The sequence below is a fragment of the Cynocephalus volans genome, chromosome 8 (assembly GCF_027409185.1).
Source record: "Cynocephalus volans isolate mCynVol1 chromosome 8, mCynVol1.pri, whole genome shotgun sequence".
In the NCBI taxonomy this organism is placed as follows: domain Eukaryota; kingdom Metazoa; phylum Chordata; class Mammalia; order Dermoptera; family Cynocephalidae; genus Cynocephalus; species Cynocephalus volans.
Window position 1 is genome coordinate 15713312 of NC_084467.1, and position 70946 is coordinate 15784257.

The window sequence follows — 70946 nt, forward strand, 5'->3', positions numbered from 1 at the left end:
AGCACCCCCCTCATCCCTCCTTCCAGATTGTTCTCCAAAGTTCTTTTGCTGGGGCTTCCCCCTCTCAGCTGGCTGGCACCTGCAAAGATGGGAAACACCCAGGTCTTCAGGTAGCATGTTTAATGAAGGTCTAGGGAGACTTAAAACTCTTTGGGAATCCTTAGGTGTGACTCCCTAATGGTGGAATCATTGGTCCCTGGAATTCTGGCTAAGATCCCATGTCATCTGTTACCCTGGCAGGGAGTTCTTGGACTCCACATGACTTCTCTGTTCCCCTACGCCGTTGCATCCACCACCATCTCTACCCCACCCTCAGACTCCACCCTCCCTGGGCAGAGAGTCCAGAAAGGGAGAAGTTCATCTGTCCTGGGAGTAGCTGGTGTGCGGGGAAGGAGGCAGGGTGGAGAAGTAGAGTCAGACAGACCTGGGTTTGAATTTTGGCTCTTCCACTTGCTGTGTGGCCTTGGGCAAGTCCCTTCACCTATTTGAGCTTGTTTTTGAAATGAGCATAGCATCCACCTCCCAGTGTTTAGTACAGAACAAGTGAGAATGTGCTCCCTCCAGGCCTGATGTGTGGTGCCTGGTGTGCAGTAATGGCTCTAAAAGGCCAGCGAGATGTACTGGCAAGTTTCTGGTGCTGGAATCTGACAGGTGTGAGTTTAAGTCCCTGCTCTGTCATTTTCTAGCTGTGTGACTTGGGCAATCATTCCATATATCTGAACCGTGATTTCTCTATGAACTAGGGATAAAGTCCCTCCTCTTAGGGGTTTTTGTAAGAATTATATGAGATGTGTAGGTGTATGAACATTAGCTCCATCCTGTACCTCTGAAGAATCTGACTTCTCGACTTTGAACCCTTTCACTCTAGGCTTCAAATTTCAGTTTCATGGTCCCACCCAGCCAGCCACTTGGCTTCCAGATCTGCATGTCCTTGATCATGAGCCCCTTGGGCTTATGGGCCCACTGGCTGCCCAACTTTGTGTCCCAGAGGCTAGGCCTCTGGTCTAATGCCTTCGGGAACTGTACCTGAAAGGCTAGAAATTTTCCTGTGGCTTTGGCATGGCCAGGGGTGGGAGGTGATGGCTTTGGTCTCTAAGGCTGGACAGGCATGGGCAAAGTCCTTGGCAGGTAACCTGCCCATGACCTTGGTAACCAGAGCCACCTCCTGGCTGCATCATGGCCACTTGGGGGGAAGTGGATTGACAGCTTGTATCACTTGGCTGAGAATTGGACTTGCTGGGGGACCGGGGGATGCAGAGGGGCTAGCTCTGCTCTGGTTCCAGGGAGAAGGCTCACTCTCCTGGAGGCCTGTTGTGGCTGGTCAGACCCTTTCCATCAGCATGGCAGGAATTAGCAGAGGCTGCTAAGTGGCCTCCTGCTTTCTCCCGTGCTCAGAAGGGGGAAGGGAAGGCCAAGGGGTGGGGGCAGGCAGCACCAGCGGTGTGTGTGCGCATGGGGTGATTGTCATGGTTACGCTCTGACAAAACAAATGGCTCTGCTTCCTGCAGGCCACCTAAACAGCCATCGCGATGTGGGCATTGATCAAGCCGTCTGCCAGGGCAGCGGGCGCTGGGCTCGGGCACTGGAGCCCAGCCCTGGGCATCCCCTGCCGCAGCTCTGGGTGCAGGGAGGTGGCTGCCGTGGCTGTGGAGACAAGGAGTGTTTGCCCAGACACATGTTGCTTCTGGGGCCAGGTAAGGGCTGGTCCAGCTGGTGTGAGGAGGAGGGGCCAGTCAGCAGGGCTGTCCCGTGCTGAGGGTGTGCGTGAGTGTGATACACGGTGATGAGTTCGTGTGCCTCTGTGTGGGTGTAGGCGTCCGTGTGCGTCCGTGGGTATGTGTGTCAGGGTGTGCACCCGGTGTGCTCGCTGCGGGGAGGGGCCCAGGAGGCTCCAGCAGCAGGAGTGAGGGAGCACGACCACATGTTGCTGCTCAGGACGCGCGCTCTCTCTCCCCCCACTCCTCCTCCTGCTGCCTCTTTCTCACTCGCTTTCACTCTCTATTTCTCTGTCTTTTTCCTGGGTGAGATTCTCTCTGCGTCTCCTTCTTCCCCGTGTCTCTGTCTCTCTCCTCTCTGTCTCTTTCTCCCTCTCTCAACCTCCCCTCCTGCCACCTGTTTCCACCCTCTCCCAGTCCCCCCTCATCTCTTGTCTGTCCTCCAGAGCCCCGGGGCGGTCAGGAGCTCTGCGGGCTGCCCACTCCTGGCTGCCCTCTGGGTGCCCAGCATGTGACTGTCCCCAAAGCCGCTGGCTGAGCACGTGCCCTTCCCTGAGCCCTGTGTCCCTGGGCTCCTGCAAGGTAAGGGGGCTCTGGATGGAGATGGGGTCCGCGGGCAGCAGGAGGCGACGGGGGGGAGGGAGACTTGGCACAGACTGCAGCAGCGTGGCGTCTGCTATCACGTCAAGCCCCCGCTGGAAGTCCCGTCATAACATCTCCTGCGGCAGCCCCAACAGTTCCCCCCAGCGCTTCGGTCACACCCGCCCGCACCACACCGCAGCAGATGGAGGCTTGGGGGTGGGGACCAGGACCGTCCCCCCTGCCACCCCCCCACCCCCTGAAGAGCAACAGGCACCTTCCTGCCTCTGTTCCTGCTCCCTTTCCTTCTCTTTCTTCCTTCCTTCTTTACTTTCTCTTTCTTTCTTTCTTTCTTTTTTTTTTTTTGAAGACTTAGGAAGCAGAGTGCTCTCCCTCGCTTCTTCCACTGGGACACAAGCCTGTTCCCTGGGTTCACCTGTCTAAACAGCCAGGCCATGGCAACTGGGCAGAGGCTCAAAGGGCACAGAATGAACTCTGGTCTTCTTGCTCTGGGTGAAGGGCAGAGGGCAGCAGGCTCCGTGATTAGCTGGGGTGGGATGGGGGACTAAGCGTGTGTGTGTGTGTGTGTGTGTGTGTGTGTGTGTGTGTGTATGTGTGTGTGTGTTGGAGATGGGGGGGGGGGCTGTGTGCTTGAGAGCTGCATGAGGACATGTGTGTGGAGGGCGGTGTCTCCAGAGAGTCGTGATGTGTATGGAGTGAGCTACGTGAGTTGGTAAGGGAGGGTGTACATATAAACATGTCTACATGTTTAGGAGTGTGTTTGCATGTGTGGAATGCCCTGTGCCTGCTGGTGTGCAGGGATTTAAGAGTGTAGGGATGCGCATATGTGTGCAGGGGATTGTGGATGGACCCTATCTCAGAGGTTGCTGGGCAGGATCCCAAGGCCTTCCATGTGGCTGCAGTGCCCTCGCCACCCGTCCTGGTCAGCATCCACCTCCAGGGACAGTACCTTGGCTGTTTCCAATCCAGCCCCACTCAGGTGCCCTGATGGGTAGCCTGCAGATCCTGCTGCTTTTCTGGCATGTGATGGGATGAGGATCCTTTCAGAAGTTGGAAAACTCAGGAGTCTGTGGTCTCGCAGTAAATAAAGTGCAGTCCAGGCCCGAATCTGGGCCAGATGAAGCTCTCAGAAGAAACCCCAGCCATTGGCCATTGGGCTGTTGGTAAAGTTACCCTGGCTGGGGAGAAGAGGTAGGAGACAGGGAACCCCACCCAAGGTGATGACACAAGTTCCCTGTTCAGAGGGGCTTGGACACCCACTCAAACACACCCCCAAATAAACTAGCCACCCCCTTCCAGAGGGAAGCAGCAACATCTCTGTCCCTCCTCTGTCTCCCTCTTTGCTGCTATGGCCTGAGCGAGCACCCTCCCTGGTTGGCCTCCCATTACCAGACAGATGACACTGATCATGCTCTGTGGGAGGCCAGCTCCACAGGGGATGGGGGGAGAGATCCCTGGGGAAGAGAATGGAAGAGGCACACAGGGGTTCCAGGTTAGCAGCTCCTCCAGGACTCTGGCCTTGAACCCCTGCTCATGTTCAAGTTGTCCTCTCTGCTGGGGGCTTGGGCTTCTCTCAGCACCTCCTGGCTGACCTACACCACCTCCAGTCACCAATGCCCAAGCTGTGCAGACAGATTTCTCGTGGCCCAAAGGTGTCCTCACTCCAGCCAGACTGAGAAGAGGCCTTGGGCAATGCCAGGCAGGATGTCACCATGAACAAGAAGTCAATTCCCCCAGGGAACACATCCCTGGAGGCACTGGGAACAGCCCAGTGGGGTCAGTGGACAACGTATGGCTCCAGGTCACGGGGGCGCACAAATCCTTTCATCTCATTCGCCCCCTTTAAATAAATGTGACCACTCAGCATTCCCTTGTGAAAAATCAGCCAGGAATGTTTCCCTACCCGGTGCTGTCCCAGGATACTCACCCCGCAGCACTGCTGACACATGAAGCCCTCCGGATTCCTGGATTCCTTAGAGAGATGGGATTGGGATAAGGGGTGTTCAGTGTGGGGCTAGGAAGGCTGCCCAAAGGAGGTGAGGAGCAGGGAAGCATAGGGGGGGTGGCTAGAGGGAGCGTGGGGAGAGGCAGAAGGTCTTGATTGACTGGTGTCAAGTAAGTCAATTTGAATGAACAGACAAGCCAGGGGGGGATAGGGAAAGGAATGAAAACTGTTTGCTCACTGGGTGCCCACTTTATGCCAGATGCCATGCTAGGTACTGGGTGTCTGTCCTTGGGGAGCTTGCAGAGACTGACAGTGGTCAACTACCCAAGCTGACAAGAAATGGCACCCATGAGAAGAGCTTCTGGATTTGAGATCTCTTTGTGGTTGCCAAGAGGAGAATGCCAAGGGACTTAGAGTGGTCACGGCACAGAGTCGGTTGCTCCTGTATTGGAGCGGGGCAAGGGTAACCCACTTCAGGAGAGCACAGAGAGTTAGTAGAGGAGGAAAGCCTGAGACTGAACCTTGAGCAATTTCTGCCTCTGATGTCTGGTCACTTGCCTCCCTGTGTAGAACTGGCACTGAGGATGAGCCTGCAAAAGCGTCAGACAAGGGGCAGCTGGGCAGGGGGACAGCACTACCTAGTGTGTTCTCTGCCTTGTGTACCCCCTCACCAGGTGCCTTACTCATGGTGTTGGATTTAATCCCCACTTTACAGATGATGAAACTGAGGCTTGGAAAGTTCAGAGAGCTAGACTGAAAGTCGCATAGTAAATGGCAGAGCTGTTGCACCAGAAATGAAGTTAAGGATGTTGACAGGTTTGCCAAACATTTCCTGAGCACGTGCTATGTGCTGGGTGCCATGAGAGAAACTGAAGTGCAAAGGGCCTTTGTGCCACACTCTATAAGAGAGCTTTAGGGGCACCCCATGGACAGCCATCTCTATAGCAGAAACAGCTGCATAAAGCCATATCCCAGGGGCTAAGAGGGAGCCATTGCTTCTAGACAAAGGGATCAGAAAGGCTTCATGGAGGAGATGGGGTTTGAAAGGACCCAGTAGGATGAGTAGGTTTAGGAACACAGAGGTGGGATAACAGTGCTCTGTGCTGAGGAGGAGCGTAAGCAAGGGCCCAGAGATGGGACTCACAGGGGGCCTGGAAAAAGGCAGATATTCTGGTCTGGAACACAGGGTAAGGGTGCAAGAGTATAGGACCTGGCCACAAAGGTGGGCTGGGGGGTGATCACCAGGGAGGCAGAATTTGACATGGAGGAGTCAGGCTCCAGTTAAGGCTATTGACAGTCCTGGAGCAGGGAAGCACTGTGCTCAGACCAGGACCTCAGGAAGAAAAATTATAGAGCCTGAGAATGAAATTTCACCGCCTGAATCCTCACTGGGGTCTGGGCTAGGTGATGCCCCATGAATGGTCCTGAGGCGAGGGCTCCAGGACGTCTCAGTACCAAGCTCTTCTTCCCCTTCCTATGACCACACTGGGGATCAAACTGCTGGGCCCAGGACACTCTGCTAAGAGGTTTCTTCCATGGGTGCCACTCTGGGGACAGTGACAGGTCATAGGACCAGGGAAGGCAGTGGTGTGGATGGTCCCAGCACAACCTAGAAGAGGTCACGGGTAGGAGTGACTGGAAGGCAGGGGATGGGTTCACCTGGTTACTGTTGTATCCTGCCTTCCTTTGTTCAGACCCCATGAGGGTGTTTGTGTAATTGTTATCTGAGACCCCACAGATGTGAGATCGTAGATTTTAAGAAGCCACCATAATAGGAGAACATTAATGAACTGACCACTTTTAAAAGTAGTTTCTGCATAAACATCTGTCCTTGCCCAGGCCAGTGTTGACCCCTGCCCATCAACATCTGTGTCCATCAGTTTCTCTGGGGTTGTTGGGGGAGATAAGCAGCTGACCACAGAAAGCCAAAGAATCGCACCGTGAAACTGAAATCTCATAGAAGTTGTAGGATTTAATGATGCCAATCAAAGGGGAGGTTGGAGGACTCATAATCCCACACAAAATCATAAGCGAACGAGAAGATGATAGTTAGGCCAGTTAACGACAGAAGAAGAGGAAGTCGACAACAATGAGTTTATGGTAGGAAACGTTAATCATTATGCTACGACAGTAAAGTATGAAATAAAAAAATGTCGTATCGTGCTAGCATGTAATTTTGTTTAAAAAATTATGCCCCCCAACAGAATCAATACTTGATTTGTTCTTTGTTCATTGGAAGTTTTAGCACATGGTTGTAATTACAATTTTATTTGGGTTCAATATAAAATTCTATTTTCATATTTTTGGTTTCATTTTTCAAAATAAAATCCCAATTGAAGTTTTTTCTTCACTTACCATTTCCTATGAAATTTTGGTCCCTGTTTTAAGTGGATTCACTTGGAGTGGTCTTTTTCTGGTCTAATTATTGGGTGAATATAAAGACCTCTCATAGTCAGTGTTTAATATCTGTACAGTTTGTGAATGAATGAATGAATGAATGAGTGAGTGAATAGCTATGGAGTCCTTTCCAGAGCCATACCCTATTGCCGTTCAGGTGTCTTGCTTCTGCATTGCCTGCCTCATCTCGGGTCACTCATTCATTTATTCACCATTTAATAAAAACCTGTTGATTGCCATGTGCTCTTCTGGGCACTGGGGTTACAATTGTTGACAAAATATACAAAACTCTCTGCCTTCATAGAGCTTATATCTTAGTGGACCCACTGGCCACCCTCCTCTTCCTCCACCTCTTACTCCCTTCCCAATATTGTGGGTTCTGTCCCTGGGACATCCTTTTGCTCAAACACCCAAACATTCATGGCTCTACTAGCCATTAGACTAGGTTACGCTGCAGTAAAAAGTAGCAACATCTTAATTCCTGCTCATCCTGCATGTCCAAAGCTGGTCGTACACATCGTCACCTAACACCCTCACTCCTATATCCAGGTTAACAGAGACCCTTTGCGGGCACGTGCCTCCAGGATCACTGTGGCAGGGAACAGGACACAGCCAAATGCACACTGGCTTTTAAAGCTTCCACCCAGGAGTGACACACCTCACTTGCACCTATTTCATTGGCTGAAGCAAGACACCCATCCAGGCCTTCGAGGGGGCAGGGACTGGCAGCCTGCCATCTGTCCAGAGGAGAACTGGGAAGATCTGTCCAGCAGCATGAAGATCACATGCTGGTTTATTCAAGACAGGAGCATCACAGCATTTATCAGAATACTAACAGGAAATAGGGGAAAGAGGAAAGGTCATCTAGAGTTGAGTCCCTTCAAGGGTCTTAGCCCCCAACTCTGGCCACTAGCACCCAGCTCTGACCAGCAGACCTTGGCCAGCAGAACTGGCTTCTGCCACTCCCAAGCCCCAGCTTGGCAAATCAGCAGGTCAGTATTAACAGAGAAAACTCTGCCCAAGGAGTTCCAATCCCCTCATGTTATTGTCCCTCTGAGCCTCAATCCTCCTGCTCGTTAACATGGGGATAAAAATCTTTATTTTACCCCTACTTGTAGAGCTTTAATTAATTCAGAGATGTGAGAATGCTTTGATTATAAATTGCTTAGTAGAAGGCCTGGAGGCTTATTATTACTTTCATGACTCACTGGTACATTTGAAAGGGTAAATTCATCAGGGGCTAGAACCCCGTCATTACTTTCAATTCCATCGTTTTCATTTCTATGAACCTTTAAAGACTTTTCTAAGATAATTCATTTCTAAGAGATTTCTCACAAGACTATTGGAAGGTCTGGCCTTGGCCAGCTCATCCCCCTCATCCAATCTTCCCCTACATGGGACAAAGCCACCCACTCCCCTTTAAAAGGCAGCCCAGCATTTGTCCCTGGTTGGTTTGGTCTCTTGCTGACAACCCCACTTTGTACGTGGGACTCTCAAAGTGAGGGCTTTTCTCTTGCTTCTATGGCAATGGGCTACCGTCACTACGGATTTTGTTGAGGCATAATGGTAAATGCAGAGGCACCGGCATGAGACTGCCAGGGTTCAATTCCCAGACCCATCACTTACTAGCTTTATGACTTTGGGCAGGTTTCTTAACCTCTCTTACGTTCAATCAAATCATCAGTTTTACAAAATTGCATTTATAGGGTCATGAAGAGTCATTGTGATAATCCATAAACATTGCTTAGCACAGTGCCTTGTCTCAATGGCAGAGCTTGTCATAAGTGCTGGGAACCTCTAAACCCTAAAATCTTATCTCCTTAAACCTGGTTGGCAGTGGGGAATTCAGCATCCTAAACACAGCTTCTGCACCCACTGGTGCCCTGCCAAGACGAGGGGTACTGCAGACCTTGTCCGAGGTTCCCCTGCAGCAAGTTGCCCTGGGAGATCCACTGTGGAGCTCCCTGTGTGTCCATCATGTTCCATTTGCCTCTTTGCTCAGATGATTTCCCAGTGGGATTCGCCTCTAATGTGCCGACGCTGTAGGAGGGAGAGCAGCGGTATTAATCTAGCGTCTCTGTTCAAAACGTGGAGAAGGATGCTGCCTCCTCTCCCCACACCCACCCCTGCACCCCACTCCTCGAAGGTACAGGGGGATGTGGAACCCTGGGGGGTTGCCCCGGTAGTATCAAGGGGTAACAGCCTCTGAACAAGAGCAGGTGGGTTCACGGGAACACTCACTTGGCCTTGGTACCTGGACCTGGCTGGATGGTAGCAGGCAGCAGAGGGACATGGTTAACAAGTTCTGGGGCCTGACTGCTTGAATTCAAATCCACCAACTTGCTCTACCACCAACCTGCTGTGTGACCTTGAGATTTACTTAACCTCTCTGGGTCTTGGTTTCCTTGCAACAAAGTGGGGATGATCTGCCTGATAGGGTCTTTATGAGGAACTAAATGAGATAATCCCTGTGGCACCCAGGAAACAGTGCCACCCTTGAGAGTAGACTAAGTAGTCAGACACACGGCCCCCTTAAAATGTGTGGAGAACGGAGGAAATGACGCACACCTTTAGTTGCTATGAGTTCTGTGTCCAGGAGACCCTGGACTATCAACTTGGAAGGGAGATGTGGCATCAATTATCCAGTTTCACTGCCTTTTTTTGTTAAAGAAACTAGGACCCAGGCGGAGCTGGAGGATGACCCTCTCCAGGTCACTCATTCATTCATTCAGCAAATAAGTATTGGTGTTGGGGGGGTGGTGATAAAGCCTTGTGGTTAAGAGCTGGATCTCTGAAGCCAGAGTCCAAATCTCAGCTCTACCATGTACAAATATATCACCTTGGGCAAGGGATGTAACCACTCTGGACCTCAGTTTCCTCATCTGCAAAATGGGGATAATAGTTATGCTTACTTCATAAGGTTGTCTGGAGGGTTACTTGAACTAATTCATGAAAATCATTTAGAACAACATCTAGCATATAGTAAAGTTCAATATGTGTCAGCTATTTGGTTTTTTAAAAATGTTTCAGGCACTGTGCCATGTGCTGGGGAACATAACAAGGAAGAAGACAGCTTCTGTCCCTGCCTCCAGGTCTTACACGCTTAAGGATGTTGGGCAAAGACAGACACTAAACCAGTGACCCACCAATCTTTATGTCCTACCGGCTGTGCTGTGTGCCAGGCCAGAGAGACATGGGCACGGCTGTATGGGTGATAGCAGGGTCCCAGGCTGGGGTTCATGTACAGTGGGTGGCAGAGCTGGCACTCAGGCCTGGGGGTGTTTTGAATCCCTGTCCAGTGGCCTCTGCTACCCCACATGGCCTCACTGTGCCATCTGAGGGGACAGATTATCGGGGGAAACAGGCTCACAGCTTGGCACACACCGATCTGGGACCTCAGAGGGAAGTTAAGCAATGACTATATTCTTCAGCCAACACCTAGTCTGGGGGCCTGGGATGCCTGGATGGCAGGTCTTAGGGCTGTGGGTGGCCATGGCCACCAGGGGGAAATGCCAAAAACTCAGGTGCCATTTCTAAGTTGGTGGGAGAGTAATACCAGGAGGACATCCCAAAAAGAAAAGAAGACTAAAGCAACAGGTAGCATTTACTGAGGACCAGAAAGCAGGCTGAGCATTTTATCTGCAGCATCTCACTTGTAATCCTCACAGTAACCCTGGGAAAGAAACTACCTTTTCACCTGCCCATTACACAGAGGGTGAAACCCAGTTCCAGAGAAGCTCCCATCAAGACAGTGGTAGATAGGAAAGAGAGAAGGAGGGTTCCAGGGGCAGAAATTCGCTCCCTAGCCTGTCATTTTACCATCTACAGGTGTTTGGGGAGGGCACGAAACTAGGATTACTCTTCAATTCCCAGGGGCCCTGCAGCTCTAGCAGGGCAATGGCTGCAGGTTGGATTCCAAAAGAGCCCTCCCTCTGTTCTGTCACCCTGTGAGCTCCTCAGCAGACAGGGAGGGGTGTGCTGGAGACAGGGACAGGGCTGGAAGCCACATAGAGAATCCATTTAGTGCCTTTCAACGGGACGGCAGGGATGCTAGCAGCTCAGCGGGGTGAGCTCTCCTTGCAGATGAGCCCCTGGAAAGGTGGCCATGAACTGAATCTGTGCAAAGAGACTCCAGTTCTCCCAGCAATGCATGGGCCCATTTCTGAGTGACCCTCAGTGGGCAGTGGCTCCAATGGTGGAGCCTCACTGGGCCCCCAGGGACAGGCACCTGCCAGCCAGCACCATGTACATGTGTTTAAGCCACCCCTGATCTCATACAGCAAGAATCTTTTCAGAAACCCTACAGACAGGCCTCACTTATCTGGAGTTTTCAAATTTGGATGTGCCTATTTCTCTTTTCTTCAGCAGATCTTCAGAAACCACAGGCAGTTTGGGTCTTGGCCTCCTGTGGGGCTGACTGTCCTGGACGCCCAAGTGGCTGGACTCCAGGTCTGCCAGGCAGTGTGAGGACACTATGCACTGAGAAGCCTGGTCATTTCCTATCCTGATTGCTCCCCCGATTCTACACACCACCCTCCTGCCCCTGCAAAAGGAGACTACAGCCATCTCTGGGATGGAATCCTATGGGCTTTGGGCTGAAATAGAGGGGTTTCCCCCACTACTGAATTCTTAAAATGAACCTGTAGCCAAGGCCTATTCCTACCCCCAACACATTATATCTTATTAATTTGTTCACCCATTCATTCAACAAATAGAGCACATGCCATCTGTGTACTGCTGAGCAGCAACTATGGGCAGACACTAGAGAGAGAAACAGAGTTCTTGCCTTGAGTTCTAGGAGTAAACAGCCCCTGGTTGGGGTGGGTGGCAAATGGGACACAAGGCCTGAGGGCAGGGGCCTTGTCTGTCTTGTTCACTGCTGTAGCCCAGGCCTAGCACAGTGTCGGGCAGAGAGTAGGGACTCCATGTATGTTCATCGCATGGACACCTGACATGTGGATAATGAGGTGGATAACACAAGAGGTGCTGACTGTGCTAGCGGGGGAATGATCTTATGCAGCTCAGGACCCCAAGAGGGCTCCATGAAGATGGTGGCATTTGAGCTGGACCTTGAAGGATGGGTAGGATTTCCTCCAGGGGAGAGGGATAGGATAGGGGCAGTGTTCCCACCAAAGCCAGCAGCATCAGTAGAGCTACGGCCATGGGAGAAGCCAGGCTTGTGTGGGGGAATAGCAAGAGGCCCTGACTGGCTGGAGCGTGGGGGAATGGGCTGGGGTGAGGATCAGAAGCATGAATTTGTTACCCACATCAATTGGATGTGGGCCTGAAGTGGAGAGGTCTAGAGGAAGGAGAACAGAATGTGAAAGCCCCAGAATTCCAGAAGCTTAGAACAATCAGAGCAGATCCAGAGAACCCACCAACTCTGCCCCACTTTGATGAGAGTGTTGGAGTTGTGGGTGAGGTGGTCCTTGGGGCTTCCTATGGGACATAAAAGCAAGGACTTCCTAGAGGGGTCAGAGGTGGGGAAAAGAATGAGGACCCCCAGCCCGAGGTAAGTGGGCAGGTGGAGAGCCCACAGTTGCTTGGTGGGCTCACTGTCTGCATCTAGCCCAGGCCTGGCTGAGCCCCCTCGGCTGGCAGAGCATGATCTGGAGCGGATTTGGCAAGATGAGGGTAAGAGGCTTCCAGAATGGCTTCCCAGCTCTGTGGGCCTGGAGAAAGCTAAAGCCTAAGGTTAAGTAACTTGCTCAAGGCCACAAAGAATGTAAGTGGCCGAGCCCAGCAGAGTAATTGGGCCAATTACTCTGAAGTGGTGTCTGGGGACTCTAACCCCAGGCAGCACTCCAGAGACTGGCACCTAGCCACTACCCCACAAGCAAGTTCTGCCTTTCCAAACTCCTTCTGGAAAGCAAATATCCCCTGGCTAGGGGGCATGAGGCCCCTCTCCTTGGCCCCAGGAGCACTGATGCAGGCCTTCCCCACCCCCCCTACGCGCTGTCGTGGTGGCTGAAGACAAGCAGGGCATCAGGACTCTCTTCTCCCTGCCCCTTCCCTGTACATCCCTCCCTCTCCTGTGCTCAGCATGGGCTAGGATGCAGCCTGGGGAACGGAAGGAACAGGCTTTGGAGACAAGGCTGGTTCCCATCCAGCTGGGCCACTCACTGGCTGTGTAATGCTGGACTCCAGACTTCCCCTCTGAGCCTGTGAAGCAGGGGTAGCTGTGAGCACTAGCAATGGCTGTAAAGCACTGGCACCTGCGAGGTGCCCCCATTCGGAGTTCCTCCTCTGAACTGAGCCCTATGCAGGGAGCGGGACACAGGCAGAGGAGGAGGTACACACACTGCTCTTACAGAACTCACGGCCCCGTGAGGGGACACACCATTACAGATGGCCAGTCACAGCATCTCAGGATGTGGGATGTGATAGACAAGGGCCCAAGGGCTGTGGGAGCCCCCAAGGAGGGAGTGTCTGAGGGACTTGGGTGTCAGGGAAGGCTTCCTGGAGGAGGTGACAGTGGACCTGAGATCTGAATGATGAACAGGATTTTGAAAAGCAGAAGAAGCAATGCTCATTCCAGGAAAAGTCTTCAGGACGTGAAAGAACCTGACCTGTTCAGGGCATGGTGAGAAGGTCAGTGTGTTTGGAGGAAAATAAACATGAAGGACATGGCAGGAGGTGACAGGGAACAGAGAAGGGGACCCAGTGGGTAGAGCGTTGAATGTCATGCTAGGAGTGTGACTTGCCCTGTTGGACAAAAGCAAGAGAAAGCCATTAAGCTCAGGGGAGAATGGAGGCCTGCGTTTGTGTGTGTACGTGTTGCATGTGTGTGTGTTGTATATGTGTATGCGTATGGTGACAGAGGGGACCAGGGGAAACAGCCTGGAGGTTGAAGGACCGATTAGGAGATGGTAGAGATGGTCCAGGGGAGAGCAACCAAGCAGAAGCAGTGAGGATGGAGAGGAGGGGAGGGGAGGATTTCAAAAGAATGCTCAGGCAGAAGCAATGAGACTTGAAGAAGCTTAATGTAGGAGTAGTACAACCTCCTGGTTAAGCACATAGGCTCTGTGGTCCTTTTCTTGGGTTCGACTCCCAGCCCCATCGTTTACTGGCTGTGTGGCCTTGGGCAAGTTATCTCACCTCTGTGAGCCTTGGTGATTTCTTATAAAATAGGGATAGTAAGAGGACCTACCTGTGAGAGATGTTGCAAAATTTTATATCTAAAGCACTTAGAGTGGTGTTTCATCCATTCAGTAAATATTTAGTGAACCTCTACCATGTGCCCAGCACTATGCTATGGGTAACAGATATGACAGTGAGCAAACTAACATAAAATCCCTGCCCTCATGGGGATTACACTCTAGAGAGCTGGGGAGATGCATTAGAAAAGATAAATAAGCAAAATAGACATTATGTCAGATGGTGATAAGTGTTAAGGAAAAAACAAGGGAAGAAGGCTAGGCAGTGTTGGGAGGTTGTGATGTTAAGAGTGAGTGGTCTTGCAGGGGGAGCAGTCAGGGATGGGGTCTGATGTTCAAGGCATGAGAGTGGACATAGAGGCTGAGCTGGAAAGGAAGCAAAGATTACTGACATGCAGGGATCAAGGGATAAACACATTGTTCCCGTGGATGCTAAAGTCACCCAGGATGATTGCAGGGCTTGGGGGACAGAGGAAGCCGTGAACCAGGTGCCAAGTCTTTGCCAAAAGAAGGGTGTGATCAGGACCTTGGAGATGGCAAGCAACTAAGGGAGAAGGTAGACCCCAAGGAGAAGGGCTTTTACAGAAGAATAGTTGGAGCAGCAACTGGGACCAGGGAGGGCATCCATGCCACCTCCCGACTCTGAGGGGTGACAAAGAATAAGCAGCCCATCCTGGAGAGGATGCAGGGGAAGCGAGGCCTCAGGCAGGGCACAGGACACAGGGGAGCTTGCTGACTGTGCTGGTTAGGGCAGTGGTTACAGAAGGCACAGAGGGAGGTGGGTTACAGAAGGCCAGGAGATGGCTCAGGAGCACAGAATCCCAGAGCATCTCCTGTGGATTGATGGTCTGTTATAAGACGGACGGGATCTATTGCCAGCAGGGAGGGTAGATTTGGGTCATAACTGATCAACAGTGGAAAGACAGCCTAATGGATTTAGCTTCTCTGAGGAGCTGCCCTGGGCCTGGTGGCCAGAGGACTTCTCAGCCTGACCGATGCAAAACCCCGAAACAGCCAGCTTGCCATTGTGACTACATATTGATTGATTCATTCATTCAACAAATATTTATTCACCACCTACTATTAGTGCAAGCACAATTCAAGGCAGTTGGGATATATCAGTGAGAAAAACAGGCCTCAATCCCTGCCCTTGTGGAGAAGAGACAGATAATGAGCAATAAACATAAATATTTTTTATATAACGTGTTGGTAATACGTGCTATGGAAGAAATAAAAACAGAACAGGATGAGGGACTGGAAATGAAAATGTGGGAAGGGCTGCAAGTTTAAATATGGTGTTAAGGGTAGACCTCCATGAGAAGGGGCTGTTTGAGCAAAGACTTGAAGGGCCAAGGGAGCGAGCCATGTGGCTATCTATGGGAACACCATTCCTGGAAATGGAAAGAGCCAGTGCCAAAGATCTGAGGCAGGAGAAGGGCTACCGTGAAGTCATTAAGGGGGAGGTCAGGAAGGAAACCAGCATGGGCTCAGATCAGTAGGATCTTAAGGGACCTGGGGGAGCCATCAGGGGATTTGAGCCATAGAGTCACATGGCTGGACCTTGTCTTCAAAGGATCACTCTGGCTGCTCCACTGGGAAGAGACTAGGGGGATGTTGGGGAGACAGCTGTGGAGGTAACAAGAAGGGGTCAGATTCTGAACCTGCAGCTCTGTTCAATACTGTCTTTTCCATTAATTTCTGTGCTCACACCTGCCTTATTTCCCATGGTATCTCCAGCACCTGGTGTCCTTTAATGTCCTTGGGAGGCTGCTGTCATTCATTCATTCATTTCACTTTATAAATATTTATTGAGCACCTATTATGTGCCAGGCATAAATACAAGGGTACTTCGAAAAGTTCATGGAAAAATAGAATTAAAACATGATACAAATCTTTCCATAAACTTTTTAAAGTATCCTCATATAAAGAATGTCCAACTCAGAAAGACAGCCATCATTTGGGATTTATAATTTCTAGACCAACAGGAGACAGTCTTGGCATTTAACAGGCACACCAGGAACATCCTCTAAGCCACACAGAACTCTAAGTGTCCAGGCTCAGTGGGACATTCCATCAAAGAATCACAGTCCAGCCCCCCAAATCATTCTAATCTTTCTATGTGCCTCTTAGAGAACAGGAAATGGGACCCAAGTTTTAATTCCAGTCGCCCTTCTTAAAAAGCCTCTTTCCCCCCCTCCCCAGTGGCTGCTCTTAGGTCCTTGCTGTTTAAGTTCCTCCCTCCCTGTTCTCCCAGTCCCAGCCCCATTTCATCCCCTTTCTGTTTTCTCTGCCCTTTCCAGCCATTTTCCAGATTCAACATCCCAAAAGTCAAGGAAATGCATAAAGACAGGTTGTCTGGCAGATCAGGGAAGGAGGTGGGAACCACATAATAAATGTTGACCCCAACATATTGAATCAGCCCTGCTCACACCGGACATCATTCCTAATGCCAAGCCCTGGCTTCTCTCCGCTGTCCTGGAGATGGCATTGGTGGCTCCGTCCCCGACCCTGGGTGTTCCTGTGGTCTGATACCCACTTTAGGCCCAGGACGGGTTGGAACTGGAAGGGAGGACTCTCTGCATAATTCATTCTGGTCCCCTCTCTCACAGGGATGGTCCCAGGCTCCTCCTAGGTGAAAGTCCTGCACAAGCACCCATTGTCCTGCAGGTCTTCCAGGCACCCCAGACTCACACCCCAAACCAAACCCATCTCTCTAGGCTTTGATGTCCTCTTCTGCAGAAGAACAATACTTCCCTTACAAGGTTTTGTGGGGATTAAATGAGATAATATGCGTGCATGGCACATTTTCATTGTTTAATAGGTTCCAGCTGTCATTACTATGATTTTCCACCTACTCCCAAATTTCCTCTGCTGCTAGATTATGAGCTCCTTGAGGATGGTGCTGTGTCTTACCTTTGTATCCCCAGAGGCTAATTCAGTGTCTGGAATATAGTAGGTGCTTATCAATGCTGGATGAATTGTTGAAAAATATGCCTTAACTAGGCCCCACAGGACTTAAAGTTTCCTCTTTCGAAGAGGTTCTGTCATTCTTAAAGCATCGGTTCTGAGGGAGTCTGCCTTTGTTATCAGACATCTCTCAGCCGTGCCTCACTCGCCAGGGCGACAGGCAGTGTGGGAAGACTGGGTTGGATAAGATGCCCTCAGCCAGACTCCAAGACGAACTAAAGCTGAAGTCCAAGTACGCCACACTCTGGGTACCAGTTCATTGAAGCTGCATTCCCCAATCAGCATTCTGGACAGGAGTGAACCTGGCCAAGAAGGAGGAGGCGGGGAGCGTGGGTGGCAGAAGACAGGGCAGGAAATGAGCTCTGCCCTCTCGTTCTGTCCCTGGGGAGTAGCCAAGCTTTGCTCTGGCCACCAGGACAGACAACTTCAGAGAGAAGGCAGCCGGGAATACAGCAGCTCCCTCCTGCTCCTTATCTGCCTCCTGCTGTCAGTCAGCCAGACAGGAGATGAACCAGCCAGGGCTGAGAGCCACTGGGGCCTGAGCCACAAGGGAGAAAGTAATTAAAAAGACACTGCTGTCTTGATGGGGTGTGGGAGCACCTGAAGATCTTGGCTGGGGATATGGAGAGGACTTAGGGGGGAAGAGTTTCTTTCTTTGAGAAAGGACAGAGCAACCAGCACTCATTGAATAGCCTTGCAAATAAGTGGCAACAGGCTACCAGCCCATGGAAGCTTTGCTGGCTCATATACCACAGAAAGGAAAACCCACAGAGAACCTGACCTCAAACTTGTATTTCACGCCTTTTGTTTCACTTTGAGTCCCATTCCCACCCCGCCCCCCAAAGGCATGTGATTACTTGGGAGGGTCTCGGCAGCCTAAGAGATCATTGATTCATTGCCCTGAGAAGTGCTACAAAGGCCTGCGTGCTGGAAGGGTGAAAGGCATTTGTTCTTTCATTCATTCCGTCAGCACTGAGGATACAATGGGAACAGACACAGACATGGTGTCTACGCAGTGCAGTACGCAGAGCATGTGCAGGCAACAAAATAATCTCGCAGAAAGAAAAACTACAGACCAGCAAACTGATAGAAATACCCTGTGGAGAGGAACTTGGCTCTGTGAGAGGGAGGTGGAGCCTGCTGGCCTCCCTGCACAGGGGACCTTCCTTGACACTGAAGGAAAGGTAGGTCAGTAGTTTAAAAATGGGTTGTGGGGAGAGCCTTCCAGGTAGAGTGGCAGGCACCACCAAGGTGGAAAGAGCAGGACACATTTGAGGAATGGAAGCTGCTGAGACCGACTAAGCATGTTTGGGGATGACAGGCTGGAGAGGTCAGCAGGGGTCAGACCACACAGGACCCCCGGCCACCTTAAGGGTTTAGGTCTCTGACTCAGGAGCAATGGGAAGCCAGTGATGGGGAAAAGAGGGTGACAGGGGTGGTGAGACCTGTCCAACTTGTGTGTTGGCACGTTCATTCTGGCCACTGGGTGGACAACGGATTCCACGGGGAAGAGTAGATTCAAGAGGCTGGTTAAGAAAGAGGTGCCAGAAGTGCCTCCCAGGTTTCTGGCCTGCCCACCTGGAGAGATGGGGACCCCCTCACTCTGGTGTCCTTTGGGAGTGTTCCTCACTTCCCTCACATCCCAAGTGTTGTCTGTAGTGGGTGATCCACTGACGTTGGAGGAAGGCCTTGGTGAGCCATTCTGCCGAGGAAACATCTGAGACCCAGGGATTATGGACTCACAAAGGAAGGGGGCAGAGCCTGAGTCCCTCCACTCCCATCCCAGCATGGTCTGTTGGGGGGATTCTAAGCAGGATGTGGGGCTGTTTGAGCTCTAGCCCTGACTATGCTTCAACCCACTGAGTGAATCTGGGCAGGTCACATGTCTTCAGGCCTCAGTTTCTCCACCAGTGGAATGGAAAAAAAGAGCATGACCATTTCTCTTCTCAGGGGTGATTGACAGTTTTCATGGGGTCACGAATGGGGGTGTTCTTGAGGAAAATAGAGAATGGCGCTCTGATTGCCTGGGAGGTCTGAAATGGGAAAACTGGGTTAAGTGAAGGATGGGGGCCTCCCCCACCTCCTGCCTTTCGTGTGTCTTGCAGGCCCTAAAGGCTGAGTAGCCAGCAGGATGCCTGGCCTGCTGAATCGGATCACAGGTGCAGCCCTGCCCCTCACCGCATCTGATGTCACCTCCTTCGTCAGTGGTTACGCCCTGGGCCTGACCGCCTCCCTCACCTACGGCAACCTGGAATCCCAGCCCTTCCAGGGTAAGGACCCCTGCTGGGGGATTCCCAGGGCCACGCCCTCCTCCACGTTGAATACCTGTCCTGACACTTAACAGCTGATTGACATTGGGCAATTCATGGGACCTCTCTGAGTCTCGGTTTCCTCATTTGTAAAATAGGAATTCCATTTCTGCCCTGCAGGCCTCAAAAGCTAATAACAAGGATGGTCAGGATTGGAGCTGAGGAGGTCTGAGCTCAGCCCAGCTGACTGTCCCAGCACCCTGTATTTTCCATGAGGCCCACACACTGGGTGGAATGGTCAGTCTCCCTCTTTCTCCAGGGAGCCTCCCAGTAGGAGAGGCATCAAGAGTCAGTCACAGCCTGGAGCCCCCTGTCCTATGCATGGTTCTGGCTCCTATGACCTTGGGGAAGCCACTATCTCCCTCAAAATCAGTATGCTCCCTTCTGCCTGTCCGGACGCCAGGGGATGAGGGGAGGAGCTGATGAGGCAATGCACGAGGAAGGACAGCGCGGACCAGAAAACAGTCTGCAATATGAATCATCAGCGTGAGCAGCTGGGTGTGGACAGACCTTTGCCCACGAGAGTCGTTTGCAAATCCAGCTCCTCTCCTTCCACTTCAGGAAGGGAATTAGAAGAAGGCTTACCAGAAGGGTGCTGTGTCGAGGTTAGTTAGGGTCGGGATTCCCTTCTTATCCGCAGTGATGGGGCCTCCCACCACCAACCTGCATGTCTCTGGGCACCCACCTGCAGTCCCACCTGTAACCATTTCAGGGCTGCCCGAGGGCCGACAGTGCCCGAAAAGAACCTTCAGGGAAATTTTTTCCCCTTAGAAATCTCCTGGGCAGAGCAAATGGCCCTGTTCCTCTGTTTGAGGAAATCTAGAGAGGTTGGCTTAAGTCAGGACCCACCTGGGGACCCAGGAGACTAAATTACTGAACAACTTCAAGACAATTTTCTGGCTTTCCACATGCAAAATGAACAAGTCTCCCCACTTCATAGGTGAGGAAACTGAGGCTCAGAGGGACAGGAAGTCAGGGCTTGTGGACCCAGCATTGTGCTGTTCCAGTGTTAGAGGATAGATTAACAAGACCTTGATATTCCAAGCGTGGTCTGTGAGCCATCAGCGTCCCTCAGAAGCCGCTTAGAAATGCAGAATCTCAGGCCCCTCCCCCGAACTACAGACCCCGAATCTGCATGTTAACAGGCTCCCAAGTGATCCAGGTGCTCCTGAAGTCTGGGAAGGAATAAAATGTAGACTGTGCAGCAGGTACTGTTGGGCACATGGCTTAATCAATGGGGTCTATTTTTTTGATTCTCACAACCACCCCGTGAGTTTGGCCTTGTTATCAACATCTTACAGACAGGCCGTGAGGTTTAGAGAAGCTAAATGTCTTTTCCAAGGTCACCTGGCTCAAATCACGGTGGGGTCTGGATTAGAACTCTAGTCTACTTTCTCCACAGCCCCAGCCCTCAGTGCCACAGGTGTCACACTGGTGGCCAGGGACCAAATCCACCACATAGACATGTTTTATTAGGGTTACACAACAGGTCACAAAAAATCCGGGTTTCCTCTCTCTTTTGGAAAATCAAAAGTTCTGGCCACACCAAGCTCACTTGCCTGCAAAGTTAGAGCTGGCTGGAACCGGGGGACAGCTGCCCCTTGTCCAGTTGTCCTGCTACTCACATAGTGCCTGCCACCGCACTTACCTGCCCAGCACCCAGAACCATGAGGTCCCAGCCTGGCAGTCTGCCGAGTCTTCTTGGCATCCTCTAAGTAGCAGTGAGTACCATCTGTCTGGCAGGCCAGAGGCTTGGGTTCCTTTCCAGGAGCAGGGTGTGCACAGTGGGGCTGTGCACCCCACGATGCTGGGCCCCACTCCGGCAGGCCTCTTCGTGTACCCACTGGATGAGTACACCACGGTGATCGGCTTTGAGGCGGTCGTTGCCGACCGTGTCGTGACCGTACAGATCAAGGACAAAGCCAAGCTGGAAAGCAGCCACATCGATGTCTCCCAGGTCCGATCCGCAACTGTCACAGGTAAGGAGACCAGAAGGGCTGTGGCAGGACCTGCACCTGGAGCCACAGGTAGACTGCAAAGGCGCCAAGGGGTAGAATAGAGAGAGAACTGAACTAGAGTCAGGAATCCTGACATGCAATCCTGTGTGACATTGGGCCAATAATTAACTTCTCTGAACCTTGTCTTCACTGTCTGTAAAATAGTCAATTGTTCCTGTTCTTATCTCGAAAGTGTGGTGAGGATCAAAGGAGAGTCAACAAAAGGGTTTTTAAGATCTCTTTGGAGAACAGAATAGCACATTATTTAAGCTCAGAAGCTGTGAAATGAGTCACTATCCTGATGCTCACAAGCAGCGTGAGCTTAGATAAGAAATTAACCTCCTCTGTAAAAGGGAATAAATAATTATACCCACCCAGTGCTCAACCAAGACAATGCACACAGAGCACTTACATCCCAGTAGGTATTCAAAGCATGGCTACTGATGTCTGCTATTGAGGAAACTGAGGCTCAGAGAGGGAAAGTGACTGGCTCAAGGTCACACAGCATTAGTGGCAGAGCCAGGATTTGAACCCAGAGCAAATATCTTATGACATAAGAGATAGTTACCATTGGATCTATGATAGAGATGAAGTTTGCTCACTTGTTTATTAAGATCTTCAAGAATCTTTTAGTGACCACTCACATGTGTAAGGTACAAATTTGCCCTCACATTGTCATGATTTCTCATGGCCTTGAAGAATAGCTAAGACATGCCCAAGAGTAACCATGATGGGAGGTCAAAAATGGCTATGCAAAGAGAGGCCTTGACAATGTCAGAGAAGGAAAGAGGGGTCCAGATTGGGCACCAGTGAGGTTTTCATGGAAGGGTTGGATGGATGGGTAAGATTGGCCACGTAGGGTTGAGGGAATGGGCTTTTCAGATAACAGGAAAGAGCATGAGCAAAAACATGGATCCCAGAGGTAGGAGATGCTTCAATTTTGTGCTTGGCAGGAGAGTAGAATTTGTGGGATAGAGATGTGACCCTCTGTTGGGGTTTCTTGTAGGTCCAAGTCTCCCACTCCCAGCAAAGTACAGTGGAAAGTACACAGGCCTGGACTCAGAGCCATGTGGTTTCAGATCCTGGTTCAACAAGTTAGTTATTTGTTTAGTAACTTAGGCCAGTCCCACCCCCATGCTGAGCCTTGGTTTTCCCATCAGCAAAATGGGGCTACTGAAACTTATCCCACAGGAAGCTTAGAGGGGATCAGAGATAATATACGCACAGCCCTTGACTCCAGTCTGGCACTTAGGGAACATTCTGCAAGAGGGGGTTTCCATCACCCCTCATTCCTGCACACCAGGAAAGGTAGCCTTGGATGAGGATTTGGAGCGAATCCTGTTCGTGGTCAACCTGGGGACCATTACCCCCATGGAGAACGTCACCATCTTCATCAGCACCTCTTCGGAGCTGCCGACACTGCCCAGCGGGGCTGTGAGGGTCCTTCTGCCTGCTGTCTGCGCCCCGATCGTGCCCCAGTTCTGCTCCAAGAGCACTGGCCCCTCCAACCAACAGCCCCAGGGGTAAGGAGGCCCTGCCCAGACCAGGGTCAGAGTCTTGGGTGAGTGGCAGCAAGCAAAGCAGGTGAGGTCCGCAGGGTGCGGGGTGGAGGAAAAGGTGAGGATCTGCTCTATGGTTGCCACCTTCTGAGTCATTTCCTCCTCTCCCACTCACTTTTAGAGCACTTAAGAATGTCCCTGAAATGCCTCTGTATTGGTACTGGCTAGATCTTCTGGGATTTGGACAGCTTGGGATCAGAATTTCAAGGGCTTATTTTTTAATTCACTCAAGAGGTATTTTCTGAGCACCTGCTATGTTCTAGACACTGGGCTGGGTGTTAAGGATAGACAGGGAATGAAACTAACATGGTTCCTGCCCTTTGGGAACTTGGTAGAAGGACCATTATCCAACTAATAACACAACTAATGTGTAACTAATTATTTACATACTCAAATGCATAATTATGTGAAAAGTGCAATGAAGGAGAAGTTCACTGGGCTAAGGTATAAAAGAGGGACCCAACCTGGGGGTCCTGGGGCCAGGCCAGGCTCCTCTGAGAGCTGAGCAATGAGGAGAATGTAGGCACAGAGAGAAGCATTCCTGAGTGGAGAACAGCAGGAGCAAAAGCCCTGGGGTAGCAAGGACAGGGCCCCAGAGAGAAACTGAAGTGCAGGTGGCATGTGATGAGGCCACAGAGGCACAGGACACTCTGTGGCCCTGGCAAAGACTTTGGGCTTCTCCCCATAGCAACAAGGAGCCATTAAAAGGGTTTTCAGCAGGGCAGGGAGGGGAATCCAACAGGTCTAGTAGCCAGACAGTTTCTCTGCACTCCCCTGGTGGAGAAGGAGGAAAAAGGAGATGGGTCTCAGCCTGAGGCACCTGCAGCTGAGTCTATTTTCTACCCAAGAGCTACAGGAGACAGAGGAGACAAGGTGGGGTGAGTGCTATTTTAGCTAGAATAGACAGGGATTAGGCAACATCCGTGGCCTGACCTGAAGGCAGGGAGCAAGCCATGGAAATATCGTGGAGGAAGAACATTTCAGGCAGAGAGAGTAGTAAGTGCAAAGGCCCTGAGGCAGCAACTGGCTTGGTGTGTTTGAGCAGCGGCAGAAAAACTAGCATGGCTACAGCAGAGTGAGATGACTCATATGGCTATAGCAGAATGGGAGAGGAAAGGAGTAGAGGTCAGAGAGGTGGCAAGGAGTCACGTCATGTAGGGTCTTGAAGGCCAGCATGAGGACAGGTAGCACAACAGAGAAGCCGGTGGCACAAGCCAGTCTACACCAGGGAACACCAGCCTGTGTGTTGTCTTGATTTAAGTCCTGCCATTGGCTACAAGCCTTGTGCGTTTCGAGGTGGGGCCTAGCTGGGACATTCAGGACCTAAGTGGATCAGGGAACAAGAGGCTCAGGAGGTCCTGATGCCCCTGAGCGGGCCCTGGTAAGCTTATGCCCGCCCATTCTAGCAGGCAAAGTTAGTAGTGGCACTCTTGGGTAAAACTTGTGTTAAATCCCTAGGAACCTCAAAATTGCTTAGACAGAGTGACACAAGAAAGAATAAGAAAAACAGACAATACCAGGTGTTAGTGAGGACACAGGAGAAGGGAACCCTCTCTCACAGCTGATAGAAGTGGGAACTGGAACAGCCACCCTGGAGAGCATCCAGCGATACTCGGCATGTGCCCTTGACCCAGGGATCCCAGAGAAATTCTTTCACAAGTCCGAAGGGGACAGGGACAAAGATATTCCTGGTGATGGTATTTGCAGATGCAGGAAGGTGGGGCAGGAACACATAGTACAATGTAGTGGATGTCCCCAAAGGACACATGTTAGCCACAAGGACCTTGGTTTACAGCTACTTGGACAGAGCTTAAAAACACAGTGTGGAGTGAAAAAAAATAAGAGATTGAATGAGATTCATAGCATAAGGCAATCGTCAGTTTAAAACAAAGTCATACACAAGTGCCACCACATACTTTACAAGAATATGGACATATATCAAAGACCTTAGAGGGGGTGCCTGTGGGGTTGGGAGCACAGAGGAGAATCAGAGATGGGGTGGGGAAGCACAAAGAAAAAGGGTCCAGAAACTGGAGTATTCAGCAGGTGACAGACCATAGCTGAGTAGCCACTCATGGAGTCCTCCAGACAACTGTATAACTATTGTTCCCTTGAATGGATGAGAAAAAAACACTTAGAGGAGAAGTGAATTTTCCAAGGGTTCCCAGGTCACAGAGACAGAGCAGGGATTCAAGAGGCGTTGTGGCATAGTGCAGACCCTGTCTTCATGGAGCCAGGCAGACGTGGGCCAGGATGCCAGCTCTGCCAAGTCCTAGTTGTGGGAACGTGGGCTGCTCACCTCCTCTTGGAGCTGCAGTGAGAATGATGTCAGCTGATTATCTAGAGCCCTCAACCTGGTTCCCGGCCTTTGCAGGTGTTTCCAGGGGAGCTGCACCTTATGTCTGAATTCAGGCTCCCCCTGGGGTCAGTTGAGTGGGAGAGGAAGGGTCTGGGGGTGGGAGACAACCCCTCAGCCCCCTCAGCGGGCTGGCTGCTGGGAAGTCACCGTCCTCTCCTTGTCTCCTCACGCTGGTCCTGCCTCTGCCCTGGCTGCACCTCCTCCTCCCCTCGGCTCCTCCCTAGCAAGGACAGACATTGCTTCGGTGCCCAGGCCCTGGACTCCTGGAACAAGTTGTGCCTGGCGACTCTCCTGGACACTGATGTGTCCAACCCCATGGAGTATGACTTCAGCTTCCAGCTGGAGATCCGTGGGCCATGTCTGCTCGCAGGTAAGAGGGAGCTGCCAGACCAGTGGGGACCAAAAGAGGCCCCAGGGTGGGGAGAGCTTCAGGCTAAAAGCCACCAGGAATAGAAAGGAAGAGCAGGGCAGGGGAGCCAAGTGGTCTAGATAGAAGACAAACCAGAGCACACAGAGCTTTATGGACTCCCGCTCCCCTTCCCCCATAAGCAGTCCAAAGTGGAGCCCCTCCCCAGACAGCTTTCAAGGCCACCCACCCCCATCCCACTGGCTTCCTTGGGGAAATGTCCATTGGGGAATGGTGGTTCTTGGTTCTCTCCCAGGGGCCCTAGCTGCTTCCCCGTTCTCACCTGGGGAGCTTTCAAATGTACCTCAGCCTAGATCTCACCCCCAGAGATTCTGGGGTGTGTCCTGGGTATGGGAAAATTTGAAAGCTACCCAAGTGATTCTAACGAGCAGCCAGAGTTGAGAACCATCGCTCTGATGGTCCTTCTCACCAACCACGTGGGGCTTTGAGAGGACATGAGGATGTTGTTTCTGGTCAGCAAGTGTTCTCTTAGAGCAATGTTGCATTAGATCGAGCGTTGAGCTCTGTCTGCTTGGCGACATGCTGGGGCTTTGCGTGCCCTATAAGGAAGCAATTTCCTCTGTCCCCTACTGGATCCTGAGGTCAGGGCAGGAAGAGCCATTAGACGCTATCTTTCTAATATCACATTTTGCAGATGGGGAAATTGAGGAGGCCTGTCCCTGGTCACAGAGCAGGTTAGAAGACCCTAGTGGAGCTGGCATGGCAGTTATCTCTGGCCTGGGTCTCAGTGTCCCCACTGAGTTCCTATCTCTCCTGCGGTTTCTGAGCCTGTCCCCCATGCCTTTCTGTGCCACTCAGGGGTGGAGAGTCCCACCCACGAGATCCGCGCTGATGCTGCCCCTTCTGCCTGCTCAGCCAAGAGCGTCATCATCACCCTGGCCAACAAGCACACCTTCGACCGGCCCGTGGAGATCCTCATCCACCCCAGTGGTACAGTGCCCCATGGAGACCCCTGGGCTGCCTCTGGGAGGGAGGAGGTGTTGGTCCTGTGGGGACAGACACAGGGCTCCCTGCCTAGCGACTAGGTAGGGCAAGGGTAGGGGGTGTGTGGCAGAGGAGAGGAGAGCAGCTACCTGCCTCCTGGGAGACTTGGCTCTAGCTGGTGGCATCAAGTGTCTCCTGCCTGATTCAAGCTCCAGAGGTCCAAGGTCTCACCCACCCATTGAGACACTTTGCCCCCGGGCCAGCTGAGCAGAGGATCTTTGAAACCCTAAGCTCAGTGAGACCCTGGCAGTTCTGTACTCTCAAGGAGCAACTCTTTTATCTCCTCAAGAATTCACAGAATGTCAAGACCTGAGATCAGAGAGTCATTTAGCCCTGTCCCACTCTCATTGTACAGATGGATAAACTGAGGCCCAGAGAGGGGCAGTGAGTCACCCATGGCCCACACGGCTGCAGGCAGCCAGGGATTCCACCCCCCCCTTCCAGTTGGGAGTCCCCCTCTGTGAAGACCTTGCCCCTAAACCAAGGCCCCTGGCCTCCCCCTCACACAGCAGACATGTGCTGAGAGTTGATCTCACCTCTGCAGAGCCCCACATGCCACATGTCCTGATGGAAAAAGGGGACATGACCTTGGGAGAGTTTGACCAGCACTTGAAGGGAAGAACAGATTTCATTAAAGGGACGAAGAAGGACCACAGTGCAGAGCGGAAGGTGAGGGCAGCTAAAGGAAGGGCCCAATGGGGCAGAGCTGGTGGCATTGGAAACTGGGTCTTCACCGAGCCCGAGGTGAGGGAGGTGACCTGCTTGAGGCCACCCAGCAAACTGGTGTCAGAGGCTGGACAGGAACTGTTCCCTTCAGTGGGTGGGAGGGGCACCGCAGGGCAGATGGAAAATGGACCCCCAGAGGCGGTAGTCACCCAGCTATCTTCCCACCTCCTGCCGGGTCACCTTCTCCTAGTACCTCCGAGGGGCCTAAGCCAGGCAAAATTCACAGCTAGTGGTGGAAACAGCCTTGGCCTTCTCCGGGCTGCTCGGCCAACAGGGGCACTCATTATCGTATCGTCCTGGTTTATTTCCTTCATGGTCCCCATCCCTCTCCAAACTGATCTTGCACATTTGTTTATTTCTTGTTTGTGTCCTTGTTCTAGAATATTCTTAGGTTTGGGATGGCACACCTCTTTTTATTGGCCTCCTTTTTTAGATGAGACAACTGAAGTTTCTAGATAACTAGCGAGCTGGAGGAGGGGGGAGATTGTTGTCTTGGGAGTTAGATTTGGTGACAACAAGGCTGAGGAATGAGAATCGATCATGTGGGGGCAGCAAGGCTGGACTGAACAGGCCACCCCATTCCCTGCTGGCCTAGCTGGCCCAGGGGGATGGTGAGGGGACAAATGGACAGCAAGTACGACTGGCTTTCTGCTCGAGTTGTCCCCATTGTTAGAGGCCCCACTGGAAGCAGCTGCTGGTGGGGGCAGGAAGGATGGCGAAGGGAAAGCGTACGTGGCTCAATGCCCATCCTGTCATCCCCATGTTTAGAGACCCCGCCGGAAACACCCACCTTCCTGGAGGTGCCCCCTCGCCCAGATGAGTCAGTTGGGAGAAGAAGCTGGAGCCAGATTCTGAGTGGGGAATGGCAATGTCAGGGGAGCCACCAAGCTCTGAGAGCTGCGGCGTGGGGGGGGGGCAGCAGGGTGGGCGATGGGGCTCCCAGACCTGAGGCCGGTTGCCCTGCCTGCCAAGCCTTAAATCAATCAGCTCTGGGACTGCCGAAGCAAATGAGAATTAATTTACCACCTTAGGGTGGTGATGCAAATAGCCTGTATTCTTGGGAGCTCCATGGATGGCTGTGATCAGCCCACGGCTGCGAAGAAGTGATGAGTTTATTGTAATTGGATAATGGCAGCCTGAGGAGACATTAGCGAATCCTGAGCCAGGGCACCCCACCCCCATCCCTCTGAAAGGAAGAAGTCAGGTTTCTGGAGGTGGCTTCTCTCACTGGCAGATGTGGCCGTTGCTGCCCTGGATTCTGTCATCAAAAGAGCCAGTCTGGGCAGTGGCCTTTGGCAAAGGGGTTCTATGTAGGAAGGAGAGCAGGATCCCTCAGCAGGGAAGTAGACGGTCGGGGGGCATCCGGAGGGCAAGTACCAATCAGGCAGAGTAGGTGGGACAAGCTGTCAAAAGATGCGATTTAGCCACGAGAGGGCAAATGACACAGAGGGAGACACCATGTACAAGAGGCAGAGATGCAGAGAGAAACAGATACAAATCGAGACAGAGACTGAAAGAAAAAAACCAATGTACACACAGGTCAGTGGTAGACAACAAAGACCCACACGGATTTATTCTCTCACTCATTCATTCCACAAACATCAAGTGCCCAATAGATGTCAGGTTCTAGTCTAGGCACTGGGCAGACAACACTGAAAATGGCACATTCCTCGTCCTCTTGGAGCTTATGTTCTAGAATGGGGAGACAGACAAAAAGTAAACAAATGAGCATCCTCAGTGTGGACGGGTATGGGGACCATGAAAGACATAAAACAGGAAGATGTGACAATGAGTGACAGGCACTGGGTGCCCTTTGTAGCAAAAGCCTGTCTGAGAATGAGACCTGGAGGATGGCGAAGAGCCCGCCAAGAGGGGAGCGGGCAGAGAGGGCACAACACATGTGGAGAAGTGGAAGCAGAGAACAGAACGAAGTTGCTGTGGCTGCAGTGCAGAGAGCAGAGCAGGTACAGATGAGGTGGACAGGGACGCAGGGGTCAGGCCATGCAGGGCTTCATAAGCCATGTGCAGAAGCTGCACTGGAGCTGGAGCAAGAGAATGGCAAGAATCATCACTCTGACTGCTCCACGCAGAATGGACCACAGGGAGAAAACCATGGGAGAAAGAGGATGGTAAGAGGCCATTGCAAAGGTCCAGCAAGAGAGAAGTGGCAGCAGCGGAGAGAGAGAAGAGGATGAGTTGGGGATGTATTTTAGCTGTAGGACTGACCATCCTATGCTGAAGGATGAGATGTGCGGGGTGGGGAAAGAGAGGAATCAAGGATCACTGCTGGGTCTTTGGTTTGAGCAGCTGGGTGGGTGGCGTCGTCATCTATCCAGATGGGGAAGGAACCCAGATAGAGAGCAACTGAGAAACAGACACAGAGAGATGCATGCATACATGGAGACCACCAGATAAGGAGACAGAGAGAGAGCAAGCCGGGGTGGAGGGAGAGAAAGCAGAGCGAGGACGGAGGGAATGAGATTCTGTATGGAGGGAGGGGAGAGTCAGGAAGGAGGTTGTGCAGCACTATGTGGCCTCAGGGCCAGCCATGAGGCCACATAAAAAGATAAAGAACTGAGCGCTGTCCCTCCTTTCATGTTTCCTGATGCATCTCTGTACCAGGCTCTCTGTCAATTCCGGGAAGTGCGAGGGAGACTAAGGCATGATTTGCTTTCATGTTGTGTACAAGCTAGAGGGGAGACGGGGATGAGAGCACAAAACTGCATTCAGTGTGAGAAGTTTCATCAGCAGTGATGGCAACGGGTGGCAACTGTCCAGAGACGATTACTCTCTGCCAGGCAGCGGTCCCACAAGCGTGGCATTTAATCCATACAGCCACTCAGTGAGGTAGTGCTCTCATCCTCATTTCACAGATGAGAAAACTAAGTAATTAAGTCTACCTGGAAGATCAGGGCAGGCTTTCCAAACAGGTAAAATTTGAAAAATGAGCAGGAATATATCAGTGGGAGGAAATCACTATACCAAGGAAACCAGGTTCACAGCCAAGATGAGCCAGAGAGCCACTTACACACGGAGTGTAAAAGCGAGAGACCCTTATGCAACCCAGGGCCTCCCATCTGTGCACTAGCTCAGTGCATCCTCATAACTGCCCTGAGAAGGGGACGTTATTCACCCCAATTTACAAATGAGGAAACAGACCCAGAGGAGGAACTTGCCCAAAATCACACAGTTGGATAATGACAGAGCCAGGATTCAAACCAAGTCTTTTTGCTTGTAAAGTCCATGCTTGCTGTCACAATCTGTGAATGTCTAGCAGACAGAGGAGCCAAGTGCAGCCAACCTGGAAGTCTTTTGTGCAGAGTATGAGTGAGATCTTGACAACATTTGGTGAGAGATGGGGACCAGCATGAGTCCCAGGACTATCTCTGGACCCCTTGATTGCCCAAGTCAGAGAGTTTTCCTTTCTCCTCCAGACAGAAATCATCCGGAAACGCCTCCACAAAGACATCCCCCACCATTCTGTCATCATGCTCAATTTTTGTCCTGACCTCCAGTCAGTGCAGCCAAACCTGAGAAAGACCCGCAGGGAGTTCATCTTCCTCGTGGACAGGAGCAGCAGCATGAGTGGCACCAGTATCCACCAAGTCAAGGTACCAGCTAAGAGGACCCCTTCCCTGGGTCAGGGCTCCAGGGTAAATCGGCTGTGCTCCCCCAACCTGGCTTCCTAACCTGGCTTCCTTAGCACTTTCTGTTCCAAGAAACAACTTTTTTTTTTTTTTAGCAGTTCAAACGGAGACTCCCAAACTCAATTTACTTCCAAAATAAAACCCTGAAGTGGTGTGAGCATAACTTTCCTATTTGTAAGAGGTGAAGCCATTGATAGCTGTCCTTCAAGTTCTACAAATTTTTGTCATGTGCCTGGTCTGGCTAACACACCGCACTAGGTTCTGAGTGGAGAGGGGTACAGAGAAGAGAGGAAGGAAACTGACATTTACTCAGGGTCTGCTGTGTGTCAGAAACCGCGCTAGCTACTGAATGCACAGCTTGGTATTTAATCCAGACCACAATCCTAGGAGGATTGTGACCATTGTCACCATTTTCCAAATGGAAAAATTGATCTTGAGAGTTTCAGTCATTTACCCAAGGTCACAAAGCTGATGTGGTCTAAGATTAAACCCATGTCTATCTGACTGTTCCCACCACCCAACATCAGAGATTCATTGGACATGTCTTGTGCCATCCAAGAATGTGTAGAATCCAGTAGAAAAGATTTGGTTCCTCTTTTTTTTCAAATGCCTGATATGTGCAAAGCCCTGTGGTTGGCCATCTGCAAAAATAGCAAGATGTAAACACGGCTTCTGCCCTCCAGGAACTTACAGTCAAGTGAGGGCACAGACCTGCTAGCCAATCAGAGTGCCTGAGCGCTCCATGCAGGGTGGAAGAAAGAGTGATAGAACCACTCAGCCCCCTCCCCCAACTACCCAGAAGAGCTTCATCCCCCTTGGGAGATGATTTGTCTCGATTATTTCATTATTCAACTTTCCCTTGTATTTTTAGTTGTGCAGATATCCCGCCTCCTCCTCTGGATTTATAAACTCATTAGGAGGAAAAAAACAGATCTTTCTCATCCATCTCTCCCCATAGGGCCTAGCTATGTATTTATGCATAAAAGGCCCTCAGTCTGTTTATTGAACTGGGGGAAAGGATCATAGTTCAGGAGAGCAAGGGATGAGGGAGCAAGAAGAGAGTGGGACTCTTCTGATACCTGAAATCCCACCCCTTCCCCTAGTTTGTCCCTGGAGCAAGCTCTTGTTTCCACGGCAACAGGCTTAGCAAGGAGAGGAGGGGTTAGGTGGGATCTGTGATGCCAGCTATCTCCTCGGGCTTGCTCTGACTGGGTTTTGTCTTGAAGTAGGACAGAGAAATTGTATATGAGACCAACCAATCTTGGTCTTGGGTTCCTGTTTGAGGTCTCTTGACATTGGGATGCAGTACTGCTTAGTACCTTCTCCCCACCCCTGCTCACCATCAAAGGCAAGAATTGGAGTGGGGAGCTGTCCGCGGTGCTGGAGTGCTGAAGCACACTCCAGGCCTACATGGTCATCTGTATTCCATTCCACAGCCATATCAATTTGTAAGACGCCTCCTCAGCTACCCCCAGAGCATCATGGAATTGTAAAGCTAAAACATCCCTAAGGGAGCATTTAATTCATTTTCCCTTTGTTTTTCCAGGTAAATAAACTGAATCCCCAAGAGTCAAGGTGCTTTTCCCAACATCACAGGGCTAGTGAAGGAAACTGAGCCATCTATATCTTGGTTCTGTGCTCATTTTCTTTACATTGTTTATGGGGAATTATACATACACTTCCACAAAAAAAAGACACTTCTCTTTTGATTATGTCATTTCTGCTACCTGGCATCATGGAAGGAGCAGTTCCTGAGTTCCAGGATTGACTCTGTCACTGACTTGTTACATGACTTTTGAGATTCTGATTCTCAGCTCTGGGATTCATTTGTTCTTTCTGTAAAATGAGAAGGAAAGATTGATTCAGGGAGTGAAAATATATGTCACAACCTCGGTTCTCCTCTCCCAAGTCCAGGCAGATATCAATGATTGATCATAACATTATTTTTTCCTGCTTAGACTCAGTCTCTATATCCTTCTCATCCCAGTGTTCCAGACCATTGATACCAGTGAAATGGAGTTGGTTTATAAGTGGAAATCCACTTCTTAAGTGAAAGATCTTTCCAACCTTTGCATTCCATAATTCTCTGACAATAACTTTTTCTGGCTCACCTTTCAGTCCTCTTTCCCTTTGGAGTCTCTTTTGCTTTTCTCTAGTTCAACTCACTGAGCTCAAGGTCATCCCTTTATAAATGGCTTTGCATTGGTGTGATCTGTTCTGATAAACACGACCCTTTTAGAGAAAGGCACAAAAATTACTCAGGCCACACACTCCTTTCCCCACTGATAATGAGGGTACTGGGAGGTTGCTTGGGTCATTAATTATGGCCCACTGGGTTGGTTTTAGGAAAAACTAGGCTTAGGGAGGAGGGAGAGAATAGAAACCCAAATAGCCCATGCCAAAGGAGAGAGTTCAGCCAATTTAATTTCCTGCAGCTGGTCTCATTCTCGGCTGCCACTTGCTGCCAAAAACATGGTTTAAAAATTCTAATAGGTATGAGCAGAGACAATCTGCATGGATCAGCAGAGTCTCCTGCTAGCAGAAATATACATTAGTGGCCAATGGAAAAATAAGAAGATACTGACTTCTTTTATAGAGACACAAAATGTATTGACACAGTCAATGAAAAGAGACAGAGAGAACACTGATGTTAATGTTTAATGTTAACGTATGCAGAGGGGGGTGGGAGAGGGGTGTGGGTCTGTGGAGTTTGGAAGGCTGTACAGTGTGAAAGTTGCCAGAATCCACTTGCAGCTGTTTCTTTCTAGATTCTGGAATATGACAGCTTGTTTCCCTGAAGCCATGCTGAGATCCCTGGGGTGCCATTAATAAACTATATGGGGGTAGAGGAGAGGCCTTCATTCCTGAGCTCTGTGCCAAAGAAGAGCTGAAATGAATAAAGATCTTGTTGCTATGTTTTGAAAACCTCAGTCATATTCTTAGGTTTTGAGATCCAGCACAGTTTCTTAACCGTCCTGAGCCTCAGTTTCCTTATCTGTAAAATAGAGGCATTAATATTAATATATATCTCATTGGGTTGGTAATAATAACCATTTACTGAATGTTTACTGTGTTCCAAGCTGAGGCTCAGGGGATGACATAACTAGCCCAAGGTCAAGTTAGTAACGATAAAGATAGTTTAAACCCAGATATGCTTATCTTCGAAACCTATCTTCTTAACCATTATCTTATAATACATTTTTTTAAAATTTAATGAGATAATACAAAGTGATTACACAATGTTCAGTACATGGTAATTTTTTGATACTTATCGTTGTGTTATAGCATCATCATCATCTTTTCTCCTGCCATCACCTCCACCTCCCACTTTGTCATTTTTTTTTTCAATGTACCTTTATAAGGTCTCCTGGTGGTACATAGTTACATAGGTAAGACTCTTCAGTGTTCACAGACTTTGGAGGCAAAGTGACATGAATCTGGAGTCCACTATCTGTGAAGTGACATGTGTTTGGATCTTGGCTCCACTCTTTGCTATTTGTATATCACTTCACCTCTCTGTGTCTCAATCTTCTCTTCTATAAAATGAGAAAATAGTGTGTCTGCCTCAAAGGGTTATTGTGAAGATTGGTGAGATAATGCGCATAAGGTACACCCTATGCACTCGACGAGTATGAGCTAAAGAGACCTCCCCTAGAGATTTTTCCCTAGTTAATGATGCTGATGCAGAAGGCCTTGGATGAGGGCCAGAAGCTGTTCCATCAACAATATGACCTGGACCAGGCCAGATTCCTCCCTTAGCCATCAATTTTGCTTTGGCAGAAGAGAGTGGGTGCTTCCTGCTCTCCCTACCTCTCAGGGTCAGCAAGAGGTGAAATGGAACTGGCCAGCCATAATAGAATGGCTCAGGGAAGTCAGCTCTGCTACACGGATGAGAAGTTTTATGATGATAGCTTCGGTCCAGCCTCTGGTCAGTGTCAGCACATTTCTTGATGTGAAGGAGAAGGAGGTGTGAGGTGCAGACAGAGGGGTGAAAGGCCTGTTTGGAGGCTGCTTCTGTGCTGGGAACGAGAGTGCTGGTGTGTGCTGGCAGAGTGCCAATAACTCCTTCCTGAATCCTGAAAATCCAACTTTCTTGCTTGCCAGGATGCCATGCTGGTGGCCCTGAAGAGCCTTATGCCAGCCTGCCTCTTCAATGTCATTGGGTTTGGATCTACATTTAAGGCCCTCTTCCCTTACAGCCAGACCTACAATGAGGTAAAGAGGGGGCCAGGCTGGGACCAGGAGGGGGGTGGGGAACAGAGGAAGGGAGAGAAAAGGAAAGAGGGTTAACCTGAGGCCAGCATCTGAAGCTGTCCACCCACAGAGAACCCAGATCACATCCAGGGGCAGAGAACTAAAGAGAAGCTATCTCTGTTAAGGCAGTTTTCTGATATCTCAGCCTTCTGACATCTCCTCTCTTTAAAATAAAATATTTTGATTAAAGTATATGTGTACACAGAGATGGGGTACAGGGAGCGGGTAGAGGGGACGTATCCTAGGACATATCCTGCCACTCACTGAAGCCTCTGTCTCATGAGGACAACAGACTCATGCAATGTTGAGCTAAAGCAGTGAATGGTAAGGGGCAGGGGAGTAAGTAGGTGGGAGAGTGGGGGCGGAAGTGGGTGAGGAGTGAAACTCACAAGGCTCAAGCTACAATTTGAGACAAGAGGGCTGTGGGCCCAGCAGCATGTTCAAAATTAAAGCATTCTGTCCAAATGTAAAAAGGGGAAGGAAGGAAGGAAGGAAGGAAGGAAGGAAGGAAGGAAGGAAGGAAGGAAGGAAGGAAGGAAGGAAGGAAGGAAGGAAGGAAGGAAGGAAGGAAGGAAGGAAGGAAGGAAGGAAGGAAGGAAGCAGGGAAGGAGGTAGGGAGGGGGGGGATTATGGGCCACTTTTCAGCTAAAAATAATTTTCTACTTTTTTAAAAGACAAGATGATGTTGATTGTCCTACAATTCATAAATATGATCAAAAATAAGATTTTAGAAATCTCCCATGATTACATCAGTCAGACAAAAAAGAAGAAAAAAAACACTGTTAAGAGCTCAGTATAAATCCCTCCAGACCTTGTTCTATGAGTTTATACACATTTTCAATAAAAATAGGATTATACCTTCCATACTATTCTGTAACCTACTTTTCTAACACAAAAGTCTGTCATGAACATATTTTCATGCCAGTAAGTATTAATCTGTAACATAACTTTAATCGCTTCCTAGTATATTATTACACAGATGGATTGGAGCTTATATAACAAAACCTCTACAGCTGGGCATTTACATTGTTTCCATCTTTTTCTTATTTAGTTGACTTTGTATCATCGATTTTGCATGTATCCTTAATTATTCCCTTGGGATTAATTCCTAGTCTTTCTGGTTCAAAAGCTACATACACACCTCAAGACTTTTGATACTTATAAGTCCCCTCCAAGCGTAGATGTTGGAAGAGCGTCTTCCTGGGCCAGGAGCAGGAGAACACTGTGTCCAGTAGGAAACCTACTCTTGCTGCAATGACATCCATCTGGTGCCAGTTGGGTCCCACAGTATTGGTCCAGGAAGGAAACCTGAAGCCCAGATTGTGGAAACGATTTCCTCAAGGTATCATGGGGAGTTGGTGCCAGAGTCAGGCTCAAAACTCAAGTCCTAAGATTCCTAGTCCCATGCTTTTCCCACCACACCACCTGCCTCCTTCATCAGAAAAGGAAACCTCGTTTGTGCTGAGGAACTAGAGGCTTCATGTGTTACCTTTTCCAGGGAGCTCAGATTTTTAAAGAGGAACCCAGAAACGGCAATATTAAGTCAATATACCACAAATGGCAGCATTTCAGACATCTCTATGGTGTGCTATTGGGCAGGATGACAACAAATAAGTGGCCATCAGTTCTTCCCGTGGGTGAGGCAGGGATGCAATGGGAGCATGGACCAGCTCCAGTGAGGCTGAAGGAAGATCTAGGAAGACAAAAGGCTTGTCCTCCAGGTGGCTGAGAGTCTCTGTGCCATGTGGTGACCCTTGGGACTGTCTGCCCCTGCCTGTGGTCCTTCTCTGCAGGAGACCTTGGCCATGGCCTGTGATAACATCCAGAGAATGCGGGCTGACATGGGTGGCACCAATATCCTTTCCCCTCTCAAGTGGATCCTCCGGCAGCCAGTGCACCAAGGCCACCCGCGGCTCCTCTTCCTGATCACTGATGGCACTGTCAACAACACTGGGAAGGTGCTAGAGCTGGTGCGAAACCATGCCTTCTCCATCAGGTCAGCCCAGACTGGAGTCCAGAGCTCAATTATCCAGGCTGCCTAGGGCTGGGGTACCAGAACCAGAGCAAAATGTGGAAAATGACAGAGGGACTAGGCAGGACCCGCAATTTCCTTAGTACTTTGCTTCCAGGATGGTGTGGTCTGATTTCAAAGTTTGTCTTTTCTCATCAAAAGTTTAGGAGAGTGAGATACCCACACTTCTGCATACAACTCCCAAAGAGCAGCTTTGGAAGAGGCTGCTTTGACTCTGTGCTGGGTGGGAGCCCGTGGGCTGCTTCTGTGTGCATGCAAGAGCCCACTGACAGCCTTTCTCCCTTTTCCCTTTCCTTCTGCCTGCAGGTAGGACCAACTCTGAGACAGCTGTGCCGGATCATGCTCTGCCCCTTTCTACATCAAGGGGCAGAGATTCAGAGAGGATAGGAAGTAGCAGCCTCTCTCCTCCTCTCCCACCAGGTGCTATAGCTTTGGAATTGGACCCAACGTCTGCCACAGACTGGTGAAAGGGCTGGCATCTGTGTCCAAGGGCAGTGCTGAGTTCCTGGTGGAGGGGGAGCGGCTGCAACCCAAGGCAGGTGGAAGGGTCCCCCAGTCCCTTCCAGTGCTGGAACCTCAGAGGTCCAGACCAGTCACATGGCAGCTCAGTGGTAGAGCTGGGATTTCACCCTAAATCTGAGCTCTCTGCTAGGCCATACTGCACCCCAGTGAGAACTGGTGTGGGTGGAGGCCACAGAGCAGGCAACTCTTGGAGCAACCTCAGGACATTAAATCTCCTGGTTTCCAGCCACAGGGTCACATGCTCCATCCACTGGCCAGGCAGGATTGAGGCTCCTGAAGTAAGCACTGCCTTTATGGATACAGAGTGGGGTCATTTCTGGCCACATTCCTGATGATGACAGATGGTGGCTCAGAAGTATTTAAAGTGTCCAGAACTAAAGGAGGTTAAAGTCTTCTATTTCCTGCGCATTTGGCACGAATAATTCAGCCCTTAGAAAATCCTCTTGTCAGTCAGTTCCTCCAGGAAGCAAAGATAGAGCTGGGGTTAAGAGTAAAGAGGTTTATTGGGGGATAGTGTCTGTGAAAGACAGAAGATGAGGAAGCAGAAAGGAAAACTCTTTAGGCCATGAGGCAGATCCAACACCTATGAAAGGAAAGGGGTGAAGCCAAACTGGGCAGGGAGAGCCCTAGATTGTGATGCTCTGGCAAGGGCTCAGCTGACCCAGTGGGGAGCTCTGCAGCAAAGAGACTGTGTAGGGCTGAAACAGCCAGGCACTAGTATCTCTGCCATGATGAACCATTGGCTGGGGGCTTCCAGGGAGAGGTGCGGTCTTACCTTGTAAGCTGGGCACTGTATCTGGAAGTTGTCACCTAACTGCATTTTAATCTTAGAGAAGATGACAGCAAAGATCTGCCCCAACTCTGACATTCTAGGAGTCTAAGGAGCTCAGAAGTGTGCTCACTGCTGGGCAAGCCATCTCAAGTCCTGCTGTCCCTGCTCACACCCCTCCAGCTTACACCCACATGTTCTTCGTGCTCCTCATCTGTATACACCCCTGCTCACACATTCCCCTGTGTTCTGACCCTGCCCAACAGATTGTCAAATCCTTGAAGAAGGCCATGGCCCCAGTCCTAAGTGATGTGACTGTGGAGTGGGTCTTTCCCGAAACCACCGAGGTCCTGATCTCACCTGTCAGCACAACCTCCCTTTTACCTGGAGAACGGCTGGTGGGTTACAGCATTGTGTGTGATGCCTCCTTGTACATCTCCAATCCCAGGTCTGTAAGTATCCTCGAAGTTCCAGGGGCCAATGGGGGTCCAGAACCCATGCCCACATGTCATCTTTAGTTGGAAAGACTATTTTGGCAGCTAGGAACTAGTTAGAACTGGGTTTACAGTGTGGGTATAGTTGCCAGGCCACAGGTATTCCATCAAGGTGACATTGCTTAGGTGGATGCCACCACCTCAAAGTGCCCCTGAAGCAGAACCACTTGGAGAACTTGTTTAAAATAAGTTCCAGAATAAGCTCCAACCCAGCTCTATTGAATAAGCTTCCCTAAAGATAAGGCCAGAAATCTGCATTTTATATAATCTCCTCTAAGGGATATGATGTACACTTCAGTTCAAGAACAACTGCACTCAGTTTTGTTTTGTTTTTTTCCAAACACACTAGTCAGTTCATATCTCCCTAGGTGAGTTTGTGTTTCATTTATTTATATAGATAATTCCCTCATATTTGGTGGCAGAAGTGGGAGAAAAGCAAAGAACTTCTCAAAGGCAGGTGGGAGTCATGCTAAAATGTGGAAGATTGCTTGAGAATCTGTTTCCTCGCCCATCTTTCCTCTTTAATGAGTCTCTCCTCTCTCCCTTAAAGAGTTTCTCATCTTATTTTGTTTTTGAGAAGTCACAAACTCAATGCCTAGAGGGTTATAAAATGAATGAAATGGGCTGGTGTAAAAATAAAAGGGGCACATGCCAGATTGATATCAGCTACTACTGAGTCTATAGTTGGAGATGCATGAAGGAGTGGTGAGGAATGTGGCAAACTGGATAGCACACATCCTGTCTAAATTGAGCAGCCCCTACTCAGCTCTAAGAAATTGCTGCCATGCAGGTATGGGAACCCTATGCTAAATGTATTTCCAATTTTTCAAGAGAAAATGGAATTTTGTGTGAAATTTCCAGATATTTTAATGTTATAGAATTTCTTCAGAACCATGATCAGGGTAACAGTTAATGTGTTATGAAGAGTGGAGTGTTCAGCTGTAGGAAGAACATGCTGAACAAAATGCTGACCAAGTCTTTGCACAGTCCAGGCCCTCTTTGGAAGTCTGGAAGGCACCAGATCATCAACAGATCCTACCACTAGAAGGGACCCTAAAAAGTCATCGAATCCATTCCTCTTTTCTTTCCCATGAAACTGGAAAAGTTTCCTCCTGCTACTGCTAGGGATGTTGCGTAAAGAGTACCTTCATCTATTGTTGGTATAAACATGACTTGCCACAGCTCTCCTGGAAAGCAATCTAGAAATAACTAATAAAATTAGACATACATAAACCTTACAACCCAGAAATCCCACTCCAAGGAATGTAACCCATGGAAATAAAAGTGAGGTAATGGATTTATGTCCAAGGATTTATTGTAGCATTTTTTATGGTGGCAAAAGTAAATGGCCACAAAGAAAATGCTTATCAATAAGGGGTGGTGAAATATTGTGCAGTTGAATGTTAAAGAGAATGGTTGATGCAGGATTTACAGAATGTTTCACGTGCAAAATTCAAGTTACTGATATTTGTAAGTAGTATGGTCCAGTTTTTATAAAACAAAAATGATCTCCAAAAGCTAATGTGTTATTCATATATTTTCATATGTTTATATCATGGAGAATGGAATGAAAGGAACATTAGTTCATTTTGTTAATTTTATTACCTATTTGGAGACAGAAGTGGCATTTATTTAGAATTACATTTTTAAAAATTTTAAAGAATGAAGTCAATGATTAAAAATATAAACAACAGTTCTTCAGAGATGGAACCCCCCAACACCTTGCTCACACCCCTTTCTGCATTGGGAAAGTCCCTCCTGATGTCTAGCCTCACTCCCAGCCCTCTTTTCTCTCCCTTCCTCCAGGACAAGAGGCGGCGGTACAGCATGATGCACTCTCAGGAGTCTGCCAGCTCCGTCTTCTACCACTCTCAAGATGAGGGAACTGGCCCAGACAGTGCAGACTGTGCCAGGAGCTTGGGAACACCTTTCAGCCTGGGGCAGGCCAAAGATGCCCGGCTAGTCAGTGGAGACTCCGCCACCAATCCCGGTTGGTCTGCTGCTCTTTCTGCCCTGCTCTCTTCTGAAGGGAGGTCAAAATGATTGCTACCTTATATTGAGCACTTGCTACATACTAAGCACTTTATAAAAATAATCTCATTGAATAGTTAGCAGCTGCAGTGGTGGGTACTATTGTACCCATTTTACAGAGGAGCAAACTGAGACTTGGAGAACTTAAGAAACTTGGATAAGCTCATGGAGCTTGAAAGACGCAGAGTACAGATAAAGAGTCTAGACCTCTTTGACTCCAAAGCCTCTTGATGGTGTTAGTTCACATTCAAAGGGCATTTACCAATTACTTACGAAGGCTAAGTACTGAGCAGTGTGGGAAGCAAAGATGACTCAAACATGGCACCTGCCCTTCAGGAGCTCTTTATCTAGTGAGAGAGAAACGACTGGCCTTAATTCTGATAGAAAGCAGAGTGACAGGGGCCGCAGAAAATTTTAACTGTGGGGATCCTAGGGAGAGAAGAGCAGACGAGCTAGAGGCTATCAACAAAGACTTAGTAAGTGGACTGATTGTGAGAAGTGGGAAAGGAGAGGAGGCTCCAGGCAGCAGATTCTGCTTGAGCAAAGGTGTGGAGGTGTGACACGTGGAAGTGCATACACAGTTGGTTACTCATCTAGTTTGTCTGGAGCACATTGTACCTTTAAAAAGGAGCGGAAGAGAGAGTTCCTGGGAAGAAAGATGGGGGCCAGATCAGGCCAGGCTTTGGATGCCAGGTGAGGCACCTGTACATATTTACTATGCAAGCAGTGGAGAACTTAAGAGGTTTCCAAGTCCCTCTCTTTCCCCACCGTCCTCTACACCAATGGCTTCCCTATCACTACTCCTGTCCAGGTCTGGACCTCTCCCGGCGACGAAGGGCATACAGCACCAACCAGATCACCAGCCCCAAGCCCTTTCCAAGGGCCACCACGGCCAGTGACCCCACAGTGGCTGCCAGGAGATACCCACTGCGTAAAGCCAAGCTGCAGGACCTCACTATTCAGAGCAGCCCAGATGTCCAGTGGTGGCAGATCGATTTGCAGGTACCTGAGCAGGGCAGGTTGGGGAGGAGACACAGGCTGAGGAGAGCTGGGTCTCATGCTTCAACTACATGGACAGGGAGGGGACTGTCCACAACCTACAGTACAAAGTAAGCCACACCCTGGACCTTCAGCTGCCTAACACCCAACAACACCTTCCTAATCATGATACCCGTTAGTCAAAGAGATCACCCATTCCCTGAGCACAGCACTTACCAGTTGGCAAGGAGCATCTGTATCTTCTCTCTCATTTGATTTTACACCGCCCCTGAGAGGGGAGGGAGTTTGGGGGCCAGCAACGCACTCGGTACAGATGTGGAAATTGAGGGTCAGAGAGGCAAAGTGACTTATCCAGGGTCACACGGCCAGTCAGGGGACTGAAACCCGGGACCATCTGCCTTCAAAGCCCGTGTCTTCCCCCTCCTTCACACTGTACATCCCGTGAATCTCAAGGGTTTACATTCACTCAGGTCAGAGAGAATTTAAGAGTTAAAATCACAGTAGGAACTATCCTGCTAGACCAGGGTTTCTCAACCTCAGTGCTACTGATATGATAATTCTTTGCTGGGGGCAGAGGCTGTCCTGGTGCCTTGTAGAATGTTTGGCAGCAGCCCTGGCCTCTGCTCACTACAGGCCAGTAACACCACCACCCCTAGTTATGACAATCAGAAATGTCTACAAACACTGTTACATATCCCCTGGGGGGCAAAATCACCTGGCTGAGAATCACTGTCCTAAACTAGTGGTTTAACCCATTTTCTTAAGAAAGTGTTTTGTGTTGATTTGTCATTATAAGCCCGTGGTACCATAAAAGCAGCCTTTTCATTCTGCCTTGGATGCCCTACCCCACTTCCAACCCCTCTCCCCCCCACCACCTCCACATATACCTAATCCCTTACATTCCCCAAGGGTGGGGACACTGCCACATTTTTCTTTCTTCATGCTTAACCAAGGACCACTTGAGGCAATTGGAAGGCATGGCCTTGGAGTCAGGCAGATTCTGCTGCTCAAACATGTTACTCGACCTCTCTTGTCCCCACTGCCTCACCTACGAAATGGGGAGAAGAGCCTATGCAGGTGATTGAGCTAACATCCACCAACAGATATTTATGGGGAGCCAACTCCAAGTGGAGGTCTCCTCCAGCCATTGGCACATAAAGTGCCTGGCAAGGTGCCTGGCAAACAGTAGGTGTCCTTTAATGGCAGCTCTTCTTGGTGAGAGCTCTGGGCAGGTTGGCCTCCCTTTAATTCTCTCCCGCTTGCTCCTTAGCTCTTCTGACCCATCTTTGCTCATCTCTTCCCCCTCTCCTGTCCAGCTTCTTCCCCTGGCCTGAGTCTCCCCAACACACTTGCACACACACACACACACACACACACACACACACACACACACACTCTCCCTACAGAGTCTCTGGCTGGGCAAAGAGCTGGATCTTAGACTCATCTGTTGCTATGCAAACTGTAGCAGCTTTGGTTTCTCTCTGACCCAGTGTGGTGGTGTTGGTGAGGAGGGATGGGGGTGGTAGTGGTGAATCCCAGTCTTCAATGGGGGGGAGGGGAGATTAGGGATCCCCTGGGACCCACCAGCCCTGGCCGGGTACCAGCTCCCACTGAGGCCATCCTGAGAGTGACCAGTCTCCTCCTTTTCTCACACCCTTGTACCATCACTAGGACTTCTGGCCCCAAAAGACAGGAAGGTAGCACCCTTTTAATGGAGAGGCACAGTCCCCTTCCCAGTAAATAACTGAAGGATAAAAAAAGACCCTGGGGTTCACTGTTGGCCTAAAAAATTCTGTTACACCTAGTAAGTGTCTTTGCTTCCTCACCCCCTCCCCCTACTGGGGGATGTATATGATCCCAGAGGCTCGAAATTAATTTTTAATTAATTTAATATTCTTCAATTACAAAAGTAATACTACTCAGCATTTGCCATACAAACTCTCAAACCATTCAGCCAGGTATAAAGTACACATAAAAGTCCCCCTCCCCTATGCCCAGACCCATCGGGTTTTGAATGTTTCCTTCCAGAAATACTACACACACAAATACACATACATACACAACACGTATATATTTTTAATAATCACATATACAAATGGCTATCCAACTTACTTTTTAAATGTCTTTTTAATTCACTTTTTATAGATAGTAAAATAACTTTTTGGTGAATAGTTCTATGAGATTTGACAAACACATGTCTTGTAATCATTATCACAATTAAAATACAGAAGTCACAATTTATTTTTTTAATAAGTTTTATTGTGAACATCTTCCCATATTGATATGAAGACATTTACCTCTTTCTTTTCAGTGCTGTGTAGTGCTCTATTGCCTGAACTTATTTGCCAACCCCTGCTGATGAATATTTAGAGTTTCCGGAGTTTTACTTTTACGACACTGCAGCAAATACACAGTATTTGCACCCTTGTGTATTTTCACAGGATTGAATTCCTAACAGTGGGATTGTGCGTTGTAATTGTTGCCAGACAGCACATTGCTAAGCTGTTCTCCCACAGTGTGTATCAGTTTACACTCCCACAAACGGTCCATGAGAGACCCTGTCTCCCCATGGACCATACTGGGTGTCATCAAACGTGTAAATATTTGCCAATCTGCAAGATGGGAAAAAAATTGTAACTTGTTTTAATTTACTTTGCTCTAATTTTTCCTGAGGCTGAGCATTTTTTATGGGTTTATTGGATACGTTTGCTGTAAACTGCCTGTAAATGCCTTTAACCCAATTTTCCATTAAGTTTATCTTTTTCCCCCAGTGATTTATAAGAGCATTTTCTTGAAAATAATCTTTGTCATTTGTGTTGCAAATATATTTCCCAGTTTATCCCTTGCCTTTTGATGTTTGTACCAGCACTAGAATAGATATATTAAACCAACAAACGGAACAGAAAGTCCATAAATAAAACCAAATGTGCATGAAAGTCTTGTCAGGATGGAGGTGGGGAATGGATAAACCATAGGGACTCAATGGATAAACTGTATTCAATAAATGATGCTGTGATTTGTACCATTTGGAAAATCAAGGAAAAGCTGGTTCCTATCTCCTTACACCAAAATAAATTTCATGTGAAACAAAAATTTAAACACACAAACAAACAAAAATGAAATCGCAAAAATTCTGGAACATTTTTTGAGTGGGAAATATCTTTTCAGTATGACATATGGGAAGACATAAGGGAAAAGGTTGATAATTTTAACCACACACAAAAAAGTTTTAAACTTTATGGCTAAAAAAAAAAAGTCAGTTTAGAATTATCCATGGTGTGTGATTTTTCCATGATTTTCTATGGTTTGGAGTTTATCCATGGTTTGGGATTACTGTTGGTTATGTTTCTCATGGGTAATGGAGACTAGGTCACGTGTCCCTGGGAACTGGAGGGGCAGTGACCCAGGAGGAGCTGTGGTGCCCAGGGAGAGAGCTGTGGCTGGGGGCTGGAGCCAGGAGAAAGGAGGGTCCAACCACCAGATGTTCTGCCTCCTTCTCCTTCTCCTCTTGCACCCCCAGCCCTTGCTGAACAGTGGCCAGGATGTGAGCCAGGGCCCCAAACTCCATGGACCAGGGGCCCGCAGGCCCTCTCTCCTGCCCCAAGGTTGTCAGCCCTTCCTACTCTCAGGCCAGGACACCCAGGCCTGGAGAGAGCTGGATCCTGGGCACAGCCTGAAGCCTGCCTCAGACAGCCGCAGTCCTGGGGATCTGGGTAAGTCTCTGCAGAGTCCAGGATCTGACTGGGACAGGGAGGAATTCTTGTCTGTGGCCCAACTTCAGATGACAGGCCCAGAAGGCAGATGCCTGTATCTGTGCCCTCAGGGGTCTGCTGTAGCCCACCCCTCCCTGGGGACCTCACCAATCCCACATTTCCCCCACTCAACCTGGCTCTTGGGCGGCCTGTGTGGCTGCAGCTTCTCTCTGCCCAAGTGCCCCTACCCCATCCTATTTGCCCCCCACCCCAGGTACTGGCTTCCTGGGAGGTGAATCTGTCCCTCTCTTGGGGATAAGCCCATGCCACCCCAGCTGTTCTAGGAAAGGAGCTGTCTGTTCCCTGGAGGGGGGTGGGGGGCTGTACTTGCTTAGGGGTGACTGATTCCTGAGGAGGGATGATGTCCCCTGGGGGTTGGCCATTTGTCCCCCAGCTCAGCGCTCGGCCCTCTTGTCCCTCCGCCCACAGAGCCTTCCCATCACCCCTCCGCTTTCGAGACGGAGACGTCCTCGGACTGGGAGCCTCTGGCCGAGTCCGAGGCGCGGGCCAGTTCCGGCAGGCCCGCCACCCCAAGCCCAGTGTTGGGCAAGGCCCTGGTCAAAGGCCTGCGCGACAGCCAACACATGCAGTGGGAAGTGAGCTTCGAGCTCGAGCCCCCCGGTACGGGGCAGGGCGGTGCGGACGACGCCGACCTGTGGAGCAAGACCTTCCACCACCTGGCGGCCCGCGCCATCATCCGCGACTTCGAGCAGCTGGCGGAGCGCGAGGGCGAGATCGAGCAAGGTGAGCGCCAGGCGCCTGCAACCCCTCCCGTGGGCGGTGTCCTCCCACAGCCCCGCCCACTCTCCAGGGTCCGCCTACCTCCTCGGCCTCCCGGCCCCGCCCTCCTACCCACAGCCCCGCCCAGCGCCCCGCCCACTCTCCATGACCCGCCTACCTCCTCAGCCTCCGGACGCCCACTCACCACAGCCTCCCCCCGCGCCCCGCCCACTCTCCATGACCCGCCTACCTCCCCAGCCCCCGGCCCCGCCTTCCTACCCACAGCCTCGCCCATCGCCCCGCCCACTCTCCATTCCGCCTTGTGCCCGGGCTCATTCCTCACCCCCACCCACGATCAGCCCCCCTACCCTGGCTCCAGCCCCTCCATCTACCCACCGTTCCCGCCACAGCCCACTGTTCCACCCACTCACACCCCATGGCTACCTGCAGGTGCCTCCCCTCACCCCCAGCTGAACAGCTCGGTGAACAAAACAATCCCATCCTTTCTTACACATGAGTACTTGACCTAGACTAGTAGGGAAGCCCGCATTAATAAAATAAGCACACAAATAATTAACTGAGTGCATTTGTCTTAAGGACTACTAAGAAGAAATACAGTGATCCAAGAGATTGCATAACAGGGATGGGGGGGTCAATTTAGCCCAGGAATTGGAGCAGACTTCCTTGAGAAAGTGACTGGTGGGATTTTGATGCGGCACATTTGGAGAATAGAGTAATAGAGAATAGTTATATTATTTCTGTGTGACAGGTTTATGCTCTGTTTATGTAAAATGTTATATTATTTATATTTTATTTGTATTTTTCTATATTACATGTTTTCTTTTTTTTCCTTCCCATGAGCACATCACCTTACAGTTTACAAAGAACGTGCCCAACCTTCATCTCCTTGGCTCCTTACACAGCCCTCCGGAGGCAGCAAGCCATGGAGACTGCCCATCTGTTCAGTGGAATGGGTTGGGCTTTGGGGTCTGATCATTCTGAGTCCTGATCTCAGATCTGTTACTAACTCACTGTGTGACCCTGAGCTTGCAACTCTACCTCTCTGATTTTCAATCTTCTCAGCAGTTAAATAGATCAGATTGGTGGTCCCCACCCACCAGTTAGGGGACCTACAAAGTCCTTCAGCAAGGTTCCTATTAAACAACTATAATGTTAAAATATAAAATACAGGCAACATAGTAGGTTGGGTTTAAAAAACAAAAAAAAAAACTAAAGTTATTTAAGAGAAGTAGCTGTCTTTTATTCTGAGATAATGTCTTACCTTTTTACATTAAAATATCCTTTATTTTGTGAAACGATAGCTTTTTAAATTTTTCTCAAATTAGCAAGTTGGCAACCCCTTGATTTTAAGGGATCATTTAATCCCGAAGATGGGGACCACTTGTTGAGCCCTCCTTTTAGCTTCCAGAACTTCCATGTCAGTGAGGACTTTCTGGGTTCAAACAGTGATCCCAGCTTCTCCCTCCACAGGGTCCAACCGCCACTACCAAGCGAATGCTGTGCACACCAGCAAGGCCTGCAACATCATCAGCAAATACACAGCCTTTGTGCCTGTGGACGTGAGCAAGAGCCGGTACCTGCCCACCGTGGTGGAGTACCCCACCTCCGGTAAGGCAGGCAGGCAGGGCACTCCTGAGGGCCAAGCATCTCCCGTGGACTGGAGGAGGTGGGCTGGCACACAAAGGAGCACAGATCTGCAGGGAGGGGTGCTGGATCAACTCTTCCCCAAGTGTGTTCCAAGAAACTAGAACCCTAGTTTCATGTCCTGTGAATAGCCATCCAGCATAAAAATAGGAAATACCAGATTAGAAACCACTGGATTAAATAAAGCTCAAAAGCTTTCTTTACTGCAGAACTCTTCAGAGCCTTTACTATGATATATACATCAAGAGGCTCAGAGAATGGACTGTAGTATGCAGCTTCTCCAAAATTTATTTCCCAACAGAACTCTATTTTTTAAGGAACAATTCACACTAGTCTTCTCTGAGAGTGGGGTTCCCTAAAACACTGTAGGGTGCTGTAGGTTCATCTCTTATCTGTCTCCTGTTAGTGGTGCCCTGGGACCTCAGGGGCCTGCTCTGTGGGAGGGGGAACTGGGACATGGGTCTCTGAGACAACAAACAGAGACAAGTAGAATGGGATGTTCCTCAGAACACCAGCCTTTTAATTAACCAGAAAACATTGCTTCTTCCTGAACGTTGTCTCAGCAATAGCACCTACCTGGCAAGGTAGGTATCATCCCCGTTTTCCAGATAAGGATAAGAGATGGGGCTGGAGCTCAAACCCTGGTCTTTCTGCCTCTGAAGCTCACGGACTTAACTTTGTACAATGCTTTCCTGCCTTTGGACAAGTGAAAGATTGACGCCAGAATCCTTAATGCCAACCTTGGGGAAGAGGCAAAGGACTGGCACCTTTGTACCCAACTGACCTCTTCTCCTTGTCCTCCGTGAAGGTGCTGCACTGCGGATGGCCAGCTCCCGGGTGCTGTCCCGACAGTGGAGGGACACATCTGTGGGCTTCAGACGGCCCCAGACTGTGCTCAGAGAAGACTCGGCAGCAGGAGATGGCAAATTCCAGACCCTGAGTAAGAGCCACTATGTGGTGTGATCGGATACCTGGTCCCTTGAAGTTTCTGCACCCTCATGTCTGAGGCTACAGAGACCTCTCTCTGAGTCCACACTCTGGGCCCTTAGGCAGGCCCGGGGCAAGGCCAGGCCTCCCAGGCTCTCTGAGGCCTAAGACGGGCAGAGGGGCTCAGCATGGCCTGAGCACACCACCACTAAGACAGCTGTCTCCCTGCCCACATGCCCACACCATCCCCCAGCTCTACCTTTTTAAGGTCCCCCAACCCTAGTGGCTGTTCCCTGCCTCCAGCCTTTGAGTCCTCCCAGGTACCAAACGCCAGGAAACCTAATAAACAAGGAGAAAAGCAAAGAACAAAGAAGCGGGTCCCACCATCTGTCTAGGTCCCACCATCTGTTTCCTTCAGGATTCCCGACAGCTTCCTTTCAGCCTCTACCTGACTTCACTGTTCCTGCAGCCTGGCTCCTTGAAGAGCCATGATTTGACCTTCTGGTGACCTTGCGTGTATGTGTGTCTTCCTGTCTCTCTGAAGACAACCTAACTGCTGCACTGGTTCTAACCCTTCCTTGGTGCCCTCACGTACACAGTGAGGATCTCCTGCCTTCTGCTGTGCATGGGAAGGACATCAGAGGTCCCACCTGGCCACTAAACCAGCCACCCAGACCATAAGTATTTTTTTATCAGAGGTACTAGAAAGTGTTTACAGACACTGATGGCTTAAAAAAGAAACACCATGTGACACGGTAGAAGTCCAGAGGAGCTCTTTAGAATGAAGGAGTTCTACCAGCTTCTCGGTCCTTTGGCCCCCAAAACCTGGGGCACCAGTTCTACCCCCTTAGCCAAGCTGAGCTTCCAGTCTGCAGGAGATTTCCGGTCTACCCTTCCCTTTCTCCACAGTTCAGCACTTGGTGGCCCATGGCTTCCATCAAAATCACAAATCTCTTCCTTTCAATTGTCCTCTAATTTGCCTGTGTCTCTGACTTCTAAATGGTTATTCTACCCCATACCCTTTCCTCCCTAAGAAAGACAGTGGCTTTCTATATGCTGGGCATTGTTGTTGCTATCCATGACTCCTCACAACCATCTTGAGAGGGTTTCTCCCCTCCCCCCTCCAACATTAAGAGAAGAGGAAATGAGGAAACCGAGGCTCAGGTTAAGTGACTTACTCAAGGTCACAAAGCTGATACATGATGGAGCCGAGGTTTGAACCCACAGAGTGTGTGGCCCACAGTCCATGAGGTTAACCAGCATCCTATTTTCCTGTCGGTTGCCTCAGTCATTCAATCACTAGGTCATTCTTTCTTTTTTTTAAAAATTTTTATTGAATCAAAATTGATTATACAAATTTTGGGGTTCAACATTGAGATATGTTGATCAAATCAATATTAGTAGCATATGTATTGTTACAAATCGTAATTATTCTTTATGCGCCTTGTCCAACCTCTCTCCTTCCCCCTCTCCCTCCCCGCTCCCACCACTGATAACCCTAGATTTCTTCTCTCCTTCTGAAAGAATAATGGTTACTCTGTTGATTTGTTGCCTGGATGATCTGTCCGATGCTGAGAGGTGTGATCAGGTCCCCCAATATTATCATAGAGCAGATGCTTCTTCTGTCACTCTGAAATGGGCTTTGTGAAGAGAGATGTCCTCTTCTTTTCTTTATCTCTGCTGGTGACTCTCCTTGTGTCAATGCACTCCAGTGGTTGGCAGGCCATCTGTGTGGTGGTTGTGGCATCTAGTCACTTTTGTGGCAGCCATGGTTATAGTGGTGGCTGTGGTGGGCCACTCACATGGAGGTGATGTTTTTGGCATGCTCCTTGGTGCTGGTGGTGTGCCTGGTTGTGGGGAGTGTCTGGTCACTGGCTCCATACCTTGGGACACTGGGTGGGCCCTGAGGTGCTGGAGTGGTGTGCCTGGTTGTGGGAGGGGGGTCCAATCCCTGGCTCAGTCACTAGGTCACTCCTGTGCTGGGTGCTCAGGGCAATGAGCAGACCTCCACCTTGGCCCTCACAGCACTAACAGTCTCACAGTGGGAGACAGAGGCTTTGCTGAACAGTTTGTGCATGAAGTTTTTCTATACTGAAATTTGGATTACTCCTTTAGAGCAGATTGCCCCATCACTCACTAGCCCTTGAAATAGTAATAGGAACAATCACCTCAATTATGCATTTTGAACAATGTATGTGGGATTACTATCCCCATTTCATAGTTGGGGAAACTGAGGCTCAGAGCCCTCTGACAAGTCAGTGCCATGTTCTGGTGCCTCCTGGAGAGCTGGCATAAGCCCCTCCTCAGTGAGGACCAGAGCTGGTGAGGATGTGCCCAACCCCCAGCCCCACCCTCAGGCCCCTCCTGCTTCCCTGCTGGATCTGCAGCTCAGGGCTTTATTGAGCACTTAGCCAGGCACTAAGCACTATCTGTGTGTTTTCTCATTTAATCCTTACAACAACACTGTGAGATAGGTACCATTATTCCCAATTTGCAATCAAAACTTATAGAGAAAGCAACTTTGTCAAGGCCCCACTGCGAATCAGTGGGAAGTTGGGATTTGAACACAGGCATGTCTGACCTTTGGAAGATGAAGGCCCATCCAAGCAGGGCTAGAAACTCTGACCTTTCTCCCCCAGCCCACCCCAGGCATTGGGAATTAGACCATCACTCTGCTTGGGGGGATGGGAAGTGAGAAAGGGGGGACCCAGAGAGACAGGTCTCACTGGCTTCCTCCACGGCAGGTGTGGAAGAGGGTCCAGCCACGCCCTTCACCGAGACCATGTCTCCCAGTCGCGAGAGGCATGTTGCTTCCGAAGGTGAAGGGCAGTCAGCGCCATCTCTCTCCTAATTAAGATCATAATAGTGATTAGTGCTGGGGCCAGGAGAGCATCTTAGCACCAACAAAGTCCACAGGGCTTCACGGATTCCTTAAAACAGCCCTGTGTGAGGAGCATAGGATTATCCCCAATTTAAAAATGGGGAAACTGAGGCTTGAAGAGGTAGAGCGACTTGCCCAAGGTCATACACAAGTTAGTGACAGAGCTGGACCTGAAGTCAGGCCTCCTAATTCCCAGCTGCAGGACCATTTTTCCACCTCACTCTGCATAGAGTCCTGCAGCAATGTGCTGGGGAGGTCAACACAATGTACCCATTTGGGAATAAGGCAGGTTGATGTGAAGCTCTCGCTGTCCCCACAGTAACCTTTCAGAAGATACCAGGAGCTGCCTGCCAAGGAAACTTGGAAGCCACTTTCTTACATGTTTCTTACATATTTCACCCCTCCCCATACCAACTGGGTCATAAACAGCCCTACAGCCAATTGCTTAGCTCAGATCCCTAGGGACATAGGGATGTAGGCAAGCCCCTGGCCCTCTCTGGGTCTCTATTTCCCCAGCTGGGCAGTGAGCAGTTGGACAGGGTCATTTGTCAGGCCTCAACTCTGTTGTTCTGTGGCTCTCCAGGTCCGCCGCACAGTCTGTCCACCAATACCCTTTCTTCCGTGAAGAGCTCAGAGACTCTCTTTGGATCCAGGTAAGTGAAATGGCCAATGAAGTTACACTCGACTGACACCCATTTTCCTGAGGTTATTCCAGGCCTGGAAGGCCAAAGGCAGGTCAGCCTGACATTTAGATGGATGCTAAGAAGCCCTCCTACCCAGAGATATGCCTGTTTTCCAGGTTTCACGCTGCCTAAATTCCCCCATTGTAGTTCAACTCCTACACATCTTTTCAAATGCAGATACCTCTGGGAGGGCTAGCACAAGACTCTTCTGACCACCAGGCTGGACAAGAATACAATATCAAAAGAGGGTCATAAAAAGAACACTAATCTGCTCCTGGTACCTGCTGCTGCTAACTCACTAAGTGACCAGGGACAGATGCCTCCCCAGGCCTCTATTTCCCCAGCTGTCAAATGAGGAAACTGGAGGAGGCCATCTGTTGAATCCCTTCTGGCCCTGACCTTGAGAGGCTTCTGGGTGGGCACTGGGGGGTGGGATGACCAAGGACACCTGACTCCACCTGCACAGGCTGAATCTCCAGAAGTCCAGGCTGCTGACGCAAGCAGCCAAGGGCTTCCTGAGCAAGCCACTGATCAAAGCTCCAGAGTCGACCTCAGGGAGCCAGAGCTTGGACTATGTACCGCTGGTGAGTGTCCTCTCCCCAGACCTCAGCCCCCCTTCTGCCCCAGCAGCAGTGCCTTCCTGTGAGCCTTCCCACCCACTCCTCCACCTCCACAAAGGGAAGAAGACTTTGGTCTTAGGGCTCTGATCCCCTCAGTTCTGGAGCTTCTTAGAGCTTCTCACCCAAGTATCCAGCTGGGCAGAGGGAGTTTGCATGAGTATCCCCCACCCAGGGATCTAGAGGTGTTGCTAGAAGCCAGCACCAGTGTCATGAAAAACCTTTGCAATCTGCTGTCTTCACCTCAAAAATTCATGAGAATTTTGCATTCTACTCCACCGTCTATGCATGCCTGTTTTTCAGTGCATAAAAATAAGCTTTGAAATGACTCAGGAGCGAGGAAAATTAACACCCCAGGGACATGCACTTTGTTCAGCACATGGCTCTGCAGATGCCCCACAATTCCATGGCAGGATGAGAAGCCCAGGTCTGGAGTGGGCTTCTCTAGCTTAAAGAGCAAGGGAGACTGGTCCTACACACATCTGGGGCCCCTTGGGGTATCAGAGGGTGCTCGAAGGAGGGTGTAGTTAGAGCTTCACTGCACATCTCCTGCCAAGTGCATAGTGTCCTTTTGAATTTCCAAATATCCAGGGTCAACAAGTATTTATTGAGTCAGGTGCAGTGCTAGACCCTGGAGAGACAACCTTGAACTAGACATAGTTCCTGTGCTCATGGTGCTAAGCATCTGGTGGGACCCAGACAAGGAACAGGCGATTCTAATCCTTGGAAGCTGCACTAGGAAGGGTCTGGAGGAGTGCAGGGGTGGACACCTAGCCCAGGCTTGAGATGGGACTGAGGAGCCAGAGGGTCAATGACTTCCTAAACAAGCTAATGGCTAAGCCAGGACCTGAAGGAGTTAAAACTGAGGGCCTAGAAAGGAGAGAGAGAGCTTGGCAGCTGGAGAATGGAGTTTGGAAGGATAAGAGTCAAGGACAAATGAGGGGCCAGGTCATGCAGGGCTTTACTAATCATATTTTGGGCTTCTGTTAAGAGAAAATTGAAGCCATTGAATTGACTCTCCAAAAAGCACATGATCTGTGCCTTACAGATCCCTCTGGAGGCAGGACAGATGGATAGGGTCGGGGGAGAGGGGAGCATATACAGGCAGGGATGACATGAGGAGTGGATTGCAGAGCTATTTAGAAAGTAGACCTGCCGGGACTTGGGAACTGATTGATGCACAGGGAGGAAGAGGGGGATGAGCTGCCCAGAGTCTGCTGCCCAGCCATGGACAGTCCCAGTGGCCGAGCTGGGCCCACACACCCAGGATGAGAGGCAGGTTCAGAGTGAAGATGTTGAGCTGGGCTTGGAGAGTGATCAGTCTGAAGTGTCTGTGGGATAAAGGATGGAGATGCTCAGTTGGTCTGAGCATCCCAAGAATTCCCCAGGAGGGTGGGGTGGGGTGGGCAATGTAGATCCAGACTTTGGCACGGCCCAGGGCTCCATGGGCTGAGGCCCACTGAGGGGCTCCCCACACGCAGGTGTCTCTGCAACTGGCCTCCGGAGCTTTCCTGCTCAACCAAGCCTTCTGCGAGGCCATCCACATCCCCATGGAGAAGCTCAAGTGGACCTCGCCCTTCACCTGCCACCGAGTGTCCCTCACCGCCCGCCAGCCTGAGTCTAAGACCCCGAGTTCCCAGCTGGCAAGCCACTCTCCTCAGCACGCCTCCTGCGACAGCTTCTCCCTGCAGCCTCCAGCCGAGGGCAAGCCAGGCTTGGAGCCCAGGGCGGTGGTAGAGCACACAGGGAAGCTGTGGGCCACGGTGGTGGGGCTGGCGTGGCTGGAGCACAGCTCGGCCTCCTACTTCATTGAGTGGGAGCTGGTGGCCGCCAAGGCCAGCTCGTGGCTGGAGCAGCAGGAGGTGCCCGAGGGCCGCACGCGGGGCGCGCTCAAGGCCGCAGCCCGGCAGCTGTTTGTGCTCCTGCGGCACTGGGATGAGAACCTCGAGTTCAATATGCTCTGCTACAACCCGAATTACGTGTAGCAGGGGTGGGAGGTGGAAGCTGGGGTGGGGGAGGAGAGGCACGGGTCCTTTCGGCCTGGTGGGGAGAACTTTTGAAACTGTAGCCCATATATCAGTTGCTAGAAAAAGCCCTGGACTGGCAATCGGGAGGCCGGAGTTCAATCCCAACTCTACTATCACTTAGCTGTGCAATGTTAGACTAGTGCCTGCCCCCTGCCCGGGCCTCAGTTTCCCCATCTATAAAATAAGAGGGTGAGATGAGGGAGTTGGACTGTATCTCTAGGCGGTTCAAAGATTCCTTTCTGCCCAGACATTCAGGCAATCCTGGGGCTTATTGCTACTGGCAGGTGGCAAGAGAAAATACAGTGTAAGCCTGAGTTCTCTCTGGATGTAGATCATGTGGGCGTGGAGTCGAGACAGCAATGCCCCCTCACATCAAAAGAGAGATCCGAGAACCCAGCGACTATACATGACCTGACCTATGAGCTTGCATCCAGGCACTGAGGGCCCACCTCTGGCTGCTGCATCCCAGGATAGGCTCTTGTCTGCACGGTTACAGTCTAGGACCCCAGAATCTGACTTACAAGCCACCCGAAAAACCATCTTTTGCAACGTGTTACAGAAGAATCACTTGAGGGCCATTTCTTTTGGCTAGGAAGCTCCCTTAGTACGTTTTAGCATTGGTTTGCAGATTATTTGTGGATTCCTATCTAAGAAGAGGTGGTAGACAGGATTAGGGGAGACGCCCTGCGAACCAAAGTGTTAGATTTAGGCTGCAGTCTGTGCCAAAATAGTCCAAAAAGAATAGAGAAGTCAGTGAGGAAAACAAACACCTTAAATAATTTACACACTTTCAGGAAATGGGTAAAGGGAACTCCATCGCTTGTGCTGAGGGGCTAGAGAGGCACCTCCGTGGACACTGTGCATTCTGGGATAGTGGGGGGCCTCTCTAGCCATGCCATGTGGTGGGAGGGGGGGGGGGCATTTTTGCCACAGAGAACCATTCTTGGCTGCAGTGCATTTGGTGATGGTGGCTTTGACTAGAGGGCATGATTTTTTTGGTGAAATGAAAGAATCTTGAACCTTCAAAGCAGGAGCCTCTGGGGGCTTCCCTCCCTCCTGCCCACCGTGTGATACCCAAGTTGGGGCTGGTATACCCCAGCCTCAGATTTCCTCATGGATGATGTCAAACTACATTTCTTCTGCCCCACAGACTCCCCTGGAGGGGGCTCTGGACCTCACTAAGGAACCCCACCAGCTTGGAACCCCAGTCTGATCCACACACCCCCCTCTCTCCAAGGCCTTAGCCTCTCATCAAATTGCTCTCCCAGGAGTGGTCCCCAAGATCCTGGCATGAGGCCCCACAGGCCTCCCTCTTCAGAAAGACCTTGAGGGCTCACCTTATCAAACCCACCCAAGGGGGCCTTGTGGGCTCTGGCATGAGTCCCAGCCTCGTGGAGACTCAAGCAATGTCCAGTCTTCAGCAGGGGCTGGAGGGAGGGAGGGGCTCCAACAGAAGGTCCACTGGGTAGGAAGGGAGAAAAGCCTGCCCGGCAGGACATGGGACCCTGCCCCTCCCTGGGAAACCTAGCCCCACCCTGCCCTGCCCTGCCCCCTGCTGTGCTGCGAAATCTCCCTGGAGGGGCTTTCCCGGCACAAGCAGCCCGTCGAAGACTTAAGATACAGTCCTGCTGCTGCTTCACTGGCTGGCTCTGCCACAAACTTACCCTCTGGGAGGACCCAGCCAGGCGGCCTCTGATGCTGTGGCCATCGTGACCCCACATGAGGCAGGATGCCAGTCTGGGGTGTTGACTCAAAGTCAGTGCCACCAAAGGGGTAAGGACTCTAGGTTGTCCTGTTCGTGCGAGGACAGCCTCATCATCTCCCTGTATACTCCCCCCCCCCCAACAAAAAATGCCTCTGTAGCTATGCGGCCAGCAGCCCTGGTTTTAGGATTAGGATGGAGGGGGTGGCATCCACTTCCTGGCCCACCACTAATGGGAAAATTGTCAGGTTGTGAGTCAGAACACCCAGACTCAGGTCTCAGCCCTGGTACCAGTTTGGCGGTGGCTTTTCCTCTCTGAGTGCCCTGAGCTGGGCGGCTTCCTCCTGCTTAGACATTTCAAGATTCACTGCCTTTGAGATGTTTCCCTCTGGGGAAATATGGATTTGTTTTAGTTCTCTGTGTGACCTTGAACAAGTCATGTGTGCACTCTGGTCCTCTTTCTTCCTCTACCAACCAGGTTGGACTGAGCTGTCCAACCTCCCTCCCTCACCCCAACCCCACCACAACCCCCAGGTCATGAACCTGATTCTAGGTCTCCAGGCTTTGGTCTGGACAAAGACCAGGGTTCAAGGCAGTCTAGTCCCTGCCCAGAGTGGAACTAGTGCTACAAGATGCCTGGAAGGAGTAACTGAGAAACCCAGGAAGGCGGTGGGCACGACACCCTCTTCTCCAGCAAAACTCTGCAGACCTTGCCCCTGTAGCAGCTGCTGGAGCTCTGCAATACATCTGATGCACATGCAAATTGCTGATCTCTGCAACCCCTGGCTGCCCCACGCAGCACCAAAGGTGCAAAGGAAAAAAATCCTCATTTGTTTCAAATAACCCAAGGGCTGTAGGGGGATGTCTGGACAACAGACATTTCTAAAGGGACTTCAGTGGTATTGAGATGACATGCAGCCTCTACCTACCGCCCTGCTACCAGGATTGCCAGAGGACCTCAGCAACTAATGTTAAGGAAACAATAAGAACTGTTGGTAACTAATACATGCATTGAAGCTAAAGTGATTGTAAAGGCTTTCAAGTAGGTGAAACATTGCCCCTGCAATCTGGTTTAATTTGTTAAACCAGCCCTTGCTTTCTAGGTCATGCAAAGGAACATTCATGCCCTGCACTGTCTGAAGAAATGCCTAATGGCATTGTCCAACAAAGCCCAGCCTCCATGCTGCCTTCAGTGGGAAAAACACTGAGCCCCAAGTTGGAGAACCTAAGCATCAGTCCTGACTCCACCACCAATGTGCTGTGTGACTTTCAGCAAATCGCTTGAGTTCTCTGAGTGCCTATTTCATTTTTTGAAGAATGATGTGGTTATACCATCATTTCCAACCCCATTCCTCTGGTCAGATGTGAATAAGCAACTCATGAGAAACTGTTCCATGGGCACACATGTCGGGGAAACATTAGGAAAACAAACTTCTTTGGGTTAGAATGACTCAACCCCGTTAACTTGTATGTAAACGTGCATTGTCAGTCTGCCATGAGGGACCCAGCTTGCAGCTCTTCTCAGGTTACTCAGCTAGAAAATGCTGGTCTGATCTCTCTTAGGATTCTTCGGACACTGACATTCAGAAAGCCTTTACTGAGTGCCTGCTGTATGCCAGGCATACTGGGGTACCACAGTGAACATACCAGGTGCTGTCTCTGTCCTTTTTGGAGCCTGGTGAGAAGCATTTGAAGAGTCTCTGTTCCATGAACCATTTCCCCACTCCCCAGTGTTCCAAGTGGATTTGTCTTGACTGGCCACATTCCCAACCCCACGGTCCTCCCATGCATGGGTGTGGACTCAGACTAGCACCATCTAGGCACTGTCTGTGCTGATGGCCAGCCCCCTGAGCTCTCAGACACTCATTTATGGTTTGGGGACAGCTGACCACAATAGCACGTGGTATTGCTCAGCCAGAGTGGAGCTCTTGCTGTGGGCCTCTTTGTCCAGATGGAGAAGGAGAGTTCCTGCCACAGAGTGCCCTGACGGTCCAACCTCTTGCCACACACCAATGCAGAGTCCTGTCTCTGAGGTCCCCCCAACTCCAGATCCCGGGAAAACTGGGTCCCACACTTAGGCAGACTTCCACTGGACTTGTACATAAGCAGCCTCGGTTTCCAGCCTGCACCTGTATTTCCCTGGCCAGTTCTCTCCTTGTGGGCAAAATGAATGGCATCCACATTGTCCTCCAATATGAGCTGCCACTTGTGGTGGCTGATAAATGGAGTAGCTAGTTCCAAGACTAGCTCCTGGTGGGTTTTCGCCTGCTCTTCAGATGTTTGAAAAAGCAGGGCTTCCTTCTCCTCCCTTGTAGCTGGCTCTCCTGGAAGAGCTGTCAGAAAAGGCTTCTGGAAGCCTCCTCTAAATCCTGAGTTGAGCTTGTCGATCCTTACCCTTATTTGCAGACCAAGCTGCCTCCTCTCTTGGCTACTCTTCCCCTTCACTCTTCCTTGGCAGGGACTCCCCATGAGAGGGAGTGAGGAAAGGGGTCTCCCTCCATCGGTGTGCAGCTTGTCCCCCAGCAATTGGCTTCCCTGTTGACCTGCCTGGCTGGAACCTGTGTGACCCAGGACCTGCTGATCAGGGGTCCAAATGTTGCCTCTCACAACTTGTGCATTGTAACATCTCCAAGTGGTCCCCAGACACAAATGCATGTTGCATCCTTAGTGCCCTGGAAAGGAAATGGAGAGGGCATTGCTACCCCAGGAATGGGGCATGTGTTTATTGCCATGGCACTTGGAAAATCTTTTTTTTTTTTTTTCTCTCACGAATCTAGCAGGGACTAGAGAAGTCAACAGAAAGAATGAGCACATTCTTCAGCGGTAACATAGCACGCTCCACAGTACCAGTGTAAAAATAATCAGGGCAGGCGCATGTGTGGCATTTTGCAGCTGGATAATCTGATCTGCAGAGATCTGTCCTGAGGTCAGGGCTTGGCAGCATCTCCTGGCCAGGCCAACAGCCCCCTGCTGTGGAGCTCCCTGACTCACGTGCCCAACCTTGCCCCAGCCCCTCGACTTTAGCCTCTCAACAGCACTGCCTCCCCAGGTTACCTGACAAAGTGGAATTTCTCCTGTTCATGCTGCAAATCTCCTTGGCTCAGGGCCAGCTGTCTTGAGCTTACAGCCGCTTCCCAAGGCAAAGCACCTCGTCTCAACGCAGCCAACTGTGGCGACACCCGTGATATAGTCTCACTATTTGCCCAGGTGGCTTTGGCTCAAGTGGCATGGCCGGTGCTTGTCCCGTCAGAGCCTCAAGTGCCTACAACATGCTGCCCTGCCCCTTCGCCTGTTCACCCATAATGTCCCCACCGTGCCTGTGACACTTCTTTGTTCTTGGAATACATATCATCTTTTTGCCCGGTAGCCAATTATGTAGGTATTGTGGAAGTCCCAGACGTCGGCTGTCTAATGTCCACTGCTGTTTAGCAAATCCTACCCTGAGGCTGTACAAGTGTGTCTGTTTTCAAAGAACAGCTTCTTTGTAAATGGTGGCTATTATTCTCTTCCAGGCTTTGAGCTCATTAAAATAGTTGAACCTGACAATGTGACAGAAGTATACTTGTGTCTGCCCTTTTGTTCTCAAAACCAATAGTATTCGGCTTTTACACTATCAGGTCAGTGATCTGTTTGCCTCGCTTAGTGTGTCACCTCCATCTTGGTTTGGGTTCCCCCTAAGGTGACCAACTGTCCCAGTTTGCCCAGGAGTGAGGGAGGGTGCCAGGATATGGGACTGCCAGTTTTAAAACTGGGACAGTCCTGGTCAACTGGGACTGGTTGGCCACAGTAGTCTCCCCAGAAACAGAGCCTGAGATAAGGACTCAGTGCAAATATTCATTTGGATTATCCCGGGGAACACCCTTAGGGAAGTGTGGAAGTTTTAAAATAGGGACACGAAGGACACCAATAAAGGGAACGTTAGTAAGCAGGTTACTATACAGGCACAGACCCTCATCCTCCTGGGAATGCCGGGAGAACGAGCAGATGGGCAACCACTTCAAAGCTCATGATGAAGGAAGGGGGTGTGCGCACCAACGCTGCACAGTCATTGGCTGAGGGCCACAGGGGGGCATGAATTCCTTGGCCTGCCATAGGTGCCCCAGCTGAGCAGGTTCCTGCAGCCTGAGAAAGCCGCCAGGCAAAGAGATGCAGGTGCTGGCAGTTGGAAATCAGACCCATGTGCACTGAACTGAAACAAGCTGAGGGACCAGGGCGAGGCACTGACACCACCTGCTGCAATCTCTCTCCTGGGCTGCTTTCAACATTTCAGATTTTTCTCAGAAGCAATTAGTGATCACAAAATGCATTTATTTGAAAATGGTCACCACCTACCGTTTTGTCCTGGAACCCACAAAGACTGACCCCAAAATCAAACATAAGGCTGATTTGGAGATCCTTTTGCAATTTACTTGTTTCCTCAAAATCAATCATCCCTTTGCAGATTCCAGGGAAAACAGTTGACTAAAATAGGAATTTCCAATAGGCCAAAACCATTGCTGCAGTGTGCTAATGGCCCCAAACAGGAACAATTAGAGATGCCAACAGGCTGCAACTAAACTGGTCAACAGGAACACTGTTCACAGGCATGGCCCTCATGGTTGATTTTCAGCTGGGTAATAGTTTTCACTGGCCCCCACCACAGCCTTCACTGACTTATACAAGCCTGGTACTGCCTCCACCATGGTAAGAAACACACTCCTTTGTTCTCTTCTCCCATTGTGCATCCTGTAAAAGCCAGCTCTGTGCATGCATGTGTGTCCTGCAGGGATGGCAGTAAGAGTCCCCCAGCCGCTCACACTGTGAAGAACGTGCTGAGGAAGGCAGGGTTCTGGGTTCTCCCCAGCAACTCTATAGGAGAGAATGAGCTGAACCTGGTGATTGAGGTCTCTGGGTCTCCTGTGTCCTGCATCCTCTGGTAGCCAGCACCCTCCAAACACTGCTTGCCCCTCCTGGGAAACCTGAGCTCCCCTGGGCTCAGTTAATCTTTACGCTGGTCTGAAATGGAGAGAAAATACAAAGTTGAGTCCCAGCTGAGTTCTGCCAAGCTCTTTTGTTCTGCCATCAAGCAGGAGTTGCCCTCACTCCCATCTGAGCATCACCTAGAATCTCTCAGTCATGCATCCCTGCTGGAAGCATCCAGATCACCCGTCCAAAGTCCAATCCCTCTGTGATATAGCGAGACAAGCATAATCTGTGATAGCAACACTGGGAGGGGCCCTCTCCCAGCATGGAGGATGGAGGGGGCCCTGGACACCCAGGATGGTGGCCTGGGGATGCTCCAGAGCCCCAAGTAAGGTCTGGGAGGAAAGTTGTTTATGATGGCTTCCTCCGGCATCCCAAGCTGAACTAACCACCCCCTGCACAACTCACAAGCCCAAGATCCTCCAGGTGGCAGATTCTGGGGCTTCCCCAGAATCTGGGGCTTCCCCAGAATCTGGGGCTTCCCCAGAGCAGGAAACCAGGGGCTGTTGTGCGAATTGTCTTGGTCCTCAGAGCCTGCAGTGCGGTTCTGATACCGTTCAGCAGAGGGCCCTGTGGGCGTGCACTGCCTTCCAGGCCCAGGGCTGGCTCATAGCAGATATTTGGGGAAAAAGGAGCGTCAGCAATAGGGAGGCTTCGGAAGCTATTCCTGTCCTCTGCCAACAGTCCTTCCTCTCTGTTAAAAATGGGCGATTTGGGATGGCTAGGAAGCCCACTGAAAGGCTGTGCTGGTCACACATGTACCGGTGTGTCCAGACACCCTGGAATGGGAAAGGGGAAGGTGACAACTTGGTTTGTCCCTGCTTGGCCCATTCCTCCTCCTCTCCCCCATATTAGTATCCCCTCCTTCTCCAAACTCCTTTCAAAGCCCACTTCCTTCAGGAAGACTTCCCAGACCTCCTCTCAGCAGCAGCTTCTTACAGGATATTTCATGAGTGTATGGATGTGTGTTCTGTCTCCCCCATCGGACTGGGAGCTCCCAATCATACTTGGAGGTCTCCTCCAGGGCAGAGACTGTGTACACCCCCTCCCCCATCAGGCTGAAGGCTCTCCAAGGACAGAGATCTTACCTCCCCTATCAGACCCGGGGTTTTCTCAAACAGGGCTCTGTCTCCTCCATCAGACTGCACAGTCTTTGAGGCAACCCTTCTGTAACTCTCATAGCACCTGTTTCGGCACTCTGTCCACAGACAGCGATCACTTTGAGAAAAGCCCTCTCCCACACTTGCCTAAGGGGGGACCTAAGATGACCCCAAGTCCTGTGAGCTTTGGGCATTGGGCAAGAGAGATGGAATCTGGTCAGGTAGAGGAGCAGCACTTTGGAAAAGAAGAACAGAAAGGGGAAGGATGAGACTTGTAAAGGATTGAAGACACTGGACTCCCTCATCTGCACCACCCTTTGCTCCACCTGGGTGGGTCCCCTCCACCTGCACTGTCACCCAACGTTCTGCCCTCATCACTGTGCACCTGTGCTGTTTATTGCAACGCCTCCTTATTCTCCCTGCCTCCAAGTTGGCCCCTTCACGTCCAGAGTTTACACTGCAGCCAGGGAACCCTCTAAAACACCTTCAGTGGCTCCCCGTTGCCTATGGAGGGAAGTCCCAACTCTTGGCCTGATGATCAAGACCCTTGACCATCTTGCCCAACCTAGATTTTCAGTCTCATCTCTTTCACTTCCTGCATGTCACAACCAAGGTTCATTCATTCAGGAACTATGAGCTGAGATACCTACTAAATGCTAGACCCAGTTCTAGACTCTGGGATACAGCAATGAACAAAACAAAGTTGCTGTCTGTATTAGTTTGCTAGGGCTGCCATAACAAAGGCCATAGACTAGGTGACTTAAACAACAGAAATTTATTGTCTCAGTTCTGGAGAGTAGAAGTTCAAGATCAAGAAGATATCAGCAAGGTTAGTTCCTTTTGAAGGCTATGAGGGAACGATCTGTTCCAACCCTCTCTCCCAGCTTCTAGTGGCTCCTTGGCTTGTGGCAGCAGAAATCCAGTCTTCACATGGCATTCTTCCCATGAGCATGTCTTTCTCCAAATTTCCCCTTTTTATAAGAACACCAGTTATATTGGGTTAGGGCCTACCCTGATGACCTTGTTTTAACTTAATTCCCTCCTTAAAGACCCTATCTCCAAACAAGATCACATTCTGAGGTCCTGGAGGTTAGGACTTCAACATTTGAATTTGGGGGGGACAAGATTCAACCCATAGTCTGCCCTCATGGGGCTGATGTTCCAATAGAAAGAGACAGACAAGAAACACAAAATCCAGTAAATATATCCTAAGACAAAGGTGATAGGGCAGAAAAACAAAACAGTGTTGGGGGAAGGAAGTAACAGAGTGGGAAGATGTTATTTAATCTAGGGCGGTTAGGTAAGACCTCCGGACAAAGTGACATATGAGCAGTGACCAGATTCTCAGTGTTCCCCAAACAAGGTGTTCAAGTCTTTGCTGCGCTTTCTCTGCCTATGATGGACATTTCTCAAGGGCAAACTTCTGTCATCCTTCAAAGTTCAGTGTAGGGCCCACCTCCTCCAGGAAGCCTTCCCTGACCTGCACCTCCAGGGCAGATTGGAACTCTCCAGCCTCTTCTCCCATAACTCTTTGTCTATAGGTAACAGCTGTTACAAGCACTTCTCAGAAGTATTTCAGGGCTGTGTAGCCACGTGTCTCCCCTTTCAGGCTATGAGCAACCTGAGAGCAGAGACTGGGTCTTGAGCACCTCTAAGTCCTCTGCAGTGCCTAGATGCTCAGTAAACGTATGCCGAAGTTCAAGGTTGGAGGCTGACCCAATCATTCTACCTTTAGTGAAAATAATCAGAAGTTATAATTTGGGGAGTCCCAAATATCAGACACAATTCTAAGGTCTTTCCATTGACTCCTCTCATTTGCTCCTCACAACTCTATGAAGTGTCATTCTGGGTTTATAAATGAGGAAGCTGAAGTTCAGAGACATCAAATAATCTGCCCAAGGTCACCCAGCTAGAAACTGGGGGAGCAGGATTCAAACTCAGGTCTGCCCAACTCTGGGCCAGGTCTCTGTACTTCAAGGCATTCATTCATTCATTCACTCCATCTCTGATTTATTCCACACCTACTGTGTGCTGGGCTCTACTGGACTAGGCCAACTGGGCCAAGTTGGGGGAAGGGAGGGGAGCATTTATTACTGAGCTTTTCATTTTCTCCCTAGTTAAAGGAAGAACTGCTCTTTCCTCCTCAGCTGCTGGGACTGCAGGCTCGCTTCCCCCTTGCCCACCAAGTCCCCTCCTCCGCACACCATTCCCAGAGGGCAAACATAGCCCAACTCTTCCTGTCCCTCCTCAAGGAGACAGCCGGGGACCAGGGTCTCAAGTCACAGGAAGAGAATCAGTAACAAATCTTCCTGCCTTTCCCCTTTTCACTGTGGCCAGAGGTCTTTGCCCAGTACCCCTTCCCACTCCTGCCCCAAGCAGGGGAAGCAGCCCTGGCCTGAGGAACCCAGGTCTCAGCTGCTCCTACTATGGGCAGTCCCAAAATGTCAGAGCTGGAAAGAGTGCTTAGAAACCTCCAAATGCCCACCCCCACCCCCATTTTACCGACAAAGCCCAGGGAGGGATAGGGCCTGGACCAAGGCCACTCGGTTTCCCAAACACCTGCCCTCATCATGCCTAAAGATCTCACAGTAGAGCTACTCTAAGGTGATGTGTATGCATGTATAGGTGAGGACTAGAGATAGGTGACTTCAGAGGGGCAAGACACACAAGTTAGACGCTTAGGCTGCAGATGGGGTACAAGCACAGTGGAGAGCAGCACATGGGAGGAGCAAGAGCTGTAAATAGGCTGGAAGAACGGCCTGGGCACACACAAGACAAATCTTACCGCCTTCCCCGTTTGTAGTAAAACCCGGACCCCTGGATGCTACAATAAGAAGATGGGGGAGGGGCCATCCACACCTCCCAACAGCCACTCAGTGAAGGCACTAGTCATTTCAGGGGCATGGACTGTGTGCCCCTAGGCAAGTCCCTTCCCCTCCCAGGGCCTCAGTTTCCCCATTTGTTAAAAGAGGGAGGTGGACTGGGTAACTCACAAGTTTCCCTCCAATTCTGAGGCTGTGAGTTTAACATCTTGCTTCCAGACCCCAGACTATTTGAAGAGGAAATAGTGGTGGAGATTGACCACACCCCAACGTCACCCCCTATGAGGTTGTGTCAGCTCTCCTGAAGACAACACTCTTCCCTTGGGTCAAAAGGCTCAGTTTTCAGGTGGCAGAATCCAGCATGGGTGCATCTGGTCCAGTGATGGTGACACAAACTCTGGGAATGCAGGGAATGTGCAGAGCAAACGGCCACCCCTGAGCCTGCAGCAACCCTAGCCAGGGAGATCTACACGATTCAGTCCCAGAAAGCTCCACAACCACCAGGACAACTCCCTCCAGGCGCAGGGGCGCGATGAAATCACAACTACCATCAGTCAGAGGTTTGGCCCTGGGCAGCGGGAAAATCATGAGCTTCCAGGTTGGCCTCTGCACCCAGCTGGTCTGCCTCTCACCCACTGGCAGCTCGCTTCACCTCTCTGTGCCTCAGTGTGCCCATCTGGAAAATCACAGCACCTACCCTGTTCACATGAAAAATGTGCTGGGCCCAGTGTAGCTCCAAGAGGGTCCCAGGAGGCGCCTGCACACGCCCTCTGACTCAGTCTTCTTTGAATGGGGTGAGAGGGGCAGGTCACAGTTCCCTGGGTATTACTAAGCTGCAGGGGCCAGCCCAGAGAGGACTTTCAGGGTGATACCAAGGCTTGGGAGTTGGCAGACACTGTACCCACAGTACCAGTAACAAAATTAAATGAATCAGTGTCCCCAAGTTAGCCCCTCTCCCAACCAAGGCTGCTGCCTGGGAGGAGCTGTGCTAATGCAGGGAGGACCGCAGGAGGGGTGAGGACCTCCACCAGGCAGGGGGCAGGAGCAGCCTGGCAGGGCCCCCCTCCCTTCTGGGTCTCTCTGGTCTCCGTGTCGCCTCTGGTTTCACCAGACTGTATTTTCTGTTTCTCCTCATCTGCTTCTTTCTCCCAGTCGGTCGCCCACCCCTGCCTTTGTCTCTTCTCTCCAGAGTCCCCCGCTGGGGTCTCAGTCTGCTTTCCCCGCCCCCCTCCTCTCTCCGACCAGCCCCTCCCCCACCCCCGCGCGTTCGCTCCGCCTCCAAACCCAACGAAGCCACATCTGTCCTTAACCCCCAATCCCGCCAATTAAACCGCTCCCTCCGGCTCCGGCGGCGGCTGCTGACGTCGAGAGAACCAGGCGAGGCGAGGCCTCCGCCTACGCGGGTGGGGTGGGGGGAGCCGACGGTCTCCTCCCTGGGACCCGCGCTATCGGTCTGTCCGCCCACGGCCACACGAGCCTGCGGGAGAGCCAAGCGCCGGCCGTCTGAGCCTCACTTCCGCCCGGCCTCGCCCTCAGGGTCCCCCACCCGCTCCAAGACCCCGCCCGGCCTCCCTGCACCGCCCCAGAGGTCCCCAGAGTCCCCCACCCACTCCAGGACCGTTCCTGGGTTCCCTGCACCGCCCCAGAGGTCCCCAGAGTCCCCCACCCACTCCAGGACCCTTCCTGGGTTCCCTGCACCGCCCCGAGATTCCGAGGTCCCCAGACCCCCAATCCCGCTCCAAGACCCCCCCCATGCCGCACCCCCCCACCCCCCACCCCGAGCCAAGACTGCAGAGGGCGCTCCAGGCCCTGCCTCTCGAGCTGCAGCCCCGCGACCTCCTCTCCGTGGCCGCCCTGCCCCCCGCGCCCCCGCACTCCCGGTGCGCTCCGTCCTCGGTTTCCCCATCTGTACGGCGCTGCCTCCGCCGCCGCGAAGGCGTCACCGTGGGAACCGGGAGGGGGCACATTAAGAGCAATTAGCCCGCGCACAGTTGGCAGCGATACCTTAATAAATAATAGTCGGAAAGACATGTAAATAAATATTAGCGCGCATGACGCGGGCGGGGGGCGCGGCACCGGGCCCGCCAGTGGCACCGAGAAGCCGCCATCCAGGGGTTGGCACATGCCACAGGCCGCCGCGGGGTCTGCGACCCGCCGTCAGGGGCTGAGCAGGGAGGGGTGCGGGGAGAGGCGCAGAGAGAAGGAGCACGAAAGAGACAGAGACACAGAGGAAAAAGGGCGGAGTAAATGAGACACTCGTGGAGAGGAGTGGAAAAGGCAGCGTCTGCTTCCCCTCGAGGTGACAGATCCCTCCCTCCCGCTGGACAGGCTTTCTTTCCTGGGCCCGGCTCTCTCTCCAGTCTCCTCCCAGCTCTCGCCTCCTCTGCGGGCTTTGCCTCATCTCCTCAATATAACATGGGAGCCCAGGGCTCAGACCTTGGGCCTCTGGCTTCGGTCCTTGCTCACATTAGGCTGGACGCTTTCAGTGTCCTCCACGTGCAAAGGGCTCCTGTGCAAATGCCTCCCAGACCTGCCTCCTCTGGCCCAGGACTGACACCTCTCTTGGATGGCTAAGACCTTAACAGGCCCAGCACCCAGCACTTGCCCTCTCCTCTGGAACCTGCTTCACCCGGTCTGCCCCAGGTCAGTAAATGAAAGCTCTGTCTTTCCAGTCGTTAAGGCCAAAGACCTTGGCATCATTCTTGACGCCTCTCTCTCACGCCTCATGTCCAGCCCGTCAGAGAATCCTGCTCTCTACCTTGACCATGTTTCCAGAACCTTCTCAGTCCTCCCTGCTCCACGGCTGCCAGTTAGCCCAAGCCCCCACCACCTCTCACCTGGACGATGGCAACAGCGCCTCCTCTTTGGGTTCCCTGCTCCCATCCTGACCCCTGCAGTCTCTCTGTGGACAGAGGGGAGCTATAAAAATATGAGTCAAGGGCTGGCCCGTGGCTCACTCGGGAGAGTGAGGTACTGATAACACCAAGGCCACGGGTTTGGATCCCTATATAGGGATAGCAGGTTGGCTCAGTTGGGAGAGTGTGGTGCTGACAACACCAAGTCAAGGGTCAAGATCCCCTTACCGGTCATCTTTAAAAAAAAAAAAAAAAAATTCAAGTCAGATCAGGCCACTCCTCTGCTCAGATGTTTCACTGGGCAGGGGGGAGCCAGCGCCCTTAGCATGGCACATCCAGCCTTACACAGTCTACCCTTCACCCTCCCTCGGCTCTGATCTCATCTCCTGCTTCTCTCCCTTCACTCCATCTGCTCAGCTATCCCAGCCTCCTCCCTGTTCCCCAAACATGTCAAACCTGCTCCCACCTAGGGCTTTGGCACTGCTGTTTCCTCTTCCTGGAATGCTCCCCGGATGCCATCATAGTTTAGCCCATCCCCTCAAATGTCCCATTCTCCATGAGGCTCACCATGGCCATCTTGTTAAAACTGTGAATTTCTCCCCCACCCCCACCCGAGGAACAGCTCGTCCCCATCACGCTACTTTCTATTGCTCAGTAGAGCTCAACCCCTTCTAATACACCACGTGCTTTGTGCACCCTCTCTCTCTCCCCGTGCCAAACAGAATGTAAGTTCCATGGATTTTGCCTTTTTCCCCCTCTGTTGTATCCCCAGTACCTAGATTGATGCCAGGAACATAAAAGAGATTCAATAAATATCTGAATGAAGGAGAGAGGGGTGATGGGAAATTGGAGGGAAGGAAGGGGGAAAGGAGGAGAAAGAGTTGCAGGAGGAGGGAACAGCATGGGAAAGGCAGGATGCCGTGGGCAAGCCTACCAGGGCAGGGAGTACTGGAAAGGCTGCTGCTTGGAGCTTGGGGTGTCCTGGACCTGGCAGTGTGAGCAACTCCTGCACCAGCCTGGTGCCCAGGCTGAAGGGGCACCAGGGTGGGCATCTAAGATGCAATAGCCCTACCTTAGCTGACACCCCCACCCCCCAGCAGTGAGCACCAGCTCCACCTCAGGACACAGCTGGGTGTTGGACCCCAGAGCTGTGGGTGGTACAACATGGGTAGGCCCCTGGTAACAGCCACAGTAATTACTGGTTGTATGCGATTAGGGGATAATTATGCTTAATAAGTCCAAAAGTAATTACCACACAGGCTGCTTGCTGCTTTGGAAAACAGAGGCCCCCAGTGAGCAGGAGCCAGGGAGTTGAAAAGGGGGAGAGTGGGCATCACAGATATTGGGGTGCTGGCCTGTTTCTTTGGCAGACACCTGAATCCTCCTGGCAGGACCCCCACCTGGGGCTTGCTCACCTCCAGTGATGAGGCGCTCACTGTCACAAAGGCAGCCCCTTCCATCAGCGGCAGTCTGCATGTCCAACTTTGCATACAATTTTAGCTACTCCTGCCCATACTATAACCTCTTCACTTTCTCACTCAACATCTTAGCACGTGAATCGACACAGAACTAAAGTATCATTCGTAAAAGGAGCAGTGTGTCATCACAGGTATCGCCATGGACTCTCAACAACCTTATTGACTCTCAACAACCCTGAGATAGTGTGTTTCATTAGTCCCACTAATGAAACAGTGAGGAAACTGAGGCTCTGGGGGGCCAAGCTTGTAGCGGTGGTGGGTTGCAGAGTCAAAACTCATGCAGTGGATCGAGGCTCCATTTGGCTTCTGTTTTCATCCTTGATGTTACCTTAGGCTCCTGCTGGATTTTGTTTTGCTTCGAGATGGAATCAGCATAGCTTTATTGTTGTCTTTCCTGGTTTCTCAGGGTCTGGATAGTACGTGTCTCATGGCAAGTTTGCAGTTCCAGGCTGACTGGAAAACATTTTTACATTTATGTAAATAATGCCATCTTGCCTCATAACCAAGGTTCAAAATATCAAGTAACCATGGGAAAAGAGGGAATTCAGAGAAATGCATGCTAAGAAAGAAAACCGTGTCTTTTAAAATCTTCTAGTGCCCGCGTGGTTTTAGGTCCCAACATGGCTTCAGTCCTGCTCGCTCTAACACTTCTGCTGCCCACTAACACTGTGGCCTTGAGCAACATTGCTTGACCCCTTTGGGCCTCCATTTCCTATCTGTGCAAAGGGGAAGGGGGACCCCCAGGTCTGCTCCCTCAGGCCAAGCCTAAGATTGAGCAGCTCCAGGCCCACACTGACCCAGGGCTCCCACACCAGGGAGACTCAGTGACCTTCTCCAACCCTGGAACAGTTTCCTTTCTTCCTCA

At 50.8% G+C, this 70946-nt stretch overlaps 1 protein-coding gene across 1 annotated transcript; it reads left to right on the top strand.

Moving 5' to 3' along the window:
• Window positions 1–18912: 18912 nt before the first annotated feature.
• Window positions 18913–55120, top strand: VWA5B1 (von Willebrand factor A domain containing 5B1). Its single transcript, XM_063106967.1, has 21 exons — window positions 18913–19051; window positions 20917–21069; window positions 22340–22610; window positions 25230–25375; window positions 26231–26362; window positions 26961–27085; window positions 30577–30753; window positions 34894–35004; window positions 36837–37039; window positions 37496–37610; window positions 38633–38818; window positions 40667–40850; window positions 41703–41893; window positions 45411–45603; window positions 46072–46386; window positions 47854–47991; window positions 48836–48949; window positions 51699–51773; window positions 52419–52488; window positions 52985–53102; window positions 54617–55120. Exons 1-21 carry the CDS (start codon window positions 18913–18915, stop codon window positions 55118–55120), a joined length of 3660 nt encoding a protein of 1219 aa, XP_062963037.1.
• The last annotated feature ends 15826 nt before the right edge of the window (window positions 55121–70946 follow it).

Excerpts from the sequence above, each read along its gene's own strand:
- VWA5B1 (XM_063106967.1), top strand. The coding sequence starts at position 18,913 with ATGCCTGGCCTGCTGAATCGGATCACAGGTGCAGCCCTGCCCCTCACC. Across the intron at positions 45,604-46,071 it reads CCGCAGTCCTGGGGATCTGG|AGCCTTCCCATCACCCCTCC; the intron begins GTAAGTCTCTGC and ends CTCCGCCCACAG. Across the intron at positions 53,103-54,616 it reads GCTTGGACTATGTACCGCTG|GTGTCTCTGCAACTGGCCTC; the intron begins GTGAGTGTCCTC and ends CCCCACACGCAG.